This window comes from Theropithecus gelada, chromosome 8 (assembly GCF_003255815.1).
Source record: "Theropithecus gelada isolate Dixy chromosome 8, Tgel_1.0, whole genome shotgun sequence".
Taxonomy (NCBI): Eukaryota; Metazoa; Chordata; class Mammalia; order Primates; family Cercopithecidae; genus Theropithecus; species Theropithecus gelada.
In genome coordinates, this window is record NC_037676.1 from 109647 (window position 1) to 181735 (window position 72089).

At 46.1% G+C, this 72089-nt stretch overlaps 2 protein-coding genes and 1 pseudogene across 2 annotated transcripts; all 3 read right to left on the reverse strand.

Annotated features, from left to right (window-relative positions):
• Positions 1–28545: 28545 nt before the first annotated feature.
• Positions 28546–48228, reverse strand: LOC112629804 (annotated as a pseudogene).
• A 3178-nt stretch (positions 48229–51406) lies between these two features.
• LOC112630446 (putative protein FAM90A5P) lies at positions 51407–53059 on the reverse strand. Its single transcript, XM_025394763.1, is given in 4 exon segments — positions 51407–51804; positions 51807–51980; positions 51983–52367; positions 53024–53059. Coding segments are annotated over 4 exon segments (981 nt in total). The 5' UTR covers positions 53048–53059.
• Positions 53060–53360: 301 nt separating this feature from the next.
• Positions 53361–56237, reverse strand: LOC112630585 (proline-rich protein 23D1-like). Its single transcript, XM_025394998.1, has 4 exons — positions 55989–56237; positions 55158–55219; positions 54848–54915; positions 53361–54619 (listed from the first exon to the last, which is right to left on the reverse strand). The coding sequence occupies exons 1-4, from the start codon at positions 56063–56065 to the stop codon at positions 53987–53989; spliced, it is 840 nt and encodes a 279-aa protein (XP_025250783.1). The 5' UTR covers positions 56066–56237; the 3' UTR covers positions 53361–53986.
• Between the last annotated feature and the right edge of the window lie 15852 nt (positions 56238–72089).

Below are 72089 nucleotides of genomic sequence, written 5' to 3' on the forward strand. Positions count from 1 at the left end.
CAAAGAGCAAAAGAATTATATACCCGACTAGGCCAAAATAAGAGGCCTGGTGGGACCACCTGAAATACACTTGCAAATTCTGGCAGGGCCTCCCCCGGCTTGATTTGTGGTGGGCATGGGACTGCTCTGAAGGACAGGACCCCAGGCCCCTTCCAAGACTAGACCTTACAGTACAATTTCCCCTTGCTGGACAGAACACTGGCCTTGGTGCCTGGGACACCCAGGGGCAGTGCCACCATCCCCAGGCCGCCATGGCACAAGGAGGCCCTAGCATCATGGAGCCTGGGATGTCCGTCAGAGCAGGGTCACTGACCTGAGGCCACCATGCCAGGGGAGCCTGGACATCATGAAGCCTGGGACATCCTGGGGCAGTGCCACCAACCCGAGGCCGCTGTGACACATGGGGGCCCCGGTGCCACTGAGAGGCTGCACAGCAAGTCCAAGCCCAGGCCAGCAGTGAAGAGGCTCCACACATCCTTTCCATCCCTCCAGCTGAGGCCACAGATGTCTCAGAGCAGAAAGTGCATCACCCTCAATGTCCATGGGTAAGTTTTTGGTCACAGAATCTGGAAGCATAAAAGATGGCTCTGGGCTGGTTTGTTGCTGGCTTGGGCCGGGGCTCAGGCTCCTGCATATGACCTGCCCTCTTTCCACACAAAACCTGGCTCACACCAAGCAGTGTCTAAGTCCTGGAAGACCTGCTAAACACAAGTGCAGATACGAAGCGGAGAAACGGGGACACCTGGAGGGGGCTGGGCTGTGCTCCAATGGCACCAGGGTTTCTCAGGAAGACCCTGGGCATTACAGGGTCCAGGGCATGGGCTTCCTGGGATCCAGGACATGGAACAAGAACCCAAGCCCCAGTCCTGTTGAATATGAATCAGCTAAGGGCCGATTCCCTCGGAGGGCTGAGCACCGTCCCAACAACACATACCACGCTAATAACAAGCCCGGTACGAGCAGGAGGCTGGTGATGAAGACAGGAGGACCAGATAAGCACTGGTGATCCTGACAGATCAGCCCTGGCACCGAACAAGGGGCAGACAGCACTGCCTGTTCCTGACGCATCAGCCCTGACACTGAGCGAGGGGTGGTAGCATGGTCTGTTCCCCTGCAGATGCAGAGGGATGTGAGGGGGGCACAGGCTGGGCTTGGAGGCTGACTCAACCACCTTCGCTTGCACTTCTGTTCCTCACCGGGAGGCGAGGCACAGGCAGCATTAGCGCTCACCTTGCCCCCGGGCTTCATTTTTTTCTGCTTATGAGTCGAGCTCGCTTTACATGAACAGGTATAGCTATAATAACGGTTCCCTGATTATTTCACTGCCTACATATAAAGGATTTTCAGAATTCACTTCCATTCTTAGGAAAGGGAGCCAACACCAGGCTGTCTTCCCTTAAGGTTTCAACCTTAAAATTTAATAGTACGCTTTAAATTGAAGATGAGTTCAGTCACATTTCCAAACCTCTGAAAGCACAGTTACTGGGAGGGAGTGGTTTGCAACACACAAAGGCAGCTCTGTAGAAGGGACCAGGCTGGAGGAGGGTTCAAACGTCAGTGCAAGGAGAAAGTCTGAACAAACGCTCTCCTGCCCTGCAGCTATCCTCTTCCAAAACACACTGGTTATCTGTCAGTTTAAAACAAGGCCTGGGGAGGGGGGAGGGGGGAGAGGGGAGGGGGCAGGCGGGCCTGGGAGGGTCACCTAGCAACCAAGCTCCTCACCCACACAACCGCACCACGCTGAGCTGAGCAGTACACACAAACACATTAATTCTCCCCAAAAAGAAGACGGAAGGCAGTACACTGCCACGCCAGGTGTCCTGCAGGTGAGAAGACTGAGGGGAGCCAGAGGCATGTTTAATCTTGCTTGCGTGGTGGAGGGAGGGGAATAACGCCGCTCTCACTCGAGTGTTGCACAATTCTTTCTAGCACTGAGCAGCAGAAAACAAAAATTGGCTCACCCAGGGAGGCGAAGTCCGGGCACCGGCCACTACTGAAGACCTCCCTTCCCACCCAGGGAGGCTAAGGCCAGCCTCGGCCACCACTGAGGGCCTCCAGGGCCCTTCCCACCCCGAAGGCGGCTGTGATCACATTTCCCATTGCACCAAGAGACCCCTGTATTGAGCACAAAACTTTTCAACATTCGCCTCAATAAGGAATCACAACACGGACATTCCCTCAATCCAAATGGCCAGCCCATGAAACAGACACGCAATCCTCATACACATTTCCTGTGGGAAAGTCAGTCCGTCCCTGGGGCCTTGCGCCAGGGGTGGGGAAGCATCATAGGGAGAAGCCCCAGACTGGCTCCTCCCCCTACAGCTCCTTTTCCCTCAGCCCCCCTCCCTGCCCCCTCGTAGCTTCAGAGGCTCCTTCCTCAAATTCTTTCCCCTTGATGAAGTCATTCATTCCCAAAATACAAAGCAAAGCCATGGGGGCTCAAGAGAAAATCCACACCGTGGCTCCTGTTTTAGATTCTCATAAGTTTGAGAATAACCAAGCAAGAATCTGGCATCTGAATGTGGTCTGAAGGCATCTGAGCACAATGCCCGGCACTGGCCCGGAGTGGATCATGGGTGTCTCGGACGTCTTCGTAACTCTACACCGATTATTTTGAAACACACTAGCAGAATAGAACCATGTGAATAGCTACTTCTCTGTTAAAAGTAGGAAAAGACTCCAAGCTGCCCTCAAGGAACATCCTTCCCACCAGGAGTTTCTGCATCAGCCTTTCAGGCACAGGCGTGGCCCTGGGGCCCGACTCCCTCATCCCTGTGTCATAAAGCAGCAAAGTGCTTTATGTAGGGAATACAGCAAGTGAAGGAGTCAGTCCCGCACAAAACAAGCTCCGGAAGCCACAGCCCTCTCCCAGTGTGGGAGCCAAGTCCAGAGACCTGGAAACCCCAGGGTTCCCAGGGAGGAGGGCAGAACAATGCCATTTCCTCCTAGTTTAGGGAGACATCACCCCACGTCCTCTGGCCTTAATGGAAGAGAGACTTCACATAAATGATTCGAATGAACCCACCACACACAGAAAGTGGGCTAAGGGCTAAGACACCCATTTAAATGCCCGGCTAAAACACATTAAAGGAACACACAGATAAGCGAGGTTCTTCTCTTATCCAAGAAATATTCAGAAACAAGTCCAGTAAGCAATCTCTTTGCAATCAAAAGACCACTTCAGAGGTGCAGATTAAAAATCAAGATACAACTGAACCCTTAATACACCAAGAACCAAGTTCCATGGGAGTGAAATCACATCACCACCTCCCAGCTGAAGGAAGCAGCAATGGCCACTGACCAGCTGTTCAGTCGTGGGTCAGTGAACGAAAGGCAATGCTGTCCAGGACAACGACGAGATGTTAACCTGAAAAGGGCAAAAGCGCAGAGGCTGGAGGGAACTTCCAGGTAACCCGGCCCCCTCAGTGGACAGAGGACCCCTGTGGGGCCACAGAGCCCAGAGCTCCATTGTGCCTGGGACAAGCACTCAACTGCAACCCTGATGTCCAAACACCTTCTGCCCTTCTGCGTCTCTGCCCCATTAACAAGGAATCTGTGAATGCTAAGGAAATGTGATGCATTTCACAATATATTTAGATTTCTAACAAATTAAAGATAAACAGTGAGAAACTTTGGGAATTAACCAAAATGCAGTTCACTGAATGCCCAAACTCAAAGCTAGTCTCCAAGAGGTGATAAGCTGTGTGTGGTGATTAATGCCTGTAAATCTCAGCAGTTGTGGAGGCTGAGACTGGAGAATCACTTGAGCCTGGAAGGTTGGGGTTGCAGTGAGCTGTCATTGTACTGCTGCACCCAGCCTGGGAAACAGAGTGAGACTGTCAAAAACAAAAACAAAAAAATGAAAGGAGTTCAAATGAATTCGCCCATACCCTTTAAATTTTCATTTGGGTACACGAGGTGATCTAGTTCCTTTTTCCCTTGCAATACATGAATAATCTAACAAATAATTAAATATAACCTAACAATTACATTGGAAAATTTAACTTTTTTCCATTTCATTATTCCCTATATCAGGGAAAAAGGTAAAATTATTCCCTCTTGCAGGGAAAAAGCTAAAAATCATTTTAAACCTTCCTTCCACAAAACAATGCTCCGTCATCTCTATCTGCTTTACAATGTGGAATTCAGCTTCACATGTCTACAATACAGTTTTTGTTAAACAGCATTTATGTAGACAGACAAGAGAAACACTTGGTCTACGTAGAAGCAACAGAAGACATGTTTTAACAGAAAAGGGAGAAGATACCACTGTGTGGATCATCTGGAAATTCTGTCCTCATCTTGCCCACAACACACACAGAAAACAGCCAAGCACGTGCCTAGTGTCCAACAGGAGCACAGAAAGGACAGGGATCCTTCCAGTTGACCAGCCCCACTTGTCACCGCCACATAACAAAATCCGCACGGCAACTTCAGCACGTTTCATTCACGATTCCACGGAAATCAGGCTGAAGAACTGGGAGATGTTTTGCCCACCTTTAAAATCCAAGTGTGGGACTAATAAACACATTATGGGTTCACTTAACTTTTCCAAATTTTTACTTGGAGAAACCTATAGAGTTCTTGTCAGTTAGTTACATCCTTAAGTTTTTCAATAATTTTTAAATGCAAAGGTCGGGCAAGACTTGTAAGGAAGTACACACGTACGGCCCGGTGCGGTAGCTCATGCCTGTAATCCCAGCACTTTGGGAGGCCGAGGCGGGAGGATCACAAGGTCAGGAGATCGAGACCACCCTGGATAACACGGTGAAACCCCGTCACTACTAAAAATACAAAAAATTAGCCAGGTGTGGTGGCGGGCGCATGTAGTCCCAGCTACTCGGGAGGCTGAGGCAGGAGAATGGCCTGAACCTGGGAGGCGGAGCTTGCAGTGAGCTGAGATTGCGCCACCGCACTCCAGCCTTGGTGACAGAGGGATACTGTCTCAAAAAAAGAAAAAAAAAAAATGGAGGTACACATATACATGCCATGTTCTTCTCTCAAAGAGAAGGGCCCTTTTTAAAGATTCCAGATGGAAATGTGGTTGTTTCCCTGCTTTTGAGAGGATGGGCTGTTTTAAGCATGAACAGACTTTTCCTCCATGCACCGAGGATGCACCATGGGGGACAGTGCTGCCGCCACCTCCCCAGTCTCTGCTCAGGGTGGGGCAAGGGGAGCTCATCTGTCTCCCGTATACACCGTCAACAGGCCAGGTGCTCAGGAGGGGACTTCCAGGACTCACTGAAGGCATTCGTTAGCAGGGCAGGCTGTGCCTCATGCTGGTGGGCATCCAGCAGTGAGGGGGTCTTGCATTTTACTCCCCGGGCTCAGCCCTAGACAGAGGGGAAAGAGGCACCTGTATCGTAACTAATGTGTATTTATAGACACACAGAGACTCTGCAGTGCAAGGCGCAGAACTAGAAGAAATCATGGAAAAAAGAGGGAAGATGTTTGGTTACGACTGGCAGAGCTACCTCAAGCCTAGGCACTTCCTGCCGGAGCCCTCACTGACCAGACTCCTCCAGAGTCACTGCCGCTGCCTTGCCCAGCTCACGACAGGGCAGATGGTGACAGAGCCTCAGAACAACCTCCCACTCCTTCCTCACCAGCCCAGGGGACGAGCTGCTCATGAGTGTCCCAAAGCCTGAATGCGGGAACAGAGGTGACTGAGCAGAAAGGGGGACAGCCACAATGGCCACGGGTGTGCGGATATTGCTGGGCACCCCAGCAGCCCTTTCCACCTTAAAGAGGATGGCCACGGGTGTGCAGATGCTCCCGCGTGACCCAGCCGTCCTTTCCACCTTATAGGGGAATGGCCACGGTTGTGCGGATATTCCCGGGTGCCCCAGAGCCCTTTTCACCTTAAGGAGATTTTCACAGTCTCAGTTCAGTCTCCAAACTATTCAGTGAGGTTGGAGGAGTATCACTGTGGACCAACACTGGCACCAAGTAAGGGCAATTTTATAACCACATCTCGACCATGAGACAATCAGGTCTCTGGCCATCTGGTCAAAGCTTTCTCTGTAACAAAGTTGGATAATTACGTTGAACTTTGGTTTTCCAAAGCTTGTTACAGAAACCATATCTTCCTAGGTGTGGCTCCGTGGTGTCACGTGCACACATCAGTAGCCAGGCTCGCCAACACTCACGGCACATTACACGTTCACCTGAGAAGGCTGCTCAATCGTTGAGGACTCTGGCATGCTCTGAAGTGAATTTGCCACTTCAGCCTACACTCTACTCCCTTGTTTGGTTAAAGAAAACCAAAAGGCAGAATTTGTTTTGTCTACCGCCTGCTGCACCCCAACGGCAGAGGTTTTAATTATAGTACTTTCATTGCATCCTAGAAAGCAAAGTCATATAGATCAACTCATTATTACCACTCCAAAGGTTTAGTAAATCTCCAGATAATCAGGCAAACATTTTAAGAAGCTACATTAAGGTTTACAATACTCAAAATTTAAAACTACATCCATGCTTCAAAAACCACCATTCCCGTTTCAGATGGCCAAATGCATATGAGAAAGAAAGAAACATGCTGAGTGCATTCTTTCGGTAATCTTATGGAGAAACTGCCACTTTAAAAACGGCTCTAGTTCCTGGCTCTAGATGGGTGTGGGTGGGTGGCCTCAATCTCAACTCCACCTGAAGCTGGGAAACTTGAAATCCATTCCCTGACTCCAGGGCATGAGAATTCCCACTTTTGGAAACAGCCTGGAATGCAGACTTATAGCAGAAAATTCTTTCCTGCCCATCCTAACCGTCCTCTGTGGAAGGCAACAAAGACAAGTCCACCTACCTAGGCACAACTGCACCACGAAGAACCATTTCAAGGTGGGAGGCGCCCACTGCTCCAACGGCAGGCCTGCCGGCATCTCAGAGCAGCCAGAACTGCTCCCTCCTTCACATGGAAAGGGAAACAAGGCCAGGAGGAAGCGGTTGGGGAAGCAAGCGATGGGGTGGCTGATTGGGGATCAGAGGTTTCCTCAGAGGGGCCTCAGGCTCAGGTAAGAAGAGAAGAGGAGGAACCAAGGTTTGGCCAACAAGCATTTTTCTCTGATTGATCAGTGGTAACAGGAAGTTTAGCTAATCATTTATAAGGCAGAGAAAGGGAGTTTGAAGGCCTGTGTCTGGCCTTGTCCTCGGTAAATGGTCATCTGAAAGTCAGCCTAAGCCACATGGGAAGGGGCTTCTTGCAGTAAACAATGTGGGGGCGCAGTTGTGGGGAGGGAGAATGTCTTAACCATCACTGCTTTACAGGATCACAGGGCTCAGGCAATGTTCAGTATTGTCACACACCAAGGTTTTTACAGTCTGAAGAAAACTACAATCCTAAGGTGTCAGTTCTCAAAGCCCTTAAGTTCCTCCAAGATTCCCAGAGAGTCTCCACTTCTTGCACCGAACCCCAACTTGCACAGGCACCTGCGTCTTCCTCCTGCAGCAAATGCAGATGAGAAGGCTGCGGCTCTGTTGCAGTAATGATGCCATGGCAGCCCTAACACGGCAGCAGAGCAATGGCTCTGGCCTGAATGTCCCCAAAACCTCATGCTGAAACCATCTCCAATGGGATACTTTAAGAGGTGGGGCCTTTGGGAGGTCCCGCTCTCAGGACTGGGTTTGGTGTCCTTGTTGGGAGGCCTGAAGGAGCCCTCCTGCTCCTCCACCACGTGAGGCCCGACAAGATGCCTGCTGCTATGCAAGACCTGGCGAGATGCTGCTGTCTGTGAGCCCCAGGCCTTGGGGCACCAGATCTGCAGGCATCTTGACCTTGGAATTCCTTGACCTTGGACTTCCCAGCCTCCAGAGCTGTGAGCAATAAATGTCTATTTACAAATCACCCAATCGACAGCAGCTGGACAGAGACAGTAATGTTACAACATTAGTCACTTTCTCAGTGGGCCAGAGGCCTCCCCATGAGCCACCACTGTAAAGTAAGAACTCCCTGGAGGATGGAAAAGGGTTCACAAGAAATTCTACCCAGCACCAGGGTGTCTGTCCTTTCTTGCAAGAATATAGCTGAGACATGGCAGGAAACTACGGGGTGGGTGGGGCTGGACAGTAACGTGTCACCTGCCTCTAGTCATCTAAGCCTCAGTCTCCGGCCTCTCAACACAACAGCAGGGGTAGCACCCCTCACCTGAGCTGTTGGGGGAGGTAAGAGTGCTGGGTGTTTAACAATTGTTAGCTCCGCAGAAATTAGGCAAAGAATCCTCCCCTACGTCTTATAAAACGAAACCAGCCCAGGAATTCCACATCACTACGAATTTGCATAGGGAAATGCTGGATTCTCATAAGTTCTGGCATGTCATTTGTATTAACAAAGTTTGCAGAGTTTTCATATACTAAGTATATAAAACAGGAAAATAAATCATGCAATTTGGAGGCTGAGGCAGGAGAATCACTTGAGCACAGGGGGCGGAGGTTGCAGTGAGCCGAGACCGTGCCACTGTACTCCAGTCTGGGTGACAGAACGAGACTCCATCTCAAAAAAAAAAAAAAAAATAGTTACTCCTTCAGACTAGTAAAGTGGGCAGATTCTACATGCCAACTCTTATTCAAAGGTCGCCTAACACTGACTCACAAACTCTGTCCCTGATGTGCTTGAAGTTTTAATGCTAACAGTGTTAAAGACTACTCCCCCAGGAGCTCTGAACAAGTACTCCAGGTATACGCTGAACAAGACCACACACTCTGTGATCGAAACCTAACTTCACAGACCCAAACTACAGAACCACAGAAGACACTGTGCTTTTGTCCAACTTTCTGTTCTGCCATCGTTTGCGTCAGGCCTCTGAGCCCAAGCCAAGCCATCGCATTCCCTGTGACTTGCATGTATATGCCCAGATGGCCTGAAGTAACTGAAGAATCACAAAAGAAGTGCAAATGCCCTGCCTTGCCTTAACTGATGACATTCCACCACAAAAGTAGTAAAAATGGCCGGTCCTTGACTTAAGCGATGATATTATCTTGTGAAATTCCTTTTCCTGGCTCATCCTGGCTCAAAAAGCTCCCCCACAGAGCACCTTGTGACCCCTACTCCTGCCCGACAGAGAACCCCCCTTTGACTGTAATTTTCCTTTACCTACCCAAATCATATAAAACAGCCCCACCTTTATCACCCTTTGCTGACTGTTTTCGAACTCAGCCCGCCGGCACCCAGGTGAAATAAACAGCCATGTTGCTCACACAAGTCTGCTTGGTGGTCTCTTTACATGGACGCGCACGACAGTTTGTGTCCATTATTTCCTACAAACCATCTCGTTAGAATTTAGGCCACACAAAAGGCCGATACAACAGGGTTACTTTTCAAAGGTTTTGAGGTGAAGAACAGATATGATGCATTAACTTCCTATTGCTGCTGCAACAAATCACCACAAATGCAAACCTCCTCTCAGCCCAGGAAGTCAGGAGTCCCAGGGCTGAAGTTAAGGGGTCAGTAGGTTGTGTTCCTGCCTGGAGTCTCCCAATTCATAGAGGCCACCATGCAGCTTGGCTCACAGTCCCACACCCCTCCGACCACTACCCCGGCCTCAGCCCTGCACCCCTCCAGCCCTTGCCCCACACTTGGACCCATGCCCCTCCGGCCCCTGCACCCCCCCTCCCTGCCCTCAGCCCTCTGGCCTCTATCTCCTCCTCAGGTTTCCTCCTCTGAGGCAGACCCTCGTACTCCCTCTCATCGAGGCACATGTGAGGACACACTGGACCCCACCTGGACAACCCAGGGTCCTCCCCCATCTCACTGTCCGTTACAGTCACATCTGCAAAGCCTCTTTTGCCATGTAAACTTCATAATGCTAACATAATCATTTAACAAGTTCATTATCATGATGTAAAAATTGGAACTGTTTTCCTCCTAACAGATCAGTCACCCATGTAACCTATAAATATTTGACTATTAAATATACAATACTGCAGGAGACAAAGATGAGGAAGATGGTTTCTCCCTGAAAGATGACTGGACCCTAGACGGAGGGATGAACGTTCTGAACAGAATCAATGAAACTCAACATTTGAGTCAGAGAGGCCAAGCAATAAGACTCAAAAAAGCAACCAGAAAGTATGTACCAGTGCCTATAGTTCACAGACGAGCCTGGCGTCATGAGCACACGCTTGTGGACATGCATACCGGGCCCAAGTTTAAGATCAAATATAAGGAGCTTTCAACTGTAGTATTTAACTAGATCCTACTACGAAACAGCCTCTTGGTTACAGTTTTTATCCAAAAAGTTCTCTGTAATTAAAGAAATTAATTTTCCCCTAAAAGACATTTCTCTATTGTCCCAGACAAACTAAATGAGTATATTAAAGAAAAAAGACAAATGTTTGACTTCAGGGGTTTGCCTACGACTTGGATAAGCATGATTTTCTTCTGGCCAAGCAGGGAGCAGCTGGATCAGACTGCAGGGAAGGAAAAACAAATTTCCACTCTGACCTCAGTTAGGCACCAGAGTCTTCCCTGTCACAATGTGGGTGTGGTGCTTTCCACACACCAGCCTCTGACAAAACTCAGCCCAAAGGTGTGGGAAAAGGCCATCTACTTCTGAAAAATCTATAAAGTGCAGACACATCAAAAGCTTCAGAAGACTGTAAAGTGCCAAGGAGACCACTGCACGCTTGGAGTTTACAGCAAATGGTCAGCATCACATGTGCCTGAGGTCCAGGGTCAGCTCCCAGCTGCCACGATGCTGTGAGCGCAGTCCTGGCTTCCCCTGATGCAGAGAGCTGGTCACTCCACCGGCAGCACTCAGATCAGAACATTCTAGATGAAATCAACGTGTTCCTTTTAAAATGGGGAACTGGGGCAGCACAACTGAAGCTCTACGACTTCTCAACTACTGGGTTTTGGGGTAGCATTAGGAAATCATGAGAATCCAAATTTCAATTTCATACAGATTCCAGATTCACTGCAGGTTCCAGAATTTCCTGAAACATTCTTCCAATTTGTCACTCAGGATTCCCTTGCCAAAGCTAATAAAGTCTACATTCCTTACGGAAAAGCCACCATAAGCACCACCACAAATAAGATCAACTGACGCCTGCCCTTCGCACCAAACATATAAACTGTTACTCACACAAGACTGTGCTGGAGGCAGCTCTCAGCTGAAGCCGAATCCGTGAGACTTCATTATCCCCATTTTGGATCGAGTGGGAAGACGGTGAGCAAATCAGGGCCCCAGTGTGAAGCAGAGAACAGATCCTCTGACGTCTGTCTAAACATTTCATTCCCACCTGTCTTGGATATTGAACACCCTCAGAGCTACTGAGTCACCCTCATTTGCAGATCTTTTATCCAGCCACCAGGATAAGATAGTTATGCGATAAAAATTCCTTCTCAGGGCTTTGTCATACTCAACAGGAAGCTCAGAAGGCTAGGTGAGCCCAAGAAAGGGGGAAGCATCCTCCAAACAGACAAAAACCAAGGAAAACCGTGCAGAGACTCTCTCAGGAGAGCAGAAACAGCCCGCTGTAGCCTTTCAGACCCTGCTGGCCGCAGCCCTGCATTAGGTGGCACCATTTCCACAGAAGCATCCTGCTGGACCCATTTGAAAAGTCCCGCTTGTGAGACACTCACCCCCCCCCCCCAACTTCCAGTTCCTGCAAGACCTGCTGCCGCCCCATCCACCTCGGGGGCCGACTGTGCAAATCTTCCTGGCGAGACCCCTCAGAGCCTGCGCAACATCTGAGACTGGGAAGCACCAAGGATCCAGAAACTCACAAGCCCGTTCTCCTCGTGCTGCTTTCTGGGTTCCAAGTTGTCTTCAGAACGAGTCCTGCATAAACCCGGGCTGGAGAGCCAGCCACAGCCCAGCAGCACCCAGCTCATGTACTCCACTGATCCCACAGAAAATCACCAAGGCCCCAGCACGCTCTGTCCACGGGGCAAGACACCAGAAACAGCCAGTTTAGTGTTCAGCCACCTGCTCTGCTGCCGTAATTACCTGCTGTGATCTGAATTCTCATTGGTTGGGAAGGGGATCTCACTGCTCAAGCACTCCTTGCTGCCTCCTTGCAAACAACAAAAAAAAATCCAAAACCCTTTTTAAAGAACGTTTACTATAACCTCAAAACAAGACCCATCCTGAGACCAGGGAAGATACACACGCATTTCTGACATCTGGTGGGCATCAGTGACCGACACCACGGCTTCCGTGTGGCGTGTGAAGCGGGAGCCTGTCACGGTGACTCAGGCTGGGGTCTGAATAGGGGTCTTCCAAGCAACTAGGCAACCAGGACGCACACCCCAAAACCCACGTGCCTGCACTCATGTGCCTGTCATAAATGCTGCGTGGCCATCGACACCAGTTGTGAACCAAGACCGATCTGTGTCCTGTGGCCCTCACAACGTCCCTACATGCCTGGGCCCAGCACAGGCCTGCACGGCACCCTGCTCACCTCCAGTGGGGCTCTCTCCTGCCAAGGGGGATGGCCCTGAAGTCCATTGAGATTTCCAAAGCTCTACAAAGTCATCCTTCCTCCTGCTTGTTCAGAAGGCCTAAAGCCTTGAAGACACCAGTGAGAATTGAGCTAGCCTCTTAAGGCAGCTCAAACACCTAAACACAGGAACGCTGGACCTCTCTGCCCTCGAGAGCAGCTGATAACCCACTGGGCTGAGCAGAAGGCACAGAAGTCACATCCAGATGCCAGTGGCGCTCACGTTTGCATTCCAGGAGCCACCATGTGAGTCCCTCCAAGGCTTCCAAGTCCCACTTGATTGTTTTCATCGTATCTCTGTAACATCAGAGACTTTATACCTAATGGTATCTATGAGATCGTCTCTACTTTTATGAGCACATATGCTCCCTGACTTACCATGGGATGAAACTGTTCCAATAAACCCAACGTAAGCTGAAAATATCCTAAATAGAAAGTGCATTTGACATAATAGTTTCAACTTACAACGGGTTCATCCAGAGGCAGCCCATCTCGGGCCAAATAATGCAGAGTGTGACTAGTTCACACCATCACAAGGTTGAAAAAAAATCACAAATGTAACCATTGTGAGCCAGGGACCTCCTGTATTGTGGCTCCTGTCTTCAAAGACAACAGAAACCTCTTCTTAGACAAGAATCAATTTATAATCCTCAAAATGTTAAACTTAGTTTAACAATCTACAGATTCAAACAAAGCCAAAGTAGGCCCACAAGACCGTTTGTGCCATTTGCTAAGACACTCGACTCTGTAATAACCCTCACCACAGTCCCTCAGGGTGGATCCCAGAGGCGGCTGAGGCTTGTGGCTACGGACACTAATGACACCAAAATCAGAGTACGCAGCTGCAGTCAAGTCATATGACTTCTCCACTAGCATATGCACAAATGTTCATCAGCAAATCTGATCTTTGCTTTATCTCCCTCCCATGACCGAAAAAGGAGTCCACCACACACATCCCACTTCAAAAACAGAATGCATACTTGCATTCAATTCTGGGCATTCGGAATAGATCTAATGGGGAATTAAACCTCTCCTCCAACCCATTACTTAGTCTTCTTAGAGGATGAAGGATTTTGCATAACACAAGGCAGCATATAAAAGATCTTGTATAGAAACGTACTTTCAAGTGGTCCTCATTATAGTAATTCAACTAACATACAAAGGACCCAACACACAGCACAATGTCTATTAGAAGAATGATTAATTTGTTCCCCTAAAAATCCTAACATCTACACGGAGTAAATACCCTATACACATTTTATCATTCTTTACCACTATAGTCATACAAACAAAGGAGTATCACAAAAGCAAAAGAACACATTTGGTTTGACTCGCAGTTCTAAATTTAATATAAAATTGCTAAAACCACCAAGAAAAACATGACTATGAAATATTTAACTATCTTCACCTAAATTCAAGTCACCATTCAACCACCAATACCTCTGCTCTCCTTACAGGAACTTTTCAAAAGTAAATCCTGGAATTAACAGGACAAATTTTTCTGGTGATAGAAATTAGGAAGAAATTGGTTGAAGGCTGTCCCTGGGCTGTCAAACTTTTTCCCAATAATATTTTGTATAATAAAAGCATCAAACAGATCTTTACTTAACTTACAATCTATCAAGCAATACTGGAGCAAGCTTTAAATATTAGCCACATTCTGTCAGGGCTGACTGACATTAAATCAGCATCAGTCTCAGGTCTTGCAGCATCCACAGCTCATCTTCTCAAAACCACTTAAGATTTCATAATTAACTCAATTAAATAATGTAAGTCACCTCCTTGATCTTTGACATGAAGGGACAATTCTCCTCCAAAATAGTACCTTTCCTTGACGTGATTTAATCTGTGGTTAGAGTAACAGGATTTCTTTCCCTCTTAGAAAATAAAATATACACCTTTCCAATATGAAAAACACTAACTGATAATGCTATAGCTTAACCAGGTCAAAAGCTTTTTTTTTTTAAGTTAAAAAAAGAACCTAACTACATCTTTGGACCTTATGTGAGGTGGTATCCAGGGTCACTGGGACCCCTGCTTGGTCAGTGCAGCGGGGTACCAAACACAGAAACCCAAGCGTTCAAAGCCCCTTCCCAATGGTTCATCCTAATGGAAGCCATGGGCACAAAGGAATGCGGCATTCCACGGAGGGCTTTGGAGATAGGCTGCTTGAGAACATCAAAGTGGCTCACATCCCCCGAATATGAAGCCAGTGACTGCTCCTGGCTTCAATGAAGCACCATCCACAGCAGCCAAGGTCCAGAATCACCTGAATGCCCATCAACAGGGGATGAAGGGATTGTGGCCCGAACATACACAGAAGCAATACTCCACCGCACAGCAAAGAGCCCTGTCATCCGTGACAGCATGGATGGAGCTGGAGGACGTTACATTAAGGGAACGAACCAAGCAAAGAAACGGCGCATGTTCTTACTCGTAAGCAGGAGCTGAGAGCAGATCTTATGGAGGCCAAGAGTGGGTGGTCAACAGGGCCCAGCAGAGCCCACTCATAAGCAGGATGGGCAGAGGCTGGTAAAAGGTCCAAACACACAGCCTAATGGGAGCACAAGACCTACTATTGACAAACCAACAGGGAGATGGCAGTGGGTCATCTACTGTGTATTATCAAATCAGCTAGGAGAGAATAATTTGAACATTACCAGTACAAGGAAAAGAAAATATTTCAAGTGAAAGACATCCCAAGTACGTAGATTTGATCAGCATAGGGATGAATCAAGATATCACATGCACTCTGAAAATATGTACATATATTATGTAACAACAAAAACAAAAACCAATGACAGAACCATTTGCAAAACACGTGCAGGAGAAGAATGGGAAGCCCGACATGGTGTGGCTGTGTGTCCCCACCCAAATCTCATGCTGAACTATAACCCTGTGTTGGAGGTGGGCCCTGGTGGGAGGTGATTGACTTATGGGGGTGGTTTCTAATGGTTTATCACAATCCTTCAAGTGTTGTCCTCATGATAGTTCTCCTGAGATCTGGTTGTTTGGAGGTGCATGGCACCTTCCCCTTCACTCTCTCCCCTTCCAGCCATGTGAAGGCATGCCTGCCTCCCCTTCACCTTCCACCATGATTGTAAGTGTCCCCAGATGTAGAAGCGTGTACAGCCCACAGAACTGTAAGCCAATTAAACCTTTCTTCCTTATTACCCAGCCTCAGGTAGTTCGTTATAGCAGTGGAAGAACAGTACAGTCCTCAGGACCAGCAATGTTTTCCTTCTACCCAGCGGCCAACAAGGGTCCCACACCCTAGCTGGTTTTCCAAAGCCTTTGCCAGAATGCTGAGGCTGTTTTGGAGATATTAACTTTCCCCATCTCTGGCAAACCAGATGGGGCATCCTATTTGCCTCTTACCACCTTTCTCAGAGAAACCCCACCTCTGAAACAGCCTCCGCCAGGGGCCTCCTTCAGCAGCAGCAAAGCTGAGTGTTCCTTGCACTTCCCTTCTTCTGAACAAGTAAACATCTTAAGCTTGTTTTTCCATCTTCCCAACTCATTGAAAAAAATATCTTATGCTTTCTATTTTCCTCACACACACACATAGAAGAGAAGTGCCATAAGAGCAGGGACTCTTGTTCTCCCGGATCTGAACCTGGCCCTCAAACACTAGCCGAATTCATACTAACACGATATCCAGAGGTAGAAATGCAAATATCCCCACCACTTCAAATACCCTAAGGATCTAACAGGCCCAGTGGCCCATGTAACTATGGTTTGTGCTGGGCCATTCAACTGGTGTCCAAATCCCTGTCCAAGCGAGCTCTTTAATTTTGAGACTTTTCAGACAGCTTTTTTGTTGTTGTTCTGTTTTTATTAAAGGGATCTATTACAATTACAATCAAGAATTCCCAGGCCGAGTGTGGCGGCTCATGCCTGTAATCTCAGCACATTGGGAGGCCAAAGTGAGCGGATCATCTGAGGTCAGGAGTTCAAGACCAGCCTGGTCAACATGTTGAAACCCCATCTCTACTAATACAAATATGAACAAGCCATGGTGGCAGACACTTATAATCCCAGCTACTCAGGAGGTTGAGGCAGGAGAATGGCGTGAACCATGAGGTGAGGCTGCAGTGAGCCAAGATCGTGCCACTGCATTCCAGCCTGGGCAACACAGCAAGACTGTCTCAAAAAAAAAAAAAAAAAAAGTAAACCAATATGCCCACTTAGTTCTTCACCAATGTCAGATACATCAGTTAAAAGAAAAATATGAAAGCATGTTTTTAAATTTCAGTGTTCAATTTAACCATATCTTTTAAGAAGATATGAAGATAGAAGTTCCCCAAGGATCGGGGGAGAAAAAAGCAGTTAAGAAAATTTTAAAACCTCAGGAGAAAAACAAGTATGGGGTAAGACCTCAAGGCAAACTTTTTCTTTGCACTTCGATTTCAAAAGAACAGAGGTGCCCAAAATATGAGCTCTCCCATCTGCATTTTATATTCCTCTATGTCCTTTGAAAGGCTGGAGATGGGATCCCAGGTTCCAAAGTGCCTGGCCACGGCTCACATCAGGTGGATTCCTCTACGTCCTTTGAAAGGCTGGAGATGGGATCCCAGGTTCCAAAGTGTCTGGCCATGGCTCACATCAGGTGGCATCTTTCACAGCCTTTTACTCCCCTGACCGTGCCTAGAGAGCTCTGTGGCCCAATTTACACAAAAAGGTCCAAATTTACACATGTTCATCACTTTGAGCAAAGTCTCAAGAAATGAGACAAATATTGACACTCCACAGAAGCAAGTATTCTCTCCCGAAAAGTCAAGTGTCAGGTTCCCATGAGCCAGGCAGTTTGGTTACAGAAAGTACTGGCTGACTTGCTGGTTTAGTGTTAAATGTATTTAAAATGTTAAGTGATCTGGCCCCCCTCCCAGTGGATGTGCGCGTTGAGCTGGCTGCAGTGGTGATGCTCACTGACCACATTCTTTCCTTTGGTTTTGCTTCAAGGAGCGCACCCCACATCCAAGAAGAGACAATAGGATGGCATCGAGGTCTAGGACAGTTCTAAGGAGAGCTGCAGGCCAACTGCCTTGTCTGCAAATAGTCTCTCATTTCAGAGGAAATCACTGAACAGAGTTCATAACACGTGAATTTTAAAAATTCATATTTCTAATTTCATCCCATTAGAACTTTTGAAGAACAGATGTACACCTGCTCCAAGTCAATGAGAGGACACTCGAACAGTCCCTCACAGGTCCTTGGCCTCCACCTCCCACCTAGAAAATGTCAGCTCAAGCCGATCACAGCACAGTGCGATTTTCTGTAAATAATGTGCACGCCTGCATCTGAGCTGAGGTGTGAATGTCTGGAATGTGACTGCCAGGCCCAGGAGGAACTGCAGCAGCTGTGGAGACACAAGACGCTAAGAAATCCGATTTGGAGGGAATTCAAGGGAACTAAAACTAGTTCCACAGTTTTTTCTTGGCAAGGCTTGACCAGGCAAACTGTTGTCACTGTTGCTAATTCATGGTAAGTGGGATGGGGACTTAACAGTAAGTGATTAGAGCAATTACTGAATTTGCTACTCAATTACAATGGCACAGATTCCTGAGAATGGAAAAACTGTTGCCCAGGAATAGAGTTCAACAGGTCCTCCCCATGCCCCGGGAAACATGGCATTTCCTCGCACCTCTGCTTTGGTCCCCCGGCCACCACCCTCCTGATCTCGGCCATCTGATGGCATCACTCCCCACAACTGGAAACACCTGACCTCTTGTCACCCTCCCATCTACCCTGCCTTCCTCCAGCCCGGCATAGTCAGGGATGCCCACATACAGGACCAGGAAACCAGGATTATCCTAAACCAGTGCCTGCATTCAAAGTACTCCACAGCAGGACAATCACCAATGGCCAATACTCCCAGAACCTTCCACCTCAAAACGGGAGCACATTTAGATTCAAGCTGACAACTCTGCATTCTCTTTGCCATGTACACATGGAGGCATGTCAGGTTCCACCTAAAGCTATCATCAGGTTCCACGCTGGCCAGGAGCCCAAGCCTAGTCACTCTGCATGATCTCAATTCACCATCCACAGAGAAGCCCGCAGTTTTCCTCTGGTGCACGGTGTGGATGGTGGATGCATTTCCCCTGAAGACTTGGAGACGGGAGCCTGGCCAAGGAGGCCAGTCAGCAAGGCCCGGACATGCCCCTCTGCTGTCTGCACACAGTACCCAAGTCTAGCAGTGCTGACTCTGTGGTGGGATCCATCTGGGCCTGCAGAGGACCTGGGGCACAGGAACCGTGCAGCCTGGCTGCAGCCAGAGGCCTAAGGCATCCCCACCAGGCTCTCCAGCCTAGGTGCCCTCACCATAGGCAGAACCATGCAAGAGAACTGCCTGCTGAACTGGAAACGTCCCAATCTGCTCAGTCAACACTGAAAGACGACAGCCACCTACAGCTGCTGAGCCCCAAAACGTGGCCACTGGGCCTGAAGGGCTGAATCTGGAATTTAATCTGTGAAGTTCTTTTCAAATGTGTTGGGCTATGTAGTCAAATCTTTATTCTAATTAAATTTAAAGGAGCCTCTGGCTATGGGCTCCCTTGTCGGGCATCACAGCTCCAGGGAGTAAGAATGGGAAGGAGAGGCCCAGAGCCTCTCTGCATTCTCCACGCTAATTCAACACGTCATCATAAGGAAAGGCACTCCAGCAGGAGAGGTGTGCATGGGAAGAACTGGGTTGGCCCCGACACAAGCATGACCCCCATTGGCATCACAACTGCCTCAGCCAACAGGCAAAAGACAATGATGCCCACCTGGACAGGCTACCAGATGTGAAGACGCACCCCAAGCCCTAGTCCCACAGCAGCCCGAGACCACCCGCTGCTCGTCCCAGGTAAAACAGGCAGAGCTGCCAGAGCCCTCAAAAAGAGGAAGAATTAAGGCAATTCCCATGATTCCCACGACACACATGACACTCCTTGGAGACAGACAGACTTCTCTGTGAAAGTGCAGAGGACGGTGCAGTCCGTAGGTGGGCTGCTTCTTCCATGGATCGGGAAGAAACCAGATGTTTCCTTGTAGGAGAATCATTTGTACCGTGATTAGACAGAAGACAGAAGGTGGCTGATGTTATCAAATCACCAAGCACCACATGGCTGCTTCTCCAAGGAGGACCTGGAAACTTGCAGCCACCTGTATAGAGGCCGCAGTGTTTACAATGGAGACACGGGTGACCGAGGTCTGGCTTCCTCAGGGAAGCTAAATTTGAACTTTCACCACTGAGGAATCGGTCATTTACAGTCACTCACCCTCAATGCAGAAGAGAGCTCAAGACACTGTGCCACACTTCAACACTCAGGGTTAGGGTCAGGGTCAAATTCACAAGTTTTACAAAATGTATTTACTTCGGATGCCAGAAGAGATATAGCTTCACAAACACCGCCCCCTCCCCCCCCCCAAAAAAAAGGGTTTGCTTAGCCCTTTCACCAGTGGATCTCACCAACAGATGACACATCCACGCCTCGTCCATGGCAGCACAGAAAACCACTTGGAAGACGGCCACTCCCACCAAGCTTCCTGGCTTTGGTGTTTAAAATCTGCATCTCATACGTGAGATTACACTCCTCCAAACATCAGACATTGCGACTGTCATTTCACCCAAAAGGGCTTTAGGAAATGACACGTGGCCCAGACGCCAGAGGATGCCGGCTGTCTTACTGTAGCCTAATTCCTTTGTGCCTGTATGGAGGCTTCACAGATACAGCCCGGTCACATTAAGGACCGTATGAGAGGCTCAGGGCATAGACGAACTCAGTACTGAATTTTTCCACATTTATCGCCCTTTTGTTTTATCCAGAAGACAGCTGAGAAAAGCTGGGGCAGATCTCCTCCTCGAGTGTAATGACTCCAACCAATTCTCTTTACCCCAGGTCACCCCTGTCTCATGCTTTTGAGAAATCAAAGCAATTCTGTTCTCTTCACTCTGGGTTCCAAGTACCAAATTCCTCCGTTTTATCAATTAGATTATCAAGCAGCCATTTGTAATCTGGAATGCAATCTGATACAAAATTTAAAGTTAATTTAGGTTGCTGTAATAGCTCCTATTACGTTATAGACAAGGCATGAATGAAAACTAATTTGTTTGTTCATAGGACCAATTTTGTAAACAATCCAATTATTCAAGCAATGCTTGTCTTCAGTCAGATGCAAATTTGCTCATAAAAGATTTTCCAGTAGGAATTTTTAAATCCATGGTCTGTATTTCCTGAGCCTGTCTCTGCACCTCCCCAAGTGCACAGCAGGACTTCCCAGGGCATCCCATCAGCAGGCCCACTGAATAGAGTAAGCCTGCAGCCCCCAGCCCAGGAATCAAGTCCGAGCCCCAGCAGCCCCATGTCCAGCCGGGGCTTCCTCACCAGCACAGCACCCAGAGGTCTTCCAGGTTTAATGCCACATGTGTGTGGAAAGTAGAGTGCTGGAAGGAGCACAGTGGGCATTCCACAAATGCAAATTCCCTCCTGGAATAGCCCAGCAACCCTCTCCACCTTCCTCAAAGTACCCACGCCAGGCAGGCATAGAGAGTCTAATGGGGTGCCTAGGAATCAGCATTTAACATGACTGATGAATAAAAAAGTTTGAGAGGCCGGTCAGCGAGAGGCTGCCGTGGCCTCCACACCATCTGCAGGCTCTGAAGAGACACAGATTCAGGTAACAGGCTAGACAGGACAAGGATGGGGAGGTGGAGGCCAAATTCCATGGACCACCAACCACCTCACCATCCCCACTGAGACTCTGTGATTTAAGGAGAGGCAAAGCCAGGGAGAAAAGATGCCGGCACCACGCGATGCACTGAGATTTCACCTAAAGTGCGCAGCATGTGGCTGAGGGCCAAGGTTGGACAAGCCGGGAGCACAGAACGGGGTTCACAGGCCCAGAGGTGGCCCCCAGACCCCGCGCAGATCTCCCAAGCACTGCCTGTGTCTCCTGCCTGGTTTATTTCCTGCCCCCCTTCTACTGTGTTGGTTTCTCCGCCCCCCCACCACCACACCCGCTTCTCTACAAGTTTGGTGGACTGAAAACAGCAGGGGGTGTAAGAGCTGGGCTCTGGGGCCAACGTCCTGCCTGAGACATTAGTTCCACCCCACCCAGCTGTGATGTGAGCCCCTGAGAGTTCTCAAATGTGAGATGGGAAGGTAACTGAATCCACGTCCCAGAGAGGCTGTGGAGACTGAGATCACATACGGCCACACCTCAGCATCCAGCACACGTGGGACCCCAGCTGTGTTGCCCCTGATGGGAATCCCTCTATGCCCTCTGCCACCAGAGCCAACTCCCAGCAGTAGCTGTGGAGGGTACGTCCTCTATTTCCACTCCACTCACCTCCCATCTCTCCACTCAGTGACCTGCCACGCAGCAGCCACCAGCAAATCTGGCCCCATTGGGTAACCGGCCACCACCCCTCCCCCTCACTTTGGGGCGTCTTCCACTTGCGGTTGCGAAGGGGGCCCAGAAACCGCCCTCAAGGGCGCTCACCTGTTCCTTATTGCACGTAATTACCTGCCACGCAGGACCACCAGCAAACCCGGATCCACCATCCAGGCTCCGATGGATAACTGAACCCCACCCCCATCCCCCACCTTGGGGCGTCTACCACTTGCGGTTGCGAAGGGGGCCCAGAAACCGCCCTCAAGGGCGCTTGCCTGTTTCTTATTGCACGTAATGACCTGCCACGCGGGACCACCAGCAAACCTGGCTCCACCATCCAGGTTCTGGTGGGTAACTGCCCCCCCCCCGCTTCTTCCTGGGGTGTCTGGGAGGCTCAGAAACTGCCCTCCAAGGGCACTCATCTGTTCCTTATTGCACTAATACCTCGTTTACAGAAATCCACTTTGACTTCCAGCACTGCAGGTGTGACAGTTTAGGAATCCTGCTTGCTTGCAAGCTCCAAGGACTTTGAGGTCACGTCCACCTCACCAGCATCCCAGAGACCCAACACTGTCCCATTCTGTGTTTAAAATTCCAAAATACTCTTTCAAAATGCTATTGGCATTTGGTTTGTGCATAAAATGCTAAAAACCTTCAAGTGAAACAAATATCTTCAACAGTTTGATTCAATCCTAACATGTGAGTTACACATCTGCCAAGTTGTAAAACCTCATGCATTTATAACACTTTATGTATGGTCAAATAGTTCATTAATGTAAATTACAAGAATCTCTAAGAAACAGGTTTTTTCTGGCATTAGATGACCAAAGGAAAACTGGGTTCTGGCGGGCTTGCGGGACTGTAGAGGCAGACAGATCTGCTGACACAACCAAGCTCCTTCCCACTGACGTGGCCTCATCCCAGGCCCCTCACCCGCATCCCCGCAGGCCCCTGGAGGAGCACGCTGACCTGCCCACATTTCTCAAATGCACAGCTGTTGCTCACGCTGCAGATGGAGCTCAAGGCATGAGCAGGCCACCACGCTAAAAATACCACGCAGCGTCCACGCCAGGTGACGGTGGTTTTCACTCCATCCCAAAGCCCCATGTATGAGTTTACAGCCGTGACTACTAAATGGAATTTTAGACCCTCAAGACATACTTCGTTTGCTTTTATGCAACAAAGTTAAAAGACTATCACTCAGATATCGGCTCTGAAGCTGTGGAATAATTATTTGGGAACAGAGCCTCTGCCACATCAGGATAAGCACTTGGGACAACACCCCATGACCTTGATCCACACAAACCCATTCAGACCAGAGGCCTCCCGCACTTCTCTGGAATTTCTGTGGATTTCTGTAAACGAGGTATTAGTGCAATAAGGAACAGATGGGTGCCCTTGGAGGGCAGTTTCTGAGCCTCCCAGCCACACGGCCACAGTCAGGCTGAAGCCGCCCCACTTCCAGAAACACTGTCCCTTGCCGAGTTGTGCCTGGCTTCTCCCTTTTTCCAGAACTTAACAAAACCTGAAAGGACAGGTCTGTATAAAAACAAACTACTTGCGATTCATCTTCCCAGTTCAGGCTACAGGAAGCTCATTTCAGCCCTCACCCTGTTCTGACTGTGGCTTGGTTCCCATAAGAAATAAAGTCAGAATTCTAGTCTCTGTCTCCTGGGCAGTGTGGCAGGCATACATACCTTCAGTTATGTGAGGAAAGGCGTGGTGAGCCCCCTTCCTTCAGTAAAACTGCACAGTTCCCCGAACCCTGATGTCATCCCCCTCACACCACTGTGAACACCGGGACAGAGCACATTTCAATGCATGCACCTTTGTGGGCTAGTTTTCTATTTCTCCATTAAATCACCCCTAATTTAGTGCCCTAAACACTGACTTATTTTCTCACATTTCTGGTCTCACATTTCTGGAAGCTGGAGTCCAAAACAGGTCCCACCAGCTAACGTCGAGGTGTCGGCAGGGCTGGCTCTGGGGAAGCGACCGTCTCCTTTCCTCCCACAGCCTCCAGAGGCTTCCGCATCCCCTGGTCCATAGGGCACCCACTGTCTTCAGGATCCACAGGGACCCTGGCAGAAATATCAGGAACCTGGGCTCCAGTGCTAGGGCCAAGCCTCCCACACCCTCCCAGCTCCTCACGCACGCCCGTGCAAGCTAATATAGATTCCACTTTAACTAGTGTCACCTGTGTAACTGCCCAGCTGTGAACTGGTTAACCTTGCCCACACAGACCCCGGGAATAAACTCACAGGCCATGGACCACTCCACAAGCAATGAGTGACCACCTGCTCGGGGACCTCCATGGCCCAACAGAGCCCTCCGGTGCCTCCCTATGGGCTCAGGGACCAGCAGCCGGGGTCTGCAGTGCCAGAGGGCCCTGGATAAAAAAGACAGCTCCCGTATCGGGAGGCACCCGCCCACGATTGGGTTCCCGGTACTTTAAGTAGCCCAGGTGGACAAGCCGCGCCGCGTGCAACTCCATCACCAGAATAACGACTGCACGTGGCGAGTGCATGGGTGGCCACCCCCTCAGCCCAGCTGGCCGCGCTAAGCACATCACCGCCGTGACGCCCAATCAGACTCAGCTGCTGGCACAGTCCAGGCATCGGCTCCCCAAGAACATTCTGGATCACAATTCACAGTAGTGATTGCGATCAGGGCCATACATGGCTGAATGTATTTACAGGAGGACGCTGCAGCCGATCTGGCTGGACTGACAGCGTTTCCCACTGTACATTCTTACAACACCATTTTATTTGAGCTTTATTACATTTTTATGGCTTTTTTCTGCCTATCTACTTTATGGGAGTGTTTCTTGTTCTTATGACTGCAGTGATACTGCGAGCTACAACTATCAATGTGTAAAATTAAACATTTCACAAGCACGCAGCCAGAGGCACCTAACCCGGAGGCCTGTTTTCTTCTCTGAGCCAAACCTACCTTGGACTCAAAGAAAACGGCACACGGAGAGCGGCTGGATCTCCAGCGGCCATTCCTAGGGGGCCTCCTGGGGAGCAGATATGGAGGGAGAAGCCCTGGGCAACTGCACTGTGTTACTAAAGAAATGTGCATTTGGGTAAACGTAAGCACCAGACTTAAGAGATTAAGCAAACCATGAAAAGAAACCACTAACCACAGCTTCTCCAAAACAGAACTAAACTCCCTTTAGTTTGAATTGGAAAAGCAGAAGTGATGATCAGGATACAAAAAAAAATGACAAAGTATGTGAACACAGGAGAATAAACAAGGACCACTGTCTCTTCCTGTGTCAGTGGGAGCCTCGCATCGAAGCTGGATTTAGAAGGTTGCTACTTTGGACTGAAAGGTATCCCCAACCCTAGTTAGTAAGCAAGTGGAGCAGAACGCTTCAATTATTTCAAGGTTTAGCGGTAAAGCTCTGCAATCCTCAAAACCATTTTAATCAGTGTGAATTTTAAAGTGACTCAATCTGTTGGCTGGAGTATCTAACAGCTTAACCACGGGGTCATGTTGGAAAATTATTCCAATTGCTTTTGTTTTTCCTACTGAAGATGCATTTGAACGTTCTCGTAGTTTGCAATTGGCTGGTTCTGATGTTTGGTCCTGAGGGGGCCCAAGTACCCGGAGGGGAAGAATCTGAAACCTCAAGACACTCAAGTGCTGTCTGGGGAGATGGAGACCCCAACCCAAGGGACACTGACGGACTCAGCACGGGCGCAGGGCCACCCGATGCAAGGGCCACGTATTTGCCGCTTACAAAACAACATAAGCACACACCCTCAGGTGTGCACACACGCTCTGTACAGGAGAATAAACAAGGACCACTGTCTCTTGTTACACGGTCAAGTCTGTCAGTGCCTACACCAGCACACACCCCCAGGCGTGCACACATGCTCTGTACACGCTCACGTCTGTCCGTGCCAATACCAACACACAACCCCGAGGTGTACACACACGCTCTGTACACATCGGTCCCAGCCAACACCAGCACACACCCCCAGGGGTACACACATGCTCTGTACATGCTCACGTCTGTCCTTGCCAATGCCAGCACACATCCCCAAGGTGTGCACACACGCTCTATACGCGTTCACATCCCTCCCTGCCAATATGAGCACACCCCCCCAGGGGTGCACACACGCTCTGCACATACTCATGTCTGCCCCTGCAGCCTGAGTCAAACAGTCACAGAGAGGCAGAGGAAGAGGAGGAAGGACACGATGGGCACTGAGGTCCTGGGCCGGTTCCCCTCCCTACCTCGGGAGAGACCCCACATGTGATCCTGCCGTCACTCACCCTTCTGCCTCCATCCTCCATCCTCCCACATGGATCAGGAGGACACCCACTGCACAGAGCTGTGATGAGCATGAACAGAAGATGGCAGGAGCTCACGCCTTGACCTCCCTAAGTGCTGGGGTTACAGGGATTACTGGCTTGAGCCACCGTGCCCGGCCGAGGATATTCCTTTGTTCCTACAGGAGTATGTGACTGGTTTGTCTGTTGGCTGGTAGGGAAATGAATCATGTGACACTGACTGGTAAGACTGTAATACTGTAAAATACAATATATAAATTATAATACCATAATGGTATAATACTATCTACTACAATACCAAAGGCATCGATGAAAAGCCCAACGCTATCATATGTGACTGAGAGACTGAATGCTTCCTCCCTCAGATTGGTTACAACATATTGTCCTATCACAGTTCTCTCTCCTTCATTCAAAGTGAACGATTCAAATAACAGACAGAAATAATAAAGAATAAAGGGCAACAGATGCAAAGAACTCACGAGATGACACTCTATGGTAAACTTTATGTACTTAGGAATTAATATCAACTCATTATTAGCAAAAAATAAATATCTTTACATCAAGAGTAGTTTTTCCTTTAATAAAAAAAGGTGGAATGTGTATAATGGACAAGGGATAATCAAAATTTGCCAAATGAGGCTAGTAACACAATCCCAACAATTCACAATCATTATTCACTGGTCCATTAATCACAGGACAATATATACAAATGAAACTTACCTGGCCGGGAGCGGTGGCTCATGCCTGTAATCCTAGCACTTTAGGAGGCCGAGGCGGGAAAGTCATGAGGTCAGGAGTTCAAGACCAGCCTAGCCAACATGGCGAAACCTTGTCTCTACTGAAAATACAAATAATTAGCTGGAAGTAGTGGTGGGCACCTGTAGTCCCAGCTACTCGGGAGGCTGAGGCAGGAGAATCGCTTAAACCCAGGAGGCGGAGGTTGCAGTGAGCCAAGATTGCACCACCGCACTCCAGCCTGGGCAACAGAGCGAGACTCCATCTCAAAAAAAATAAATAAATAATGAAATAAAAAAATTAAACTTACCTACATATTAGAAAAACATCAAAATTCAACCATGAATCCAGCGCATTATCAAATGAATAGACAAAAATTCTACCAACAAACTTAAGAAAATATCATTATCTATGAAACTCAAGTACTACTGCTTAAAGAGTATTTACAGAACTCTCACCTCAAGGTTTCCCTGCAAAACAAGGTGAAATGCATACTCAAGACTCTTTAGGAATGAGTCACTGATAAAAACAATATATTTGTAACTTGTGTAACATTTCATACATTGTTTTCAAGTACTGCACGATAATTAATTTGCATCAGGCTTTCCAAATTAGAAAAGCGTCACTTATAGAACATCTTTCCAGTGGGAGTTTTCACATGACTTTTCAAGTAAATGTGAAAACTGAAAATATTCTTGCAGTTTCTAAACTGTTTAGAGATTTAATCCTGTGTACGTTCTTCTATTTACAAGGTCCAGCCAGCTACAGTGTGCATTTTCATATGTCCTTGAGTGGGTATGAGAGAAATGAAACATTTGCACATTCTGGACATTCATAGGGTTTTTCTCAGGAATGAGCTGATGTCTTCAAATGGAACTAACACAGCTGAAGGTCTTACCACAAATTTAGATTCAAAAGGCTTTTCTCCACTCTGAGTCCTCCCAAATCTTCAAAAACAGGAAAATCTGAAGGCTTGACCACATTTCCTACATTCTTAAGGTTTCTATGCAGCGTGAGCTCTTTCATGTTTATGAGAGAATGGGAAAGAGTAAATGTTTTACCACATTTCTTACATTCAAGGGGCTTTATTTATTTATTTATTTATTTATTTTGAAATGGAGTCTCACTCTGTCACCAGGCTGGAGTGCAGTGGCACAATCTCGGCTCACTGCAACCTCCGCCTCCTGGGTTCAAGTGATTCTCCTGCCTCAGCCTCCTGAGTAGCTGGGATTACAACCATATGCCACCACACCCAGCTAATATTTGTATTTTTAGTAGAGACGAGGTTTCACCATGTTGGCCAGGATGGTCTCAGTCTCCCGACCTCGTGATCCACATGCACAGGGCTTCCCCCCAACCCCCTGTGGCTTTTTATGTCCTTGAAAAAGAAATAAGACAACTGAAATGAGCCACCATGCCCAGCTAATTTTATTTATTTATTTATTTATTTATTTATTTATTTTTGAGACGGAGTCTTGCTCTGTTGCCCAGGCTGGAGTGCACTGGTGCGATCTCAGCTCACTGCAAGCTCCGCCTCCCGGGTTCACGCCATTCTCCTGCCTCAGCCTCCCGAGTAGCTGGCATGAGACATCGTGCCCAGCATTATTTTATTTTTTGTAGAGACAGGGTTTCACCATGTTGCCCAGGTTGTTTCACATTGTTTTAATCTGGGCTAGTTATGAACTCCTGGGATCAAGCAATACACACACCTTGGCCTCCCAAAGTGCTGGGATTATAGGCCAGTCACTACACACAGCCTCTATATCATGACTTCTTTCATGGCGAGTAAGGTGACTGGAACGAGTGTAAGCTTTACCGCATCTCCTACATTCATAGGGTTTTTCTCCAGTATGAATTCTTTTGTGGAGGTGAAGGGAACTGAGGCGACTGAAGGCTTGGTCACATTGTTTACATTCATAGGCTTTCTCTCCAGTATGAGTACTTCTATGGTTACAAAGGGAACTCAAATGACTAAAGGTTTTGCCACATTGTTTACATTCATAGGGTCTCTCTCTAGTATGAATGCTTCCATGGTAATGAAGGGAAGTGGAACAGCTGAAGGCTTTATCACATTTGGTACATTTATAGGGTCTTTCTCCAGTGTGAGTCCTTTCACGCGTCTTAAAAGAACAAGAAAATCTGAATGTTTTCCCACATTCCTTACATTCGTAGAGTTTCTCTCCAGTGTGAGTTCGTTCATGTATTAGACAACAACCGGAAACAGTGAACGCTTTACCACATTGTTTACATTTATAGGGTTTTTCTTCTGTGTGAGTTCTCTGATGTCTTTCAACTGAATTGAGAAAATAAAAAGCTTTCCCACATATCGTACATTTATAACTGGATTTCCACTGTGCATTGTCATGTGTCTTCTAACACCTGGAACAGAAACGAAGAATTTCCCACATTATTCACATTTATATTGCTTCTCTCCATATGATTTGTATCCTGAGTGAGCTAGGATATGCCTATTAAGGAGGGAATGATGTACAAAGGCTTTACCACAAATACTGCATTCACATTGCTTTAATCCAGTAGAAATATTCTCATTCAGATCAAGATTTGGAGTTTGGCTGACAACTTGTCCATCATACTGACTACCTTCTTTGCTTTCACACAGTCTGTGTACCATATGATTTCTATAAAAAAAAAGATAAGCACATTATTATTGGTTGGTTTAATAATTTCTACTTATTAATAAGTCTTGGACTTACACTGCTACCAATACCAGGGAAAATGCATTTTTTTTTTTTTTTTTTTTTTTTTTGCCATGACTGAACTATTTGTAAGTAAATGGGTTACTACTGAAAACACAGCTACCACCTGCATGGTTATGACCAAATTAGTAACATTCATGTACACAATTTTGTAGTGCTATTTTCAATTAAACTGTTTTCCAAACACTGACTGCTACACTGAAGTACGTTACATTTTGGGAGAAATTTTTCTAAAAAGAAATAAATTTCAAGGGACCCTTATTATTTTGATTGCTTGTTTTTAAGTTCATGACTTGCTAAGATTCCTTCATAGGACTTTATTTCCTCTTCTCAGTGCAAATTATCTTATCTCTTTCCCAGGTTTTTCAAAGTGATCTTCAATATTCTGGTCTTTCCATTTGTTTCCTAAAATGCAGACCCACAAAATTATCACGAATTATTACAAATGACACAGACATTACTAGATTTAATGTTCATTGTACACAGTGCCCATGCCTGATTTCTTCACCAAATCATTCCTTGCCACATTCCAAATCACAAATAGCACTGATGATAGGGAAATACTTCTGTAATTAAGTGACATGTGTTGTCATTCTTACCTACAGAAGCCAGGTTCCTGCAGGTTTCCTGCATCACTTCTCTGGAGAGAATCTTCTGAGAAGAATCTAGCAAAGCCCATTCCTCCTGGGTAAAGTTCACAGCCACATCTTCAAAGCCATGGAGTCCTAGAACATTCCACACATGTGGATAGAAGGATGGGTGAGACTGACAGCACTGGGAATTTATACTCAATTCATAAGCTGTTTACATGATTTTAAAATTTCCAAGCATTTATTCTATGACTTGATTGTCACAACTCTTACTCTGTTCACACATACTCCCTCCCACACAGCAGTACTAATGCTGGAATTGAACTATTCAAAAAGCCAACAGCAAAGTAGAAACACCCATCTCATTAGAGAATCCAGGGAGTAAGATGTGCTGCTAGGAGTTGCCTTTTAACTTCACTTTGTACATTTCTAGTATCTGCCATAATAAAGTCCTACCTGATGTGCATAAGGGAGTTAATACTATCAGTTCTGAGACTACTTATTCTTAAAAACACCTGCTCGCAAAGTTCCATCTTTGTTTGTATTAGTAACTTACATTTTGAAAGGGATTTCACCAACCCAAGTAATAAGAATGACCCACTGCATCTAAATGGCTTATGCAATATATTTGCCAAAACTTTTTCTGCTGAAAGTCTATTATTTCACGTCACTGCAGTGGTGCTTAGGGAACCAGCCACTGAAACACAGTCTGAACACTAAGTGTTCAATGAGTTTCCCTGGTAGACAATATTTTACATGTGCTGTCACTTGTTAACTAGGGAGTTGAGCCCATTCCATGTGATTACACCAAAAGAGAATAGGCTTATTAAATTTAATTGAGAAGTAAATAAAACCAATAATTGATATTTGACAATACTAATACAACAGTTTTTAAAATTTCTATTGCACAATGTCAAGGCAGAAAGGAATAAGAGGAAATATGACACAGGTTTTTTAAAATGACATTAATGTCACCACTTCCAGATGCTAATCCTATGAAATCACATAAATTCCCAAATCAGGTTGTTTTAGGCAAGAAAAACTACTTTTTCATACGTAGTAAAAATGACAAATGTCTAATGATTTCTGGTCATCTAAAAAAAGAGTGATGGCTTGTCTAACATACTTCTAAGATTTTCAAACGAAAATATTCAGGACAGCACAGTATTAGCAGAGAGATGAGCAAGCAGACCAAGGGAAAAAAAAGTCTTAATGACCCAGCATTTATATGGAAAGTTGAGGAATGATAGACTAGGCACTGTAGAATAGAAAAAGAAATCACATGCGCTTTAAAATATGAGGCAAATCAGGCTGGCATCTACTTGGGAAAATGCATTGCATTCTTCTCTATTCCATGAACCATAATCAACTTATTATATATCAAATATGAAAGATAAAACTAGAACACTTTCAGAAGTCACAGGAATTTTTTTTTTTTAAGAAGGATTAGGCAGAATATTTTTTAGGTAAGAAAAAAGTGATAAAGGAACAGACAAACTCAAACATATTAAAATTTAGGGAATAAAAAGAAAATAGAGTGGGCCAGGCATGGTGGCTCACGCCTGTAATCCCAGCACCTTGGGAGGCTGAGGCGGGCGATCACCTGAGGTCAGGAGGTTGAGACCAGCCTGGCCAACATGGCAAAACCCCGTCTTTTTGTTGTTTGTTTGTTTGTTTGTTTGTTTGTTGAGACGGAGTCTTGCATTGTCACTTGGGCTGGGATGTAGTGGTAAGATCTTGGCTCACTGCAACCTCCACCTCCCGGGTTCAAGCAATTCTCTTGCCTCGGCCTCCCGAGTAGCTGGAATTACAGGTGCCTGCCACCAGGCTCAGCTAATTTTTTGTATTTTTAGTAGAGACAAGGTTTCACCTTGTTGCCCAGGCTGGTCTGGAACTCCTGACCTCCTGATCCACCCACCTTGGACTCCCAAAGTGCTGGGATTACAGGCATGAGCCACCGTGCCAGGCCTAAAACCCCATGTTTACTAAAAACAAACAAAAAAAAAGCTGGGTGTGGTGGTGGGTGCCTATAATCCCAGTTACTCGGGAGGCTGACACAGGAGAATCACTTGAACCCTGGAGGCAGAGGTTGCAGTTAGCAGAGATGGCGCCACTGCACTCCAGCCGGGCTACAAAGCAAGACAGCGTCTCCAAAAAAACAAACAACAACAACAACAAAAAACCCTCAGATATCCAGATAAGAGGATACAGGTGTGTCCGCTGTCATAAATTCTTCACCATGCTACAAGTGGGGAACTGACATTTTGGTGAATCTTTGTAAATCATCAATTTATCTATCACACTTTTATTTCACCAGTAGCATTGACAAAGCTAAGTTCTACAATTCCATTTGAAATTACCCTTAAAAAGAACAGACCTTTAAAACTTACTACACTCTCTCTGGGGAAGAAATAAATACGAATTTTTAGCAAATAAAATACATCACTTTACCTTGCCTCTTTGGAAATAGTATTTTTATCTTTCAAGCTGTACTGACAAAATGTATCTTACAGTCAACGAAAACCTGAAACTCAAATAAGCAGACAAGCCTTTTCAAGGTAACAAACTCAGGGAGAGGCAGTGTTGACTCCAACACAGACCTTTCTAAGTGTCACTGCAGGCCATTCTATCCCTCGGGACACCCATCCCTGAGTAAAGCACTCAGAGACCACCTAGGAGGCACTGGCACTGCTCTTTGTCCTCCTGTGTGCCTTAAGTGCATTTTCATATTCAGGTTCTTGCACATCCTCTCTGGGGTGGGTTTTCCTTGTCCTTTGGGACAGTTTTTCTCTCCTCACAAGTCTGAGACAACCTAAAGAGCAGAAATCATTTCTGCCTTTTCCTCTCAATATCAGCATCCCATTGGCAGACCATCAATGTGTCTCTGAGGAATAAAACCTCCGGCTGGAGGAACAGTTTTAATGACCTAAGTTTAATGACATTACATTGTATTGTCCATTCATTTTAATGTCCTAAAATTTTAATGACCCTAAGGGGGTCACCATTTTAGATGAAACTATACCAGGAGATTCCTCTAAGGCCAAGAGCATCCAGCTGCTCCCCTGAGAGACTCTACCCCTACCTCAGGCTGTCCTTGGGGATGAGATGACCCCGGGGCTGATACTCACTAGACCCTCCAATAGACATGGCCACAATGCGTATCCTGGGTCATCCCCAGACAGTTCTAAAATGCCAGGACGAGGGAAAGACAGGAGGGTGGCTGAGGACACAACACCCTGTAAAGTTTTCACGGGGGGACCTCAACCTGAAGACATTTTGGTAATATGTACACTTAGGAAAGATGAAAAGAAGAGAGGCACAAAGATTTTTTTTACAGTAGAGTGTCAGATGATTTATTCTCTGCTTTCCTCTCATGTAAAATGTTTGGAAACAGAAAAATATTTTGGCCAAGGTGGCTCATGCCTGTATTCCCAGTGCTTTAGGAGGCTGAGACGGGCGATCAATTAAGGTCAGGAGTTTGAAACCAACTAGCCAACATGGCAAAACCCTGTCTCTACTAAAAATACAAAAATTAGCTGGACGTGGTGGTGGGTGCTTATAAGCCCAGCTACTTGGGAGGCTGAGGCAGGAGAATCGCCTGAAGCCGGGAGTCAGAGGTTGCAGTGAGCTGAGACTGCGCCATTGCACTCCAGCCTGGCAACAGGGCGAGACTCCGTCTCAAAAAAAAAAAAAAAAATATATATATATATATATATATATATAAAAAATACACATTTAAAATTATTACATGTAGATAGTATTTGAAGTCATGGGACTGACTGTAGGTAGAAACAAGAGAAGGCAAGGAAAGTTTTTATATTTATATCTATATATAATTATATAAAATTAATATACATAATTATAATATATAAATATATCATATAGGCTGGGCACAGTGGCTTACACCTGTAATCCCAGCAATTTGGGAGGCCGAGGTGGGCAGATCACCTGAGGTCAGGAGCTCGAGACTAGCCTGACCAACATGGAGAAACCCCATTTCTACTAAAGACACAAAAATTAGCCAGGCGTGGTGGTGCGTGCCTGTAATCCCAGCTACTCAGGAGACTGAGGCAGGAAAATCACTTGAACCCAGGAGGCGGAGGTTGCGGTGAGCCCCGTTTGTGTCATTGCACTCCAGCCTGGGTGACAAGGGTTAAACTCCATCTCAAAATAAATAAATAAAACAAGAAATATATATTTATGTCTAAATATATAATTATAATACATAAATGTGTATATATATACATTTATTATAAATTTATTAATATATGAAATATATTTTTCTGAGACAGGGTCTGGCTCTGTCACCCAGGCTGGAGTGCAGTGACACTATCAGAGCTCATTGGAGCCTTGAACAGATGGCTCAAGCGATCCTCCCATCTCAGCCTCCTGAGTGGCTAGGATTACATGCACACACCACCATGCATAGCTAATTTTATAATTTTTTGTGGAGACAGGGTCTTCCTTTTTTGCCTAAGCTGGTCTTGAACTCCTGGGCTCAAGTGATCTTCCTGACTTAGGCTTCCAATGTGTTAGACGTGGGCCACTGCATCTGGTCTAATGCATTTTTTAATTTGCGAGTTTATATTATTTAATATATTTAAGTACTGAATGTGTTGAACAACCAACTTGCAGAATTCCTGAACAATGGACAGTCAGCTGTCATGTCCTGGTTCAAATCGTCCCAGCACACCAAGGCTAGAAAGCTTTCAGCCAACTTCCACTTATGTCCCCTGGGACAGGACAATGTCACTTGGCCAATCCCCACTAAGAGGGACTCTGGAAAGGCAAGAAACTATTCTGTTCTCTATAATGGAACGTGACCAGGGAGAAGGCAGCTGGGAGGGCCAGCTGGGCCCTCCAACCAGCAGCGTCCACCATCGACCAACTGCCCTAGAGCTACACCGTGCTGGGCATTAGGGGCACTGTTATGGCAAGAGTTTCCATTTTTCTTCTCATGGGACCTTCATGCTAGTGGCAAGAGACAATTTTTTTTTTTTTTTTTTTTTTTTTGAGACAGAGTTTTGTTCTTGTCACTCAGACTGGAGTGCAATGGTGTAATCTCGGCTCACTGCAACCTCTGCCTCCTGGATTTAAGCAATTCTCCTGCCTCAGCCTTCGGAGTAGCTGGGATTACAGGATTGCACCACCACGTCTAGCAAATTTTTGTACTTTTAGTAGAGATGGGGTTTCACTATGTTGGCCAGGCTGGTCTGGAACTCCTGAGCCACTGCACCCAGTCAAGAGGGAGATTTTAAATCAATAAGTATAATTGTGATGAATGCCAGAAAGCAGAATGTGTGTGATGGGGAGGGGACCTAAGTTATTGTCTCATATTTTAACACTTTCATAGGCAATAACTAAAAACTTAGAAGCTTAAAACAACACACACCTTTAAGCCAATTTTGGCAAGCTAGGAGTTGAGCACATTTTAGCGGGTCCTGTGCTTGGGATCTCACGCTAAGCAGCTGGGCTGCATCCTCATCTGAGGCTCCGCCAGGGCAGAATCCATTTCCAGGTCCGCCGAGGTTATTGGCAGAATTCATTTCCTCGGACCCGCTTGGCAAGGGCCCAGCTTTTTGCTTCCTTGCCTAGGGGGCCCCTCCAAAGGTCTTTTCTCAGCACAGCATCTCCCTGCTGCAGTGCCTGCAGGTGAAACCTTTCTCTCTAGTGTGCGAAGGTGATGCACTGTGACAGTGATATCCCATTGCGTTTGCCAGGCTCTATGCGTTAGAAGCCAGTCACCGGTTTTGCTCGTACCCAAGGTCAGGAAGACTATGCAAGGGCATAGGTCACTGGGGGGTCAGTCACTTTAGGGTGTGGCTGCCACCACTGAACTTGGTGAGAATTTAAGGATTGGCAAGAAATGGCCAGGTACAGGGGTGAGGGTGTGTCAGGCAGGGGTGAGGGCATGGAGGGGGATGCAGAGGCCTGCACCCTGGAATGTCCTTTCACTCCCTGAGGTTTTGTTCTCCTGATCCCTGAGTACATCCCAGAACACGGTGGGGCCCTAGCAGGGGAGAGGAAGGGAAGCATGTGTTGTTCATCCGGGGACCTTGTTACGCAAATCAGATTAGGGGCCAGGCTTTCGGTGGTGGGTGCGAGCGTGGGAGTGATGAGTGTGCAGGTGTGTGTGGGAAGAGCGATGGGGATGGGGTCAGCCCCAGCCACCATGAAGACCTTAACTGTGCATCCACCCATCCCAGCAGCCTCCCTGAGTGAGTGCCTTCAGGGTGCAGGTCCTGTTTTACACATGGAAGTGAATCAGAGTGGGACACTGCCTTGCCTTAGAGAGGTCACACTTCTTCTCCTTCTCCTTTTTTTTTAAATTTGTGACAGATTCTCACTCTGTTGCCCAGGCTGGAGTGCAGTGGTGTCACCTTGGCTCACTGCAACCTCTGCCTCCCAGGTTCGAGCAATTTTCCTGCCTCAGCCTCCTGGGTAGGGTAGCTGGGATGATAGGCATTACCATGGCTGGCTAATTGTTGTATTTTAGTTTCACCATATTGGCCAGGCTGGTCCCAGTCTCCAGGCCTCAAGCGATCTGCCCACCTCAGCCTCCCAAAGTGCTGTGACTACAGGCGTAAGCCACCATACCGGGCGAAAGGTCACACTTCATGCCAAGTGGGTGGCAGCCACTCAGACAGCACCCCAGCTGGCACTGGGAGTGAGGGGTGCTCAGCGTCCTAGGAAGGAAGAGGGCTGCATGAGAGGTTCGGGGAGGAAGGACTGGAGGAGGATTTGAGATTTTCACCTGAGCAGCTGGGTGGATGGAGGGGCTGTTTACAGAGAATCACAAGAATGTGGATGAACAGGTTAGGGCACTAATAAAGCACTCTGTTTTGGCCCGCGGAAAATTTGAGATGCTTCCCTGTGTCCAACTGGGGCTTTGGGAAAGGTCAGGGCTGGGCATCTGACTGGGATGGATGTCTCTGGCAGGCAGCAGAGCATGTGGATGGTTTGTGAAGCCCGGAAGGGCATGAGATTTCCTGTGGCAGTGCCCACTGCAAATGGAAGGGCATTTGGCCTGAGTTCAGACATATACAAGATGGGCAGAGAAGGAGGGCGGTTCTCGGGACCCACCCAGGAGCAGCTATGGAAGTACAGGGAAACCAAGGGTGTGGGGTCACATGAAGCAGGAAGCTCAAATAAGATGAGGAAAGACGTTTTAAAGACGATCAGGGCTGGGGACAGTGGTTCATGCCTGTAATCCCAACACTTTGGGAGGCTGAGACGAGAGGGTAGCTTGAGGCCAGGAGTTTGAGACCAGCCTGGGCAACATAGGGGGACCCCATTTCTATAAATAAATAAATACCATTGGTACTTGGCATTTCAGGCGGGGAACAGCAAACACATGAAAGCTCTGAGGCAGGAAAGGGAAGTGATTAGTGCTCGCTCCTGGTTCCTTTACCAGACCTTAAAGAGATGTAGAGACATTTCAGGTACTCCTTGGCCGAGCTTCTTCAAGGAAGGCCTAAGTTCGCTTCTACTTCCCATCTATTAATTTTTCTTTTTGGAGACAGAGTCTCATTCTGTCACCCAGGCTGGAGCACATGCAGTGGCACCATCTCAGCTCACTGCAACCTCCACCTCCCGGGTTCAAATGATTCGCCTGCCTCAGCCTTCCCAGTAGCTGGAACCACAGGTACGCGCCACCACGATCGGCTAAGTTTTTGTATTTTTAGCAGAGAGGGAGTTGCATCTTGTTGGCCAGGCTGGTTTCGAACTCCTGGCCTCAAGTAATCCACCTGCCTCGGCCCCACAAAGTGCTGGGATTACAGGCGCGAGCCACCGCGCCCAGCCCTACTTCTCTCCTAACGCCCACCATACCTGCTTCCAAATGTTTGCTGAATGACAAGGTGAACGAGTGAATGGACTACGTGACTTCGGGCAGCAGGCAATCCTATTCCTTGGACCTCAGTTTCCCTTTTTGTAAAGCAAGCCTGTCTCTCGCTTTCTGCGCTAAAAGCCTGAGTTCCGGGCTTGAGATGAGCGCCTCCTGAACTCTGTTTCGGTGGCTCCCTTCTCTCTGAAGTTTTGCTTGTTCTCCTGAAGTCCTGGTCTTTAAGAGCTTATGATCTGCAGGGACAGATTGGCTTTGGGCAGTACATAGTTAACTGTAGCACAGCTTGAAAAATGCTCTGATAGAGGTGGGCAGGCACTTTTTACATGCTGGTAAAGGCGATGTCCTTTTTCAATACCATGAATCCAAGTATTCATGCTATTTTAAATCTGCAATTCTTTGACTCTCCAGAGGGTTTTTAGATTAATTTTTTTTTCTATTACTTCCTAGTGTTTGTTGCATAGTTCAGAGTACTTGATTAAAACTTACCAGGTCGGCCGGGCACGGTGGCTCACGCCTGTAATCCGAGGACTTTGGGAGGTCTAGGCAGGCGGATCACTTGAGGTCAGGAGTTCGAGACCAACCTAGCCAACATGGTGAAACGCTGTCTCTACTAAAAATACAAAAATTAGTTGGGCGTGGTGGTGGGCGCCTGTAATCGCAGCTACTCAGGAGGCTGAGGCAGGAGAATAGCTTGAACCCAGGAGGCGGAGGTTACAGTGAGTGAAATGGCTCCACTGCACCCCAGCCTGGACCATAGAATGAGACTTCCTCTCAAAACAAAAACAAAAACAATGTACTGGGTCTACCTCCGGTTCTGGAATTCTCCTGAAGGCCTTCTCTTCTGGGCTTCATTTTTCTCACTTTTGAGGATCGTAAACTACGTAATTTCCAAGAATCTTTGCCCTACACCTTTAATTCTTTCAAGCAAATATAGCAGAGAAAAATTTTCTTCCCCGCAATGGTGTAAATAATGGAGGCCTTTGAAAATGTGGATTCTAAAGTGGAAGTTCTTTTTGTTCTTCCCCTTTGTTTCCTTTTAAATGAGTTTAGTTACATGAGTATATACTTTATCTCGGAGTTAAGGACAAGTATCTATGATGAAACCTTAAGCAGCTTTTTGGCAATATCTTGCATATTCTTCACAATTGTGTTTTATGTGCAGCATCTTCCCTATATCCAGTTGGTTTGTTTTTGTCTCATTAATGGAGTTGTTGAGCTCAGAACTTTTCAGGAGCATTTTGTTGATCATTTAAGTGTCATGTGAAATACATTCCAATTTAACATTTTATTTTGTTGAGTAAAATGGGAGTAAATGGAAATTTGAGAGTGCCTTGAGTAGATGTACTTGGCTTTGTGTAATGGTTTGAAGCATAGTTGAAAATTACCACTTGTGGCTGGGTGTGGTGGCTCACACCTGTAATCCCAACACTTTGGGAGGGCAAGGCAGGCAGATCACGAGGTTAGAAGATGGAGACCATCCTGGCTAACACGGTGAAACCCCGTCTCCACTAAAAATACAAAAAATTAGCTGAGTGTGGTGGCACATGCCTGTAGTCCCAGCTACTCGGGAGGCTGAGGCAGAAGAATCACTTGAACCTGGGAGGTGGAGGTTGCAGTGAGCGGAGATTGCACCACTGCATCCCAGCCTGGGCGACAGAGTGAGACTCCATCTCAAAAAAAAAAAAAAAAAAAAAAAAAAGCACTTATAAAAAATTGCATCACATCTTGAATGACCTATAAAGGAGCTACAATTCTAAGGAATATTGTAATTAATTCTTTAAAATAGTCAGGCCGGGTGCTGTGGTTTACACCTGTAATGCCAGCGCTTTGGGAGGCTGAGGAGCGAGGATCACTTGAGCCCAAGATTAGAAGTTGCAGTGAGCTATATTCATGCCACTGTACTCCAGTCTGTGTGATAGAGTGAAACCTTTTCTCTAAAAAATAAAAATGTAAATAAATAATTTTAAAATAAAATACTGTGCTCCTTTCCAATTTATCTGTTTGGTAAGGTGGGAATTTGATGTGCTTGAGTTTCTTAAAGCCATGTGTCTCTGTAGAAAGGAGACCCAATTTTCTCTGCTATTCCTAGTTATTTGGATGATTATAGGGATTAAAAATAGCCATTTGGTCAAGTCTTGAGCTACTGAATTACAATTTTTGCTTCGCTCAGTAGGATTTTGCCTTTATTTTGATTTGCATTCTTATCTTAGTTTAGGAAAAGATCTTTGTTATATGCCCCATGCACTTTGTTCTTTTGGGGAATCTGATCTTAGGAGAGCGCTTCAAAATGCGACCAGATTTTCTTTATGGTTTTCTAGATATTATTAATGTCTTAATAAAACTTAAGTAGTTAATGCTGCTTCTGTGTCGAGGTATTTTTCATTTAGAGTAGGCTTGATTTTTATATGGATTAAATGAAAGGAAGTCTCTAACGGAAGGGGACACATGGGTATGGAGAAGACAGAGGGTATATATATATGTATTTTTTTTTTTTTTGGAGACGGAGTTTTGCTCTGTTGCCCAGGCTGGAGTGCAGTGGCAGGATCTCGGCTCACTGCAAGCTCCGCCTCCTGGGTTCACTCCATTCTCCTACCTCAGCTTCCCAAGCAGCTGGGACTATAGGCACCTGCCACCACGCCCTGCTAATTTTTTGTATTTTTAGTAGAAACAGGATTTCACTGTGCTAGCCAGGATGGTCTCCATCTCCTGACTTCGTGATCCACCCGCCTCGGCCTTCCGGAGTGCTGGGGATTACGAGTGTGAGCCACTGTGCCTGGCTGACAGAGGATATATTTTTGAGCTCTACATTTCAGAATTCTTTTCTCTAGCCCTGGCCTGGGTCCCAAACAGGGAACTTAATTCACTCTATCACTGAAGTATACTCTTGCTTTGATGCCATTGGTATGTTGTCCTAGAGATTTGCTGTGGCTGCTAGGAGTGTTTCAGAGTTAAGAACTGATGCAACCTCTCTTTTGTCAGTTGATGAATCTATAAACCATCTTGTTTCCTTTAGCGTTATCTCCCTGGAACTGGAAGGTCAGAGATGAAGTTTTGTTAGATTATAAGTCTCAGTCTTTGCTATCTACCTTCGTCTGTCTCCCATGTCACCTGCTGGGTTTTTTTTCCCCCCAGTTTTTCATTTTAATGTTTTTATTGGATAGGTGTCTATTATTGCAGGCTACCTCAAAACACTTTTGGATATTGACAGGATATAAGTATGAATAATATGTAAAAGATAACTTGTTCTAGTTCTTTTGAGCAGAGGATTTGGTTTCGATATTAAAGCTTTTGTTAAGTCCAAGTACTTTCTGAACTTCAGTTCCCTTACCTGTAAAATGGAGTTAGTTGTTAGTAATACCTGTTCTGCCTAACTTAGGAGATTGTTTTGAGGATCAAATGAAATCATGAAGGTAATGGAATTTTGTAAATTTTAAATGAAATATTGTATTACCTAAGATCTTTTTTTAAAATGCCATATTAAGAATGGAATGAATCTGGGTTTTCCTTTGAAATCCCAAATGTTTAATGTACCAAGAAGTTTTATTGTGTCTGTTGGGGAGCTTCATTAGGATTGTTTTCTATCTTTAAATGGCCAGTATTGTTTTATATGTTAACATTTTTGGGGAACATCAAAATTTGTGTTTCAGTTATCATTAATATTTTACAAAGTTATTGAATGTGCATGATTTAGTCTTTAACAATCTCTTTAATTATTTACATTCCCATGTAAAAAATGCAGTAATGGACGTCCATGTGAATAACATTCCAATGCTTTAATGAAGCATAATTTCTTGACATTGCAGTTTCTAAGTGCCCTGTCTTGAGGTTGAGAAAGCTAAGGGGCAGTCAGAGGTCAAGGTCAGCAAAGCGTCACCTTTGACATTTGAAATCCAGCAGCAGGTATCACAGTGAACCCCATTCCAGCATCCAGGAAGTTTCTCTGCCCTGCCTCTCTTCCAGCCACCTCGGAATCTGTGTCTGCGGTGTTGGTCCTGCTTTCCTGTCTCTCCTCTGCCTTTTCTTTCTCTTCACCAACTTCCACCGAGTGCCTCTGATGTCCCAGACAGTGGCAGTGGGAGTACAAAGGCTAATAAACCCGGCCCTGGTCCTCAAAGATTTTATGTTTTCTGTGCAGATATTAAGTTACAGTGTCATACATAGTGTTGACAAACATTGATACAGATTCCCTGTGAAGTGCAGAAGCACCATCCTAGAAGCAGAGATGCAGAGGCAGCACTGGTGACTCACACATGGAGAGCTGGAGTTCTTGGTCTGTGGGATAAACTGACCTGGACATCATTTCAGTGCAGCAGAGTGAGTGCTGGGACGGGCTCCCTCGGGGCATCTGGGGCTGGGTTTGTCTGGTGTTTGGTACTTAGAGTTTATCAGTAAGATGAGCTTTGGGAGGCTTCTAAGTGAAAAGAAAGGCAATCACTTATCTGAAACCTAAAATTTGTAGGTGTTCTGGGCCATTTATAATTCACTGAATCTGTTTTGTCAGAACAAGACTATCATCTATTGTTTTGGATGGAGTGTGGCCAGCCCTGCCTTGCGATGTAAGGAAATCAGGAAACGCTTGTCAGGTGTCAACACTGTGCCAGACAGTCTTCTAGGGGTTTCCACGTAAATCACTGTATTCATTTCTGTTGCTGCTTTACCACATTTCCACAAATTTAGTGACTTAAAACAATTGAAATTGTATCATCTCACAGTTCTGTGGGGCAGAAGTCTGACGTGGGTGTCACTGGGCAAAAATCAGCATGTGGGCTGGGCTGCATTCCTCACTGGAGAATTGTTTCCAAGTGCTTTTGGCCAAATATAGTTCCTTGTGGTTGTAGGACTGAGGTGTCTGTTCCCTTGCTGGCCATCTGTTGGGGGCTGCCCTCAGCTCCTGAGGTCTCTATCTGGTGTTTAGCGTTATCTCAGCTCACTGCAACCTCTACCTCCCGGGTTCAAGTGATTCTCCTGCTTCAGCCTCCTGAGTAGCTGAGACTACAGGTGCCCGCCACGATGCCTGACTAATTTTTGTATTTTTAGTAGAGATGGGTTTCATCATTTTGGCCAGGATGGTCTCCATCGCTTGATCTCATGACCCGCCTGCCTTAGCCTCCCAAAGTATGGAGATTACAGGCATGAGCCACCTCACCTTGCCAGTTCTATGCTCTTAGAGGCTCATGGGATTACACTGGACCTCCCTGGATAGCCCAGGATACTCCTCCTAAGGCCTGTGGCAAAGCCCTTTTGCTGCGTGACATAGTCACAGGTCTCCCGGGTTGGAATCTCCCACCAGTTACCGATCCACTTACTACAGCAGCCTGGGAGGTGCTTTTCATTGCCTCTGGTTAACAGACACCATTTTTTTTTTTTTTGCAAATTGGTGGAACATGAAGATCTTTCTTTTTTTTTTTTTTTAGACGGAGTCTCATTCTCTTGACCGGGCTGAAGTGCAGTGGTGCGATCTTGGCTCACCATAACTTCCACCTCCCAGGTTCAAGCAGTTCTCCTGCCTCAGCCTCCTAAGTAGCTGGGACTACAGGCACGTGCCACCAAGCCTGGCTAATTTTTGTATTTTTAGTACAGACGGAGTTTCAGTATGTTGACCAGGCTGGTCACAAACTCCTGACCTCGTGATCCGCCCGCCTTGGCCTCCTAAAGTGCTGGGATTACAGGTGTGAGCGACCACACCCAGCCATGAAGATCCTTCTTAAATGAAAAAACCATTCCTCTGACTTGATGTGAGGCTGTTGGTGAGAGTGATAGCAGTGGAGACAGGTCCATCAGAAATGGAGATAAACTTTGTGTTCTGCAGTATTTTGATGGCCTGCCCTGATTATGTAAGTTTTGCTAAGAAGTCACTAGAGTAATTCCTCTACTGGAAGAAACACCCATATGGGGAATTTGGGACCTTGCCTTTTCAAGTTTTACACAAAGGACTCTTCATGGGCGAAAAGTACATGATTCCAGGTCCATTTCTAGAATGGAAACAGCTGCATCAACCCAACAGCGATTCACATTCCTGAGTTTGAGAGAATCCGATTGTTTCAAGGCTGAAGCCAAAAGCCCAAGAAACAATGTTTGTACCTTTATTCATAGTTAGGAATTAGGTGCATCCTGTGGTCAAGAAAACAACTGATGGTGGTCACCAAGTAGTTTAAAACCAAGCAGAACCTCATTTTATCATGTGGGTGTTTTTGACTTTCTTAACGAAGTTTTTATTTTCCTGTGCAATAAATGACAAGCTCTGACTTGAAATGCATTTCCTTTAATAAATCAGAATCTAGGGCCGGGCGCGGAGGCTCACGCCTGTAATCCCAGACTTTGGGAGGCCGAGGAGGGTGGATCACGAGGTCAGGAGATTGAGAACATCCTGGCTATGGTGAAACCCTGCCACTACTAAAAATACAAAAATTAGCCAGGCATGGTGGCGGGCACCTATAGTCCCAGGTACTCGGGAGGCTGAGGCAGGAGAATGGAGTGAACCTGGGAGGCAGAGCTTGCAGTGAGCGGAGATCACGCCACTGCACTCCAGCCTGAACGACAAAGTGAGACTCTGTCTCAAAAAAAAAAAAAAAAGAGAAAAAAAAAGAAATCAGAATCTATAATCCTAAGGTTTTTAACCTTGCTTTCAGAACTTTATGAAGTCCCCAAAATCCTGTGCAACAATTTTGTGTATATGCATCCGTGTGTGTTTATGGGGAGATGATTTATAGCTCTCCATACTTTTTCAAAGTGGTTGGATTCCAAAAAATTTTAGAATTTATATGAAATAGGCCAGCCACAGAATGACAATTACTGTGATATTGTTCTGAATATCCAGAGGGAGAGAAAATGATACGGTTCCCAATATCACAGGGGGCGTACATCCTCCTGTGATATTGTTTCTTATATTCAGGGGGAGAGGATGATATGACTCCCAATGTCACAGGGGTTGTACACACCTCTTGCGATATTGTTCCTAATATCCCAAAGGGGAGAGCATAATATTTCTCTCTATATCGTAGGGGGTGTACACCTACTTTGTAATATTGTTCTTAATATCCATGATGGGAGAGGATGATATGATTCCCAATATCGCAAGAAGTGTACAGCCGCCTGTGATATAGTTCCTAACATCTTGGTGGGGAGAGGATGATATTACTGCCCGTACCACTCGAGTTGTAAAACCCCTTCGATATTTTCCCTACAATCCTGAGGGGAGAGGATGATATTACTCCCAATATCGAAGAAGGCGTACACCCCCCTGTGACACTATGCACAATATCCACGTTGGGAGACGATGACATTATGCCCAATATCGCAGGGGATGTACACCCACCCTGGGATATTGTTTCTTATGTCGAGAGGGAGAGAAGATGCTATTGATCCCAATAACGCAGGGGCTGTGGCTGTACACCCCTCCTGTGATACTGTTCTTAATATCTTAGGGAAGAGAGGATGATACTACACCCAATATTGCAGGGGGTGTACACTCACCCAGTGATATTGGTCTTAATGTACTCCACCTCCAACCACCAGGGATATCGTTCCTAATATCCAGGGGAAGACAGGATAACATTATGCCCAATATCGCGGGACAGTGTTCACACCCTCTGTGATGTTGTTCCTAGTATCCAAAGGTAGAGACGATGATATTACTGGCCATATCGCAGGGGGTGTACACCCTTCTGTGATATTGTTTTTGACATTTAGTGGGGGAGAGGAAAACATGAATCCCAATATCGCTGAAGGTGTACAGACTCCTGTGATGTAGTTCCTAATGTGCAGGCGAAAGAGAAGAATATTTCTCTCAATATCGCAGGGGGTGTAACCATCCTGCCCCCTGTATATTGCTCTTAATATGCAGCGGGGTGGAGGCTGATAGTACTCCCAATATCCCAGAAGGTGCACACACACCTGTGATAGAGTTCCTAATATCCAGCGGGAAAGGGGATGATTTTACTTTCGATATCGCAGTGGGTGTATACCGCCCCCAATCCCGGGATATCATTCCTAATATCCAGGCAGGAAGAAGATGACACGGCTGACAATATCGAAGGGGGTGGACACCTCTTCTGTGATATGGTTCCTCTTATCCAGGGGGTGAGTGGATGATAGTACTCCCAATAAAGTAGGAACCGTACAGCCAACCTGGGATTTTGTCCTTAATAACCACAGCGGAGAGGTGATATTACTACCAACATTGCAAGGGGTGTACACCCCTCCTGTGATATTATTTCTTATGTCCAGGAAAGGAGAAGATGGTATTAGTACCAATATTTAAGTGATAGACAGCCCCCATGGGATATTGTTCTAAATATATAGGTTGAAAGAGGATGAGATTCCATCCAATATAACAAGGGGTGTACATCCTGCTTGTGATATGAATTCTAAAACCTAGAAGAAGAGAGAATGACATTGCTTCCAAAAACACACGGGGTGTACACCCACCCTGTGATATTGTTCCTGTCAGCCAAAGGAAGAGATGATGATACTACTCCCACTACCTGAGAAGGTACACACACCCCTGTGATATTGTTCCTCATAACTTGTGGGGGAGAGCATGATATTACTTCCAGTATGACAGTGGCTTGACACCCAGTCTGTGATATTGCTCCTAATTTCCAGTAGGTAAAGTATGATGTTCCTGCCAAGAGAGTAGGGAGTGTACAACCGCCCTGTGATATGTCTCCGAATATTCAGGGAAACACAGGACGACATTACCCCAAATTTCCCAAAAAGTGTACACCCATTGTGTGATATGGTTGCTAATATCCGGAGGTGCAGAGGATGATATTCGTTCTCCTGTCGCAGGCTGTGTACACGCAACCTGTGAAATTGTTCCTAATATCCTGAAAAAAAGAGACTGCTAATAATGGACACACACTGCAGCGGGGAGTAATTGGCTATTACGATCCACATTGCAGGGGGTGAGGCACTCCCTGCGATATGGGGAGTAATAGCAACCCCCTCTCCCCCCTGGCTATTACGATCCACATCGCAGGGCAGTTCAGGACACCAGCCCTGCCCCAACCTTGACCAAGACAGTGGGTGTCATGGGACCACCCCAGGGTGGGTGGCAGCTCAGCTCGAAGGTACCCCTGCTGCCAAAGACCAACTGCTCCTGCTAGTTTGAATCTGGCCGCAGGGTCTCTGTTGGTGAGACAGGTGACCATGAGGCAGACACCCTGAAATCTAGCACGACAGAGCTCAATGCCCCCATGAGAGACACCATAGCACGCAGACTTTGCAGACATACTAGCGAAGGCCACAGCAGGCCCTGAGTGAGGAACAAGCTGACCAAGATCCTGGGGTTCTGCCACACAGCCCTTAAACCAGGGACTGGAAACTGTTTCCCTAAAGAGCCAGGAGTCAGTATTTTCAGCTTTGCCAACTGATCTTTGCCTCAAGAATGCAACTCTGCCATGGCTACAGCACAGCAGCCTTCTGCAGGTGGCCTGTGAAGAGATGGGCATGACTGCACCCACATCAAACTTTACTTATGGACATGGAACCTTCTCAGTGTCATGAAGCATTATTTTTTTATTTGTTCAACCTTTTGGAAATGTAAGATCCATTCTTGATTCACAGGCCGCAAGAGCAGGCAGGTACGGGCTGCCCCTGGCTGACCTCTGGAATGAGCTTAGAGAAGGAAATGATAGGCTGGGCCAGGGCAGCCTCCTCATAGCGGGTTCGCTGCAGAAGGGTCATTCATAGCAACCACTTCTAATTCTTCATCTTGGCTTCAAGTGCAGTTCAGGTGGAGAAAGAGAGGACAGAACTGGCCTCAGCAACAAGGAGGAAGGAGATGCAGGGTCAAGCAGCCATGTGGATCAATCACACGTAACATTCACACCAAGTAGAGCACAGGCAGGACTAGCCCGGGGTGGGGGTGGGGGGGGCGAAGTGGAGGCTTTCTGGGGTGGGGGACCTCTGGGTGGGCAAGATTCTCTACCTAAAACTCAAATAGAAGATCTACACAGCAGTAGTTACAGAAAACACACACTAAGAAAAAGGTCAAAATAAAAATAGGACACCAAGTTTGGCCAACCGGGTCTCACAAGCCAGTAGGGAAGAAAGCCCAGGAGGGCCCACCAGAGGAGCTGGGGGTGGGTTCCTGCCTGCAGGGGGCCTGGGACACCTCATTCCCACAGATGAGGACCCAAGCTTTGGGGAGGAAGCTGTCAGAGTCACCAGTGAGCTGTTCAGAGCTGGAGCCACAGAGCAGGGGAGGAGCCCTGGCCATGTCCCCGTGTGGGCTGAGAAGCTGGGTGGGGTCACACCCCCAGGGGCAGATGCAAACGGTGGACTGTGAGTCCTCCTCCTGCCCAGAGGATGCTTAGCTCCCAAGGGACCACCAATGTCTGGAACCCAGGGACACACCACCTGACCGTCATGCCCAGGCCTCCTGGACCAGGCAATGTCCAGTACAGGCAGGCAGTCTGGGCTTGGGGCCAGGACAGGGGTGGATGGTCCTGCTAGGCAGGCCTCCTTCTCCCTACCAGCTGGGCTGGTTGCACTGTATTTTTGTTCTGGCAACATATTGCTGCTCACTTTGGCCACACCAGTCCCCGGCTCCCTAACAAGGCCCAGTGCTGTCCAACCCATCTACACAGGCCCCACACACCCAGTGAACACCAGTCTCCCATCAGCCAGGAGGACCCATGCTCACCCCCTGAAGTATCTGTGGGAACCTGCATCCCACAGGGACCCACAGCTCGGGGCCAACCTCCATGGGGCTTCTTGGTTGTGGTGCTAGGGGCGGGGGTGGGGGGAGTTGACCTCCAGCCTTCCCATCTTGGTCACTGTGTTTTGTGGGGATCATTCAGTCCTGGGAGCTTCCTAGGGACCCCAGAAGGAAGACAACAGGGTGGTCATGGCAGCCTGAAATTACAGGTCTACTTTCTTTCCTTGGCTGGCGCTCAGATGGACAGGTGCGCTGGTGCTCAGATGGGCAGGTGCTGGAGCAGCCCTGCTGGAAGCGATGCAGCCTCCAGGAAGCCGGAGGAAGGGGTGGAGAGGGACCTGTGCTTTCCAGGCTGCCTTTTATACTGCCTCTGGACCCCTGACGCGAAACGAACCCTAACCTAATCAACTTAGTCCAATTACGTGACCTGGAAAGGTCTATTTGCCCAGCCCACTCTAAGATGGTGTTCACTATGGACAGACATTCTAAAACCTACGTGTACAGCTGCAAGCTTTGAAGAATAGATGCTTCCTGTCAGGTATATAACACTGGTGCATGTACCCCTGTCTTGTTTTACATCTTTTTTTTTTTTTTTCAAATAAGGTGCTAAGATAGACACAGTGTAATTCGACTGTATTTATTCTATTTCAACGTAGGCCTCAGTGTCATCAAGGAGATTCACCTTGACATGCAGTCTCGGCCCTTATCCATCTTCAGAGCTTCTCCTTCTTCCCCACGGTAAGTGTGTCAGCAGAAAACCCTGACCACACCCTCACGGGTTTACTCCTCCAGGAGGCCCTTGGAAACCACCGTGAATTGGACTGCACTGGGAAACCCAGATGAAGAAAGTCAACACCGCTTTGTCCTTCGCTGCCTGGCTCCTTTTTCAGCTCGTCCTGCGGCTCCAGGCATTATGCCTGAAGAGTCTCCAGGACACCGGTGGAGCTCTGTTTCCTTGGGTCCCCTTGCCATTTCTCTGGATTTGCGAAGATCCAGCGGGCTTTCTGTGGAACTCTCCTGTCGGGGAACTTTGGTGCCACATCCCCTCATTCTGCCCTTCCTCATCTGCACCTACACAAGTTAGGGTCCATGTTCCTTGGACGGGAAGAGACAGACAGGAGTCAGAATGCTGAACCAGCACATTGGGGGCATTTTCTCAAGTGGTCCAAGTGACCCCATGGTCTTCTAGAGCTTTGGAACCAGTCGCGTCCCACTTGACACCACACCCGACTCTCAGTTGCTGAATCTTGTTGGCCCTCCGGCGATCTCCCGTTGGATGAGTTGCATCTGCTGAAACTTCAGGTGGGAACGCCTGCTTACATCCCCCTGTGGCTGTTCTCCGAGCTTTCCGGTCACATAGTTTCCTGCCACGCTCTTTGGTTCATTTTGGTCATGCTCCTTTTCTGTCAGAGGAGCAGAGCGTTGATCTTGTTGATTCTGGATGCTGATACTTTCTAGGTGGTCTGGATAATCAAGGTAACGACCCTCAACGGCGGCGGAAAGGGAGCAGCCATTTGGCGTGGCTCAGAAAATCCCGCTCAGTTCCGAGGCCTCCTAGATGTGGAATCCTGGTCAGAGTTGTTCCCAGGTCAGAGAAGGGAGATAGCCTGTGCATGATGGGGTATCCTTGCCTAGAGTTTTCAGTGAGTCTCGACCTCAGCTACTCTTAGGATCAGGGGGAGAAGCATGGAAAGGCCCGGTGCTCAGGCATCCGGAAAGAAGATGGGATGAATATTCTACCTCTGAAGTACATCCCAAATCTGGGAGTTTATTTCAGCTTTACTGGGTTCTACTTGGCGAATGAAACTGTGCCTCGTTCATACGCACATCCGGAAACCACTTCATGGGGGCCGTCACAGTTTGAACCCCACGCGTGGCATCGCGGTGAGCCAAATGGGGACTCCTGGTGCAAGCGACGCTCTCCACGTGTTAGCGTGCGTGAGATTCACTTGGCGGAATTCGACTAGGTGCGTGTTGGTAGAGTGGGGCTGAGGTTCTCTTGCCCCTGTGGATGTTTAAGAAGTCAAAGGTCCTGCCAAATCCTGCGGTCCCCTCAATCAACTCTGTTTCGGAGACATAATGACTTGGATTGCTAACAAGTCAAGAAATTTTCAAGCCCTTGGAAAATCAGTTCCACACAAACACGGAATGAAAGTCAAAAGAGAGTACGTCATCTTTGTGAGGATTTTATTCACTTCAAAACCAATTAAACACACCTATTTCCAATGGCATTCCAGAGCCCAATTTTCGAGGCTGAGGAAACACCCCAAGAAGGCTTTGCATAGAACGCTTCACAGCATCCAGAACACTGCTGTCAGGGCGGGGCACAGCTGAAGGCCTGTATCTCTCAGAGTTCCCTAACTGTTCCCTGATTCAGTCATCTAGAGAGCAAACACATAGTCATTCCCCAGTTTCCTACTGACATCACAGCAGAAGTCTGACTCCTGTGCGTCACGGTCACCCAGTTTCTGAGGCAACGAATCACTGGCACAGAAGCTTCTCGTGGTGGGTTTCCGGAGAGCCCTGCGAACTACAATGTTCCTCACCAGAATTCAATGAGGCAGAGTCTCTGCATGTGGTCCCTGCCTGGCCTGGGCTCCAACATCCACAGAAGCACCACAGCTGGGGAACTTGGGAGTCACCACACACAGTCTGCTCTCTGCTCTGTGCTCCTCAGTCCCACGGTCCCTCCAAGTCACGGGAGCTGGAGGCCACGGAGCCCCTGCCACCTGCAGTCTCACTCCAGGTCAGAATCGCTGTCCTCTGAGGAGGAGGAAACCTGAAGGTCCTCATAGAGGACACTCAGGGGGACAGGAACACAGGGAGCCTCAGACTTCCCTGAGACCTGAGGGCTGTGAGCGAGGAAATCTCCCGGCTTCTCAGGAGAGGGAAACGAGGGAGCTGTCAGGAGGCTGGAGCTCCACCATCCATTTTCCAGTCTCCGGAAGAGCATTCTGAGAGGCTGGGCCCCATCATCCCTGGCCGCTGGGTGATGGGACATGGTGCAGGCCTGGGCAGTAGGCAGGCAAGGTCTGCTGTGCGGAGGCTGCAGGTCGCTGCTGGGCACCTGGGCGGATGTCCTCCTGCTCATCTGGGGCGACGGACTTGGTCTGAGTTCGGTTGCAGCTGGCGGAGTTGGAGAGTCTCCGGGGCCCCCAGCTCACCTCCCTGGATGGCATTTTCGGGCATCTGGAAGGGACCCATTCTCGGTTTCTTGGGGAAGTTCAGGCAAGCCTGAGTCGGAGCCTCGGCAGGTCTCTTGGCTCCTGGCCTGAAACTGAGATTGGAGCCGAGGCCCAAGCTGTGTGTGTCGCTGGTGGGCAGGGCTGTGAGGTCACCGCAGGACGTTTGTCTTGCGCTTGGGGGCTGATGACCCGGATCAGGCCGTGGGGCTTGGAGGCAGCCTCGGGAACTTCTCGGCGGCCACCCTGAGGGCTGCTGTGTGTCGGCTTCACCACGACGAGAGGCTCCGGACCCTGCTGCCTGACTCCAGGCTGAGGGATGTCGGCCACAGCCCCTGTCTGTGGTTCCTTTGGTCGGAGACTTGACGAAGAGCTCGGACTGGCTTTTCTGAGGGGAGACAGTGAAGCCAAGACGGATACCGTGTCAGACATTTTGGTAGCTGAGCCATCAGTGAGGGCAGGGTCCACGCGTGGCCTCTTATTGGTTGTGTGGACTGGCATTGGCCTGCTTGCAACCTGAAAGAAAGGAGACCGCACACATTAGAAGTTCCTCAGCATCCAGCCAACATGGAAATCAACCACATCCAAAGACGAGGTGCACACAGCAGGAAATTCTTAATACGGTATGGACAGGCAGTCCTTGGATGTAGGGAAAGATCCTCAACGTGAGTGCTGATCAGGACAAGACCTATGAAAAATGCACTCTCGAGCTATGATCTAAGAATACCATTTTTCTAAAGACTGTGTCTTGGGCATTCACTGGGTCAAAGCGCCTCCACTCAGTCTTCCATGAAGTGGGACGGACTAATGCCCTTCTGAAGGCAGGTTGGTGGTTCAAGTGTTCCCAGGACGTCTTTTCTGAAAACCTGCATGTTCCTGGGGTTAGCGTCCTCCAGGTTTGGGGCCTCTGAGGGACTAATTTCCTCACGCCGCTAGGAAGATGTTGTTGGCGGGCTTGCCATCATTGCACAAAAAGAAAGCAACAGGAAATACGGCATCTTCAGATGCCTTCACCTGGAATCAAATGGACCTGGAAGGATTGTGGAGTCCCTGACCCCAAGAAGGCAGGGAAGAGGGGTTCCCCGATCCCCTCACACACATGGGAACCTGAAAGAAAATCAACCAGGGTGACCTAGAGGAGAAAAGGACCAGGGCCCCAGGGTGACACTCACCCTCAGATAATCACAAGATTCCATGGATTCTTTTCGATTTGGACTGCTGGATTTCCTAGACAGAGAGAGCCTGGGAGCAGCTGTGAGCAAGCACATGCCAATCCCAATCCACAGAGCCAAGCTCTGTCCAAACATTTGCTAAGCTAGACCAATCCCCAGGCCCAGAGGTGCAAACAGTGACTCCACTCAGGACTTGGAAAGAGGAGCACAGGAAAAGGCCCAAATTTGCCAAGAAAGCTCTCAGAAATGTGGCAGTTATTTCATAAGTACTTGAATAATAAACCCAAACAATGGAAAACAAAACTAAACAAAGGCAAATGTGAATGGAAACGTGATGAGTGAGAGCAGGAGTGTGTCTCTGTTGGAAGCAAGCACAGCAGTCACCACTACTTCATTCAATCACGTTGATATTTATTCAAAAGCATTGGCCTGGGGCATGTAGGGAACCTGGACTAAGAAAAGGAATGGGGCACAGCTTGGAGAAAAAGGGAAGAGTCTGAGGACAGAAATAGAGCACCAGTCTTAGGAATTATTTATCGTGGCATCACACCAATGACTACAAGGACATCAGTATTCAAGGGGAGGTGTTAGTCCTGGGAGTGGGCAGCTGTCTTCAGATGAATTTTCAGGCCACGTCATGCTGGAAGCAGCACTCGCACATGGAGCAGTCAGGGATTCGATTGAGTGTGGTTGGATTCATGTAGTTAAATAAGAAGATAAATTTTAAGGGATAATGTGTGTGAAGTGAAATGTGAATGTTTTGTTTGAACTCCCTGCAGTTCTCCCTGTCCCTGCAGCATCTGGGACCCTCTGCTGTTGAAGTCAGTGGGTGATGATGGGAAACAGCAAAGGGGAAGAAAGTGGTCCCTGGAATTACTCTCTCTCCACATTTCAGGGAATGCACTGACTAAGGACTTGGACAATCTCTGACCCATCAGTGCAGGGGGTGGCTCTTGGATTAAATCACTTCCTAAAGAGACATCTCCGTGCCTTGCTGGGAGGCCTGTGGTGAACCCTGCGATAGATCTGGGGATCAGGACTTGGTGAAGGGGGCATAGGTCTGAGGGACGAGGTGCACAAGAGCTCCATAGCATGCAGGCTGAAACTGGAATCGGCTGGTCTAGGGCATCCCACAGGACTAGGTGTGGGTGGTAGAGGGTAGCGTTGGGGGAAGGCTGCCAGACAGCGTGGAATGCACAATGGGGTTACTAGGAGACAAGGGCTGGTCCCAGTCATGTGGTTTGCTGGGGGTATCATCAAGGGCTGGTGATTTAGGGGTGCTGCCTCCCCCTCTTCTGCAGGTGAAAAAGGCACATTCTCTCCTTTCATGTCTGAGATGACTCCATCTTGAACATGGAACTCCAAGGTGAAGTCATCAGCCGAAGGCAAGATGTCCTGGATCTGCACAGGGAACTGCAGGCCATCTTGTGACCTCAGGACATGCTCAGGGACAATCACAATGACTGTGTTCTCCAGGGTTAGTTGCAGCGCTGTTTCTGGGGCCAGGATGAGGACGCCCTCTTCCAGGCTCAGCCTCACTTCTGTCCCTTGTTCCAGGACTATGATGAGCTCCCCAGTGCCAGAATCCAGCCGCTCCTGTGGAAAGACAGTCCTCAGGATTCTGCCCTCCAAAAAGGCTGCAAATGATGACCATGGGGAGGGAGATGCCAGGAGCTTCACCCTTTACAACTTTAAAATACAAACTCCCTCCCAGAATTGGCTCTCATGCTGACCCACCCAAATGTACATCTACTGGATATCACTTGAGCCTGAAGATTGTGCAGCACTGTCTAATCTTTGCCATGCAAGGACATAGGAACTTACCTGGGGAGGTTCCAGGGACTGGCATGAATTCAGGTGTGGAGCTCCTGAAATTGAGAGTATTTTTGCACCTGCAGAGAGACCACAGTGAGGGAGGCTAAGGCTCTCTTCCAGCAAGAGTCTCCTGGATTTCAGAATGTGACCCTCAGAAATCCACAACCCAGCACTGGCTAGCCTCAGGACACCAGCCCACAACAATCAAGCATTGCTTTCCACTCATCCTGCAGAAAACACCCTCTCCATTTATGTCATGAGCCATGACACTGACCTCCAGGCATGGGGATCTTAAGAAATATTAGGGAACGTGCCTTACCTGTACAGGGACCCTGCTCCACTTGGTGGCGTTTGGGTGGATTCATTTGTGTGGTAGCCAAACTGCAGGACAGAAAGGGACCCATCAGTCTTCCACATAGTGACACAAAGCCTAATTCTCACAAGCCCCAAACTTCATTAGCCATCTGGCACACATTGTTGCTGTGGCCCAAAATCACATGCACTTGTGTTCAGCTCCAAATCCTATGTGCATCCAGAAAGTCCTAACACTCATCTCCCACCCTCTCCTTTTCTAGAGGCTTTTCCTGTTGGTGCATGTGTGTGATGAGAGATGGTGATTACAGGAAACAGTTTGCTTTTTCAGGAGCTCATCCACATGAGAAGGAGGGACATCTAATTTGGCCTGAGGACTTTTGGAGAAGATGCTGATTTTTCAGGTATCTAACCTCTGTGTCTATGCAGTTACAGTGTGAATGGAGTGAGAGATGATGGGAAATGTTTCATTTTCTAGTGAGCACAAGGAAAACATTTAGATCATGCTCACAGTTTACCTGTCTCCACACAAGAGGCAACTTCCATTTACCCAGAGGACAGAGATTAACAGTGAAAAGAAACATGAGATGAGCCCCCAACAGGTTGCCGAAACCCCCCATGCTGGCCGCATCCTGTGGTCTCCACTGTGGGTCTCATCTCCCCGATGTGTTCTAAATTTATAACACTCAAGGTCATGGCAGGCCAGGGTGTCTTCTCTGCCCTAGTCTGGCCCTTTAGCATATATTCACACACACACACACACACACATGCACACACATAGTCACACACAGTCACATGTCAACCTGGAAACCCAGAGTAGCCACATACTCCAACATACCTGGCCTCTCCTTCATTGTCATTCTGCCATTCTGTCTGGAAATCCCTGGGGCTTCTTGGGCGCCGGTAACCATACATAGTAAATGGTCTCTGGACTTGCTTGTGGCAAAAAAATCTCAATCTTTGGCCTATTTTCTGTAAATCTATACAGTTTACGCCTTGATCTTTTACTTTACCTGAAGGAAAATTATCAGCCCCTAGCACAGCACAGCCAGAGCATGGGAGAGCGTGCCCTGGCCTGGGACCAGTCAAATGGTGCTTTGGTAGAGTCAAATCTTGGGGAAATCTTCCAGGAGTCTTATAAGAGGTGGAGCCATGGGATTTGTCAAAATGGATGAATGTGATTGGCTAGTGGTGCTGATTAAACAACACGAGGGGCCTGCATGGGAGTGGTTTTATCAAAACTCAATCAATATGAGTGTGACCCTGTCAGAATTAGCCTAATTCAATCAAAATTAATTCAAGATCTCTACTCTGATTCACCATATAATTGTGATATAAAATAACAGTATTTTAAACTAGTGATATTTACTTTCTATTGTAGTCTGTTTATTAATTGGGTAGGACAATTATTTTTTGTAAAGTTCATGTGTACATCATTTCTCAGTAAACATAAAGGATTGGGTCTAGAAAACTTTGAAGATACCACAAATTGTATATGCTCAAGTCCCTTGTATAAAATGGTGTAGAATTTAGATATAACGCATTCACATTAATTTATATAATTTAAATGATCTCTAGATTATTTTTAATACCTAATGCAATGCCCAGATGTCACATCACTTATGTGAACGCAAAAAGAACGTGGTGCATGGAAAATTTAAGATTTCTTTGAAGAAACTTGTGCAAATATTTTGTGAATATTTTCTATTCAAGATTAGTTGAATCCATGAAGATGGAACCTATGGATATGGAGGGCTAACAGTATTTTTAAATAATAAAATAATATGTATTTTAAGTGAATTAAGTTTTAAAACGAATCTCCTGGGGAAAGTTGTCCAAACATAATAAGCGAGTATTGTAAGACAACCGGGGGAAAATACAAAAAGAACCTTTACTTAATTTCTGATCTATCATCGTGTATTAATCTGTCTGTTAATTTATTTCTTGCCTGTATTCCCACTGGACTAATTTCAGAATTATAAGGCAAGTTTTGCTTTCAACATTACTTATTAATTACAAATCCATCATTTTTATGGTCAAAGTCACCTAAACTTCTTGCAGGTGGCCGAACACCATATGCCTGAACTCAGAATGAGTCATTTTAAGATTAAAAATTATTTGGCAACATAAAGAATAATAGATGGTATTGGGGGAAAACAATAATCCAGTAATCACCAGAATTGAACTAGAAGGAAAATCTCTGAGGGTGCACCATTACTGAGCATGCCATCTCTAACAGGCCCGTGAGCTCAGGGCTTCATTCTCTCTCTGGAACTTGTATAAATTTGTTTGTGGATTCTCTTTCTATTTAGCTGATAATTTCATCAGTTTTATTAGGTGAAGTATAGATTATGTTTCCCTTAAATGTTAAAAAAAAAAAATGAATCTAATTCGCAAATGCCTTTTGACTGAAGCTTTCCTCTCTAGTTAGATAAATCATTTAGAAGAATAAAAGGAAGACAGGAAGATTCCTTTAATTTTGCCAGTGTCTTAAAGGCCTCCAAGGGGAACATTAGTGCCTTTATCCAGAGAACTGTCTGCTTTGGGGATTTTGATCATTTCTGAGGAGAGCAGCAGATAACTGGCTGAAGATCAGATGTAGTTATAAAATTGGATTAATTGCCTACATTCTTTCTGGCTGCAGGGTTTAGGTTGAGATATTCAAGAAATAGCCTCTATTGACGGTTCTGGAGTATGTATATTTTACAGTCAAGAAAGAGAAAGGCCCCCATTGTGAGCTTCTGTGTGTCTCTTCTAGCTGAAAACCTATGGACTGCAAACCAGTACACGAACAAAAATATGAGGGACTCGCCAAATAAATACTCTACCTTTATAATCGCTTTGATTATAAACAAAGCAAGTTTTAATACATTTACACCATAAAAGTCTCAGGATATATCCTGCAACACAGAATAGTAACTTACTTTTGAAGAAATATTTAAGCAATATGTTTTCATTTGGGGTGGAAACTATTTTTCACAAAAGTGTACCTTTCCCCTTGCATATGTAATGAAAATCACTTTTAAATCTGCAGTGCTATGGTAAAATTAAAGACGTGGCTCTTGGCGTTTTAATAGCAACAATTTAAGGATGTATTAGTGCCCCTGCCTTTCATTGTCTATTTTTCAGTGACTTTGGCACTGTAGGAAAGATGAGCCCCTCACAATGTGAAAATGCAGGGATGCAGAAAGCTGGATTTCCCTGCAGGGGCCCCTTCCTCGCGAGCTGCACTGAGACTGCACAGCCGTGCCCTGACCCCAGACTCCTTCCTCTGCAGGGTCCCCGTGTTCTGTAGATTTTCCTCACAATTCTTCATGTGTTTCTCCTCATAATCAACCTTGATAGAAGTTGCGAGGAAGCCACATTACAGCCTGCTATGGTTATCAATGAAAATCCCTAAGGAACACGTATATTTGTAAAATAATTCTCGCTAATATATCCCAACAGAGATAGTGCAGAAGAAAACACGTAGGAACAGCCCAGAAAATGAAGTCTTTTGTGCTGTTTCAGAAAAATATCCGGGAGACGCGCAGGGAATCTCACTCCTCAGCGGGTAGGGCTGTGGACACGAGCGTTTTCCTTAAGATGGACGCAGCCCGATTGGCCCCAAAGCCACGGGAGAGCCGCCTCCTCCCTGGCCTGAGGAAGGGAAGTTCCCTCTTCCCTAGAGATCTGGCCCCGCCTCCGCAAGCAGAATGCGCATGCGCCCTGCACGACCAGAAAGCGGGTTCCAGTGCCCTCTGCCGGCTATGGGCTTGCAGCGCGGGACTCTTGGCCTTCACGGTTTAGCAGTTGACCTGCGTCTGAATCACTGAAATTCCGGTTTTATCAGTACCTTACTTTTGGAAGATCAAATGCAAATGGAGCACGGTATCTTTTTTTCTTTTTCTTTCTTTCTTTCTTTCTTTCTTTCTTTCTTTCTTTCTTTCTTTCTTTCTTTCTTTCTTTCTTTCTTTCTTTCTTTTCTTTCTTTCTTTCTTTCTTTTCTTTCTTTTCTTTCTTTCTTTTCTTTCTTTCTTTTTCTTCTTTCTTTCTTTTTTGAAAGAGGATGGAAATAAAGAAGCAAAGTCCAAAGACCATATAGTCTATTGATTCCCTGTATGTGGAGGAAAGAGGAGCTTCAATAAGAGAAGCATTCTCTGTGATGCTTTAATGCCAAAGATCTGCCACTGTGCATTTTTCAAATACAATACAATTTTACAGCACAAATAGTACATCTTAGTGGGACAGGATTACAGCAAATAACATCTAAAATTTGGAGAACATTACATATTTAATTAAATAGGTTAAAGTAAAAATAATCTGAGGCCTGCCTGGACACAGCCTCTGCCTCTCCTTCCAGATTGTCATGAGCTTGAATTGATGTCTCGTCATCCTCACACAGGAATTGACATAAACCCTGGCTTTAACGTAAAAACAGTTGGGCAGATTTTTAAACATTATGATGTTTCACTTTCACCCATGAATTAGCCCATTTAATTGGCCTCAGTAAAGTCTATGATTTTGCGATTGTGCAGTTTGGTAAAAGCTCAACGTCATCTCAGTATATTTCCTGGTACCACTTCTCCTTGATGTTTGGATTCAGTACTGAGGTTTGTTGAAGCACAATGCATATCCAAGCCCTAGAGTCAAAGCAGAGGATGCTTCCTGGTCAGAACATTCATTTTGCTTGTGGAAAAGTCCATTGAATCTGATATAAAAGGGCTTGCATGATGACTGAGAATTTAGGGTGTTTAAGTTTGCTGGTGCTTTATGTGCTAGGCTATAGTAAGGGGAGCAAAGTTGTGTCCTTCTCTGTGTCATAACGCAATTACTCACTTGAATAAAAAGTGGGATGTCATGAGATGAATTCCTATTCCCACTTTGGTAGGCTTTAGGAACAAACTCTCAAGAGTTTCCTGCGGGATACAATAGCAGGGCTGCCTGACTCTCTGCCCAGGAGCTGTTCATGGGCAGAGACAAAAGCTGGGGTCATCCAGTGGTTTATACAAGGTGTCTTTGATACTATCCCCATTTCCCTGCTAAACCTGTGTAATGGCTCATTGAGAAACCTGGCATGAAGATCCCTGTTTTGTCAACTCCAGGGGTGGATGGAGACAAATATTTTTTTTGGAAGTTAGAATTAGGGGACATGGACTGTGAGACAAAAACAAAAAACTCTTGAAGAAGGCAGGGACTCGAAGAAAGGGTTGGAATTTCTACCCACATGCCAAAGAATGCAGAAGAAATTGTAAGTGTCAGAGCAGCATAAATAAAACTAGAACTTGTACAACATACTACATTTTTCAGCAACAGTTTCTATTGTTTCAATATTTGCAAGTATTGTTCTCTTAAAAAACTTGAGGTGCTTACACTTCTGGAGAGAAAAATAGAGACATGTAAGAGGGCAGCAGTGACACAGTGGTGACACACTCTGGAGTCCCACCCACAAGCAGCACACTTTGACCCACTCCACAAAAGCTCTAGTCCACAGTTCAATTCCTCCTTAAAAAAAAGTGAGAAACAAATAATCTAAAATTTAGGAGAAAACAAGTAGAATGACCCACTTTCAAGCACTTTCTAGATTTTATGACACCTCTACTAGACAGACTTTATGTAAAATGGAAGTAACATAGTCTTTGAGCACATTTACATTTTTAAAAAAAGAAGCCCTAAGGTCAACCTGCAAATTATAGATTTCCCAAGGTCTCTTTTTCTCTCTTTTCTGCCTGCTTTAAATCAGCTGTTACTTTATGACTGAGATAAAAAGCACTATTTGGATATAACAGGAGTTTTTTTATTTTGTTTTGTTTTGGTTTTTGCAAGTCAGTGTTATCTATTCCTAACGTCCTCAAGCAAAAGCTACAGGAATTTTTTTTCTGTGCAAATATGTGCATGTATATATTTAAAAGGCCTTTGTAATTTCTATAATTTTATGTTATGTAGCAATTGTATCCATTTTAATTTCTCTCTAGCAGAACAGACTTTTTCTCTGTGTTCCTTAGATGTAAGTTTCCTGTCTGATTTTCACCTATGAGTTGTTTCCTTTGATATGCAAAGTAAAGCTATTTAGTTGACAGCTACCTAAGGTAGCAAAACAGGTTATCAAGAATTTGAAAGCCTAAGACAGGAAAAATAGGATCTTATGAGTCTATAAGATGTACATCTATTGGCATGCCTAATACATCTATGTGTTTATGTGTTGTGTATACAATGTTTCACTATTAAAAATATATACAAGAGCTCTAATTGGCTTAAAAATAAAAGCACATAAATCAGATACTTAATCAAATAAAAGACTACATAAACGCTTTTTTAAGTTCACTTGACTTAAGTAAAATATTTAACAAATAAGCTGGCTTTAAAATTATGGGTAAAGTAAGATTAGAAATGTCATAAAAATTGTTAGCATTTTTGTTTTGTGTTTATTGATTAAGTAATTCCATACTTAATCCTACAGAAGAATATAAAATTAGTCATAGGGTTATAAAATTATAAAACCCAGACCAAGACAAATGATCTTTGCTTGTGTAATTTTAGACAAGAGAGACATGGAATATCCTTTTAATGAAAGCAACTAAATCCTAAATTATTTGTAAAAATTCTTATATTTAACTTTAGGTTTCCTATGTAAGTAAATACCTAAAATTCACAGCTATAAAAATGGATAACAGGGAAGGAACTTACAGAAGGACTGTTACAGTTTTGGTCAATAATCTACGTAAACTATTGAATAATGTAATCAGGGAAATGTGATGGAATAAATGCTTGTAAACAAACTTCTCATATAATTTAGGATCTAAGGTTATTCATAAATATTGAGCATATGAGTAATTCACAACTTAAAAATTATTTTAAAAATTTAAATGTTCTTATTAAAATGTAAATATATTTGTGTAACTCAAAGCCTACTTAAGGGTTATGTATAAAGCAAGGTAAAAAGAACCAGAAAAGAAGAAATGTAAAAAAAATTTAAAGATATAAAGTGGTATCTTTTTATAGAGAAGGGATAAAGGAAAGTTATTTTATATTAGAAAGAATCTTGTGTAGTAAATTTTTGTCCTAGAATAAAGTGACTGGGTCATTCAAGAAAGAGGAATATTTAGGAAAAAACAGAAAGTCTAAACAAGTTTTGAATGGTCTATTTAAGTCACAACAAGGTTAGTAAAAAAAAGGTTTTTTTTAAAAGGGCTTGCCTAATTCAGTTGGCTATCATTAAAAAGGAATTATAATAGTCTTTCTAGGGATGGGTCTTTGATATTTAAAAATATACACTAATGTAAAATGGAAATAATTGGTTAAAACAAGATTTGTATTAAAAATACTACCTTATTATTGCAAAAAGTTATTAAATTTTAAATTCTAGAATCTGTCTCTTTGAAATTCTTCAGATAAAATAGGTCAAAACTTCAGCTCTTCTTCTTTGAAAGGGCCTTGGATGATAGCTCTCTCCTTCACCTTTTGTTGGCTCCTGTAACTTTTATTAATTATCTAAAGTAAAAAAGGGATTTTTTTTTTTTTTTTTTTTTTGAGCCGGAGTCTCGCGCTCTCTCTCCCAGTCTAGAGTGCAGTGGCACGATCTTGGCTCGCTGCAAGCTCATTCTCCTGGGTTCATGCCATTCTCCTGCCTCAGTCCCCTGAGTAGCTGGGACTACAGGTGCCCACCACCACACCCAGCTAATTTTTGTATTTTTAGTAGAGACAGGGTTTCACTGTGTTAGCCAGGATGGTCTCGATCTCCTGGCCTCGTGATCCACCCACCTCGGCTTCCCAATGTGCTGGGATTACAGGTGTGGACCACTGCACCTGGCCAAGAAAGGGAATTGAAAAAAAAAACAGGCAAATGAAATATCCTTTGGACCTGCCTTTTTATTCTGCAGGCGTGTTAGACTAGTACAAGCTATCTCAAATGCCCTTTTAATTCTCATAACCTTAATAATCTTTGGTAAAATTAATTTGGCAAATTCAATCTCAAAACTCTCCAGTAATTTAAAAGCTTCACGTCATGTTAAAATCTCAGGTTAGGCTATTTTTCACTGGAAATTTGGGTTATTGAAAGTTAAAATAGCAAGAGTGTAAAATTTATTTTTGGTGAATTTTATAAAGCATAAAAATGTTGACTTTGCTTAAAAAAGAAAATATGTTTTTCTTGTAGCTAGAAAACTAAGAGTTGCTTTAAAATGAAGGAAAAATTATACAGATATAACTAAATAAAAAGAATAATTAAGCTAGGCCAAAAAAAGTTAACTCTGAGACCCGTGGCTACCAAAACAGCAGTCAATCAATGTAGGGGAACAGCAAAACTAACTATTTAAAACCAGAGGATATAATGTAAAGAATTGTTCCATTTTGCAGTTTAGTATCATCAGCTTCTTTAAAAATTCCTTACTATAATGGATTGAAAAAAAATTAACACTTTAAGGACAAGATTCTTAATTTTAAATGCTACACAATTTAAGAGCTTGTTTGGGTTAATGCAAGACCCACAGTTCAGTATTGAACAATCACTAACACGTGATCCAAATACACAGGAGGTTATTCCTAAGAGAATAATCGGCATAATATACCCAGAAAATGCCACCATAAAGTCTGTTTTCTCTGAATAGGGAACTACCTAACTCTCCCAATAAAATACTAAGTGGAACACCCCAGATGGAGCAGTTAATATGCTTCTTATGTGAACCATGTTGGACTGGCTTCATAATGACTGGGATATGCTCCCACCAAATTGTCTGTTACCCAGGTTATGTTACATTTTGGTGTTAAGAGAGCCCCTTTTACATGGGTGCCCCTCCCACAAAATCATGAGAGTGTTTGAGAAATCGTATCAAATTTGTCGCCCCTCAGAGGTCTTACAGATGCAACTCCCTGCTGAGAACCCAAACTCTTTCTCAACAGAAAAAGTAAAATGATTTGGGGGTATTAAAATATTCTGGGACCAGAACATATAAACATACAAGTTAACAGAGTTATGAAATTTAAGATGTTTAAACAGGTTTTATGTAAGGTAGTTGTAACCTCCTTTATTACCTGGGAGATGTTTCCCCTTTCTAGTAGTATAAAACTGAAGGCGTATAAATCTGCTCTTTTGAGAAATGTTAATTGGACATGCCAAATGGGAACTAGTAAGACTGCCTAAGCCCACAAACTATAGGGTAGAAGCTGGAGTGCTAGTCGGGACAAATCCTCTACTTCATAGCCCTTTGTGTAACATTTATTGGGGCCGATAGCAAAAAATTGTGAGTTCTTCCCGACGACAATGACGGAGCAAGAGAATTTCTAGCTCAGGGACATTTAGTACCTTACTATGGAATGTTAACTGAACTGATAGTGGAAATAATGTTGCCCCAAAAGAGTTTCGTGATAAAATAAAAATGTTTTACATAGAATCTTGCTACCTGGGGATATAAGGAGGAGATACTAATAAGCAGGCAGCCTCTTTCCTAGGACTAATTCTAACTCTGTGAGGAGCTGCTAGATTCTTAGTGTCTGATAGATGGCTCTCAGGAGCTGTTTGGTTTGTGCATGATATTTCCAAGATAAACAAACATCTTGTGTGAAAGTCGCTGCTCTTGTTAAAGGAGGGTCCAGACAATCTTTTTCTTTTAAGTTATTTTGATGAAGTTTGCTTTTGTAAGAAAATTTATCTTTCTGAATTCTCCAAAATTCAGATCCTAATTTTATGACAATATAGTTGTTTGCATACGTTTCAATAAGAGTTTTTAAAACAATTAGAGACACTGGTTATTTTACCAAGACTTGAACTAAAGTGGTATATTTTTAGGTAAGGTTCCAGCAAAGTCAACTTAAAATGAGTCTATATGGCCAATCACTTCTTGCTACATTTTATGCAAATAATCAAGTCAACCATGATAAGACTAAAACTTACTTTGCACACAAACTGATCTTACTATAATCTCTCTTTAGTAGAAAAAAAAAGTGCAGATAGAAAAATTGTTTCAAAGGAAAAGCTTAAGGCTTAATACTAGATTTCAGTCCTAACTCTCTTTAAGTGCAAATTTAATCATTATTTCTTTGTTACAATAATCCTCTGGAGAATACCAGATCATAATTTTTCTTCATATTTTTAGCTGGTTCCCTAATGAAGTAGGTTCCTTTTCCTGTTCTGACACACAAGTACTCTTTTGATTGTGATACTATAAATGTTATTTACCTCTCCTAGTTTTACTTCCAAAGGAAATCAAAATTATGGTATTCTGAAGACCAGAGATGTGAATCCCCCTCATTTGGCATCCCACTGGGTCCAGATCTGTATTTTACTGTGAATCTTCTGCTGCTAATACTATACAAGCACCCTCTCTTTAGGCTCAGGGACTGTCTTGGAAGAGGTGGACACATGAGATTTTAAGAGCTAACTTAGGTCAAAGTCAAACTCTCCAAATCAAGGAGGGGTACAAAGATGGTACAGCTGGCAATACAAGGGACATTTCCTTCTAGACTATATAGTATGTCACTTTTGCATCCACCCAACCACAAATAATTTTCTGCTTCTCATAGATTTAAAAGTAAATATTTACTGATAGGATAAAGATGCCTTATGACAAAGCCTCTTGGGTATAATATTACCAGGTATAAATTGCAAAGATAGTTTCAAATTGTACTGATGCCAGTAGTATACAATGGCAACAGCAATCCTAATGAATCCACCAAAATTTGCCACCCAGAAATTAAAACGTGACCTCACTGGAAAAGTTGGAGCTGGCCGAGGTATATTGGTGTAAGCTAAGTTCATAGCTAATGAAGACAGGCATTTCTTAGAGAAAAGTTTTCTGTCAAAAATAGCCCACATAGAAGGTATGTTATTCCAGGAAGATGGAAAAGGATGGAAAGCTGCTTTAAAAAAATAATGCAGCCTCATCAAATGGATAGGAGAAACCAAACAAACCATAAAAACATACTCTCAAACCCAAAGGTGGGAATGAGCACGTTCTGTAACCCAACAAGGACTCATGTCTATTTTATTAGAAACAGAAGCTAAGGTGGCTCTGAAGCAATGGCCTACAATCATCAGTGCTGAGGCACAATCCAAACAGCTGTGGAAAATACAAGGTCCCCCAAACATATGGAAATTTTCGGATGGTAAATGTGACCTCAAACATTGTATTCTCAGAGCATAGGCACCAAAGTTAAATGAGGCTCAAAGGTACTCTGTGGTTCAACTGGCAGGCATGGAAAACAATACAGAAATACTCCCTTGGGGAAATAGGCGGACTATTTTAGCTCATGGTAACACATGACATCCCATCTCCCTTTCAGATTGCGAAAACAGAAAAGGGGAATGGTTATGCCCTCGTTCCAATTAGAGCCCTAATTTTCCCCAAACTTAGCTCATAATATTCACTCCCACAGGACATAACATTTGTTATATGGGAAAGGGCCATTTCTGTTGGAAGGGACCACAAAATGCCACTGTAGAATCATATGACTTCTCCTTTAAAGAACATCGTTTTCTCTCCCAAATATATACCAGTATACAGTGCAATACAAGTGGTGTGAAAAATAGATGTGTCTACTGTTAACAAGTCCTATAACAATTTGGATACAGAAGACCAGGCATTTCTTGCACTTGATTTATACCCTCGTTAGGATGTTATACATACCTATGGAGACCAATTGGCCAGAAGAAAACCAAGATGTTCCCCTACTACCTGGGGCGCATGTTTTGAGGACCTCCTGAGGGCTGTGTCACAGGCCATGGTCAGTCATATTTAGCTCAGAATTAAATCTCTTCAATATATTGCAGAGTTTGACTACTTTGCTCTACAAGGTTATGGGGATCGGGGTAGAAATGCACCGATGTGAAGGACGGCGCCATTTCTGGCCTCAGAGAAATAAGGGAGGTGAAAACACCTGGAGAAGGAGGAGAAGGGGGAGGGGAAAGGAGAGAGGAGGGGGAAGGTAGGGGAGGAGTGGAAGTGGAGGAGCAGGAGGAGGAGGAGGAGGAGCTGCTGAACCTGGAGCTCCCGCCAGCGCCTGGGTGAGTCCTTGAGGTGGAAGAAGAGGGACTTGGTGCTGAGCCTGCCCCAGATCCACCTGCACCAGAACCCTAGAATCCCAGTTTCTGGATGGGACCCAGTCCTACCCAGGCCAGGCGCTCCCTTGTCCTGGAGCCCGGGCCCTGCCTGGCCCTTGCTGCCCCCTCTCATGAAAGAGTCCGGCCCCCCCAGCCGCCTCCGCATTAGTGGGGCACTGGGAGGGCGGCGCCAAAGACGCTCCCGGCCCAGTGGGACTTTCTGTCCCCAGGGGGATCCTGACGCCCTGAGGGCTGCAGAACAGCCCCGCCTGCACTGGGACGGCCATCTCCGGACTTGCAGACAAAGCGGCTTCTCCAGCGCCCAGACTCGGAACCTACCCGGGTGCACAGACTGCTGAGGACACCCTGGCTGGGCCTCTCATGTGGATGAAGGCGGCCTCTGCCCCAACCGAGATGCAAAACTCTGAGGAGAATCAAACCTGAAAGGGTGCCTGTCCTCCTTCCCAGAGGGGAAAGAGAGTTCCTGAAACCTCAGTGGAAGAGAAAACGCTTTGAGGGCTCGGGGGACCAAGGACGCCCTTCCCAGGACAGCAAGGCCCGAGTAGGAGGAAGCTGCACACACCTCCAGGGGACATGTGAGGTTTTAGAGGCTCAGGCAAGTCAAGGGCAAACGCCCTCCACTCCCCCGGGGTCATGAGCACTCCGCGCCTATTGCGGTTGGGCTCAGGGAGGCCAGGACAGTATTCCCCTATATCCCCTGCCTCCAGGACCCAGGCCTGGGCTCCCAGGTTGACCAGAAAAAGGTGGTGGTAGCTCTAGCTGGCCATGGAGGTACAGGCTGGGACATGCAGGCCAACAAAGAGGTGCTGGGCCCTCAAGGAGACTGCTGGATTTCCTAGACAGGGAGAGCCTGGGAGCAGCTGTGAGCAAGCACAGGTGCCCATCCCAACCAACAGAGCCAAGCTCTGTCCAAACACTTGCTGAGCCAGACCATTCCCAGGGCCCAGAGGTGCAAATAGTGACCTCATGGGGGACTTGGAAGGAGGAGCACAGGAAAAGCCCCAAATTTGCCAAGAAAACTCTCAGAAATGTGGCAGTTATTTCATAGGTACATGAATAATAAACCCAAACAATGGAAAACAAAACTAAACAAAGGCAAATGTGAATGGAAACGTGATGAGTGAGAGCAGGAGAATGTCTCAGTTGGACGCAAGCACAGGAGACACCACTATTTCATTCAATCACGTTGATATTTATTCAAAAGCATTGGTCTGGGAACCTGGACTAAGACAAGGAATGGGGCACAGCTTGGAGAAAAAGGGGAGAGTCTCAGGGCAGAAATAGAGCACCAGCCTTAGGAATTATTTATCGTGGCATCAGACCAACGACTGCAAGGACATCAGCATTCAAGGGGCAGTGTTAGTCCTGGGAGTGGGCAGCTGTCTTCAGATGAATTTTCAGGTCACGTCATGCTGGAAGCAGAACTCTCACATGGAGCAGTCAGGGATTCGATTGAGTGTGGTTGGATTCATGTGGTTAAATAAGGAGGAGAAATCCTAAGGGATAGTGTGTGTGAAGTGAAATGTGAATGTTTTGTTTGAACTCCCTGCAGTTCTCCCCCTCCCCGCAGCATCTGGGACCCTCTGCTGTTGAAGACAGTGGGTGATGATGGGAAACAGCAAAAGGGAAGAAAGCGGTCCAGCGCGAGTGACTGCAGACCCCAGCGCGGGCTTGGCGGGCCGCACACTCGGACGGTCAGCGGGCGCCGCCAGCCCAGGACAATGAAGGGCTTAGCACCCTGGCCAGCAGCTGCCGAGGTTGCGCAGGGTCCCCCAGCACTCCTGGCGCTGCACTCAAATTCTCGCCAGGCCTCAGCTGCCTCCCCGCGGGGCAGGGCTCAGGACCTGCAGCCCGCCATGCTCAAGCCCGCTCCGCTCCGCCATGGGCTCCCACGCGGCCCAGGCCTCCCCAACGGCCCCCGACCCCTGCTCCGTGATGCCCAGTCCTATCCACTGCCCAAGGGCTGAGGAGTGCAGGCGCGGCTCGGGACTGGTGGGCAACTCCGCCTGCAGCCCCTCCGCCTGCAGCCCCGGTGAGGGGGATCACCTGGGTGAGGCCAGCTGGGTTCCTGAGTCTGGTGGGGACTTGGGGAACTTTTATGTCTAGCTAAGGAATCACCACTCTGTGTCTAGCTCAGGGTTTGTAAATACACCAATTAGTACTCTGTATCTAGCTAACTCTGTGTCTAGCTAACCTAGTGGGGACTTAGAGAACTTTTCCATCTAGCACTCTGCCTCTAGCTCAAGGATTGTAAACGCACCAATCAGCACTCTGTGTCTAGCTCAGGGTTTGTAAATACACCAATCAGCACTCTGTGTCTAGCTCAGGGTTTGTAAGTACACCAATTGGTATTCTGTATCTAGCTAACCTAGTGAGGGCTTGGAGAACTTTTCTGTCTAGCACTCTGTTACTCCGTGTCTAGGTCAAGGATTGTAAACACACCAATCAGCACTCTGTCAAAATGGACCAATCAGCTCTCTGTAAAATGGAACAATCAGCTCTCTGTAAAATAGACCAATCAGCAGGATGTAGGTGGGGTCCGATAAGGGAATAAAAGCAGGCTGTACCAGCCAGCGGTAGCAACCTGCTGGGGTCCCCTTCGGCACAGTGGAAGCTTTATTGTTTTACTCTTTGCAATAAATCTTGCTGCTGCTCACTGTTCGGTCCATGCTGCCTTTAAAAGCTGTAACACTCACCACAAGGGGTCACAGCTTCACTCCTGAAGCCAATGAGACCACGAACCCACCGGGAAGAAAGAACAAACTCCCTACACACCATCTTTAAGACTGTAACATCGCGAGGGTCCGCGGCTTCATTCTTGAAGTCAGCCAGACCAAGAATCCACCAATTCTGGACACACCATGGGCTGCACTGAGACTGTGTGGCCCTGACCTGGCCTGACTCCTTCCTCTGCAGGGTCCCTGTATTCCGTAGATTTTCCTCAAAATTCTTGTTTCTTCTCACAATCAATCCTGAATGAGGTCACACGGAGGACATGTTACAGCCTGCTTCTATTATCTATCAGAAAGCCCTCCCCAACTCCAAATTTATACATTTGTAAAATTATGTTAAAATATCCCAACAAAGTACAGAATAAAACGTGTGGCAACAGCCCAGAAAATGAAGTCTTTATTGCTGTTTCAGAAAAATATCCAGGAGACTGTGCGGGGAATCTCCCTTCTCAGCAGTTAGGACTGCGGACAGGAAGTTTTCCTCACAATGGACATTGCCTAAGTTGCCCCAAAGCCAGGGCGGCGCCTCCTCCCTGACCAGAGGAAAGGAAGCTGAGGTACTTCCTGGAGACCCAGCCCCCTCTCCGCAGGCAGAAAGCGCATGCGCCCCGCAGGGCGGAAGGCGTGTTCCCGAGCCCTCTGCCGGTCGTGGTGTTGCAGCGCAGGTGGCTTGGTCTTTACTGCTTAGCAGTGGGCCTAAGTCTCCGAATGGCTGAAATTCTGGTTTAGATTATTCAGTGTGTTTCTTTTGTAAGATCAAATGAAAATAGAGCACGGTATCACTTGCTTTGATGGAAGATAATTGAAATAAAGAAGCAACGTCAAAGGACCATATACAAAAGGCGATTGATTCCCTGTATGTGGATGGAAGAGGAGCTTGAATAGTAGAAGGGTGCTGTGATAGTTTAATGCTGGAAACCTGCCGCTATGCATTTGTCAAATCCCATACAATTTTACCGCATAAATAGTACATCTTAATGTGGCTCAGGACTACAGCTTATGTCATATACGATTTGGGGGAAAATTATGTATTTAATTAAATAGGTTAAACTGTGAACAATAATGTGGGCCCTGCCTGGACCAGATTGCCTGCCAAGCAGATTGCCACAGGCTTGGTGTCTCCTCATCCTCACACAGTACTTGACATAAACCCTGGCTTCAGTGTAGAATCACGTGTGGAGAATATTTAGTTTTATGATGTAGCACTTTCACCCATGAATTAGCCCATTTAATTGACTTCATTAAGGTCCATGGTTTCAGGATTTCGCAGTTTGCTAAAAGCTCAATGTCATCCCAGTTTATTTCCTGGGACCATTTCTCCTTGAAGTTTACATTCAATACTGAAGTTTGCTGAAAGCCAATGCATTTCCAAGTTCTAGAGTCAAATCAGAGGACGCCTGTTTGGTCAGAACTTTTATTTTGCTTGCAAAAAAGTACATTGCAGAAGGGTGTGCATGGTGGCTGAGAGGTTAAGGTGCTTTACCTGCTAGGCCACAGTAAGGGGAGCACAACTGTGTCCTCTGTGTCATAACTCAGGACTCACATGAATAAAACGTGGAATGTCAGGAGATGAACTTCTACTCCCATTTAGGTGAGCTTCAAGGAGAATGTCCCAAGGGCTTTCTGAGGGAAAGACGAGCAGGGATGCCTAATTCTCTGGCCCCAGGGAGTTGTTCATGGGCAGAGACAAGGGCTGGAGTAATTCAGTGGTTTATACTGGGTGTTTTTGATACTGCCCCCATTTCCTCTGCTCAATCTGTGTAATGGATCACCGAGAAACCTGGCACGTGGGGCTGAAGATCCCTGTTGTGTCAACTCCAGGGAGGGATCCAGATAAGTGGTTTTTGTGGAAGTTGGAATGAAGGGAGTTTGGCTGTGGAAAGAAAAAAGGCTGTTGAAGATGGGGAAATGGGAACAGAAGGTTGAAATCTCTATTCACATGCCAAGGATAGCTTATGCAAATCTATGTGCCAGACCTGCATAAACAAAACTACAACTTTAACAACTATTAGATTTTTCAGCAACAGGTTTTAATGTTTCAATATTTGCAAGTATTTTTCTATTAAAAATAATAAAGTTGTTTATATAATTTTGTATTCAAAATTCCCAGGTCATATAACTATTATACATTTCACATTTTAATGAATAGACACATTCTCTAAATTATGAATTA

Coding starts and splice junctions, on each gene's coding strand:
- LOC112630585 (XM_025394998.1), bottom strand. CDS start 56,065: ATGTATGGTTACCGGCGCCCAAGAAGCCCCAGGGATTTCCAGACAGAA. Junction 55,220..55,988: donor GACAATGAAGGAGAGGCCAG/GTATGTTGGAGT, acceptor TCTGTCCTGCAG/TTTGGCTACCACACAAATGA. Junction 54,916..55,157: donor GGAGCAGGGTCCCTGTACAG/GTAAGGCACGTT, acceptor GTCTCTCTGCAG/GTGCAAAAATACTCTCAATT.